The sequence below is a fragment of the Barbatula barbatula genome (assembly GCF_947034865.1).
Source record: "Barbatula barbatula genome assembly, chromosome: 9".
Taxonomy (NCBI): domain Eukaryota; kingdom Metazoa; phylum Chordata; class Actinopteri; order Cypriniformes; family Nemacheilidae; genus Barbatula; species Barbatula barbatula.
In genome coordinates this window covers 21,238,778-21,305,834 of record NC_136772.1, presented here as the reverse complement: position 1 = coordinate 21,305,834, position 67,057 = coordinate 21,238,778, and the positions used below count along the sequence as shown (strand labels likewise).

Genomic DNA, 67,057 nt, shown 5'->3' with positions numbered 1-67,057 from the left:
TATATATAGAATACAAATATTCTTGATGAGCCCTTTTGAGAAGGCAATAGAAGATGCAGCTTGTTTTCTGAACGCAGGGTTCTTGATCGGGTGTATGAGTGGAGGAGCGCGTAAAAGTATAGTCCTGTAGGCAATCATTAGTGACTTGAATCTGATACAGGCGTCAACCGGTAGGCAGTGGAGAGAGATGAAAAGGGGTGTCACATGAGCCCTTTTGGGATATTGGAATATGACATTTACATTTAGTCATTTAGCAGATGCTTTTATCCAAAGCGACCTACAAAGAGTCCGGGGAGCAATAAGCTATGTCATGAAAGAGCAATAGTACAATAGGTGCTAATACAATTTACTAGTTTCAACAAAAGCTAGACCACTACCTGTTGAGAGAAGAGAGGGGGTTAGTGTATTTTTTTGTATTTGTCTGTCAGAACTACTCGTGATTCCCGCACACGATGCAACACGATCTCACCATCCAGCTTGGCAATTCCTCTATCACTCCCTCCGAATCAGCCAGGAACCTCTGAGTCATATTTGATGAACAGCTGTCCTTCAATGAGCACATTGCTAAGACAACGCGATCATGCCGATATGCCTTATTTAACATTCGAAAGGTTAGACCCTACCTCACTGAGCATGCGGCACAACTCCTTGTCCAGGCCCTGGTAATCTCAAGGTTGGACTACTGCAATGCTCTCTTGCTGGTCTTCCTGCAAAGACTATCAAACCACTTCAGCTGGTTCAAAATGCAGCAGCATGTCTCATCTTCCAACAGCCCAAAAGGGCTCATGTGACACCCCTTTTCATCTCTCTCCTCTGGCTACCGGTTGAAGCCTTGATCAGATTCAAATCACTGATGTTTGCCTACAGGACTATCACTGGATCTGCACCTTCATACTTTCACACCCTACTACACTCCTACACCCCATTAAGAACCCTGAGTTCAGCAAACGAGCGGCGCCTTGTAAGAACTTCTCATAAGGGCACTAAATCCCTTTCTCGCTCATTCTCCTTCATAACTCCTTCCTGGTGGAACATTTTTCCTAATACGGTCCAGTCAACCACATCTCTGACAACCTTCAAAAAACTTCTTAAAACACACCTATTAAGCGAATACTTGACAGACAAATGAAAAAAAAACACTAACCCTCTTCTCTCAACAGGTAGTGGTCTAGCTCTTGTTGCAACTAGTAACCTTGTGTTATCTCATGGGAACTCTGATGATAATTTGGTCTGATTCTTGTGAGGTGCAAACCTGCAACACGTAGCCAACACAAAGCTTAACCATTATGGTTACAAAGACTACAGGCTAGATTTCCTATAGGCTTTCCTGTAGCTGTAACAGTTGTCATGTGCACAATTCAAGACAATACAGTCCAGTAAGTTTTTCACTGTAGTCACTTGGTTTTGACAGTATGACAAGACTTGTGACCAGGTATGGTGGTCCATTTTCAAAGTTTTTGCTCTGCATTTAACCAATCCTAGTACACCCACACACAGCAGTGCGTATCACACACACACCATGAACACACACCCGGAGCAGTGGGTAGCCATATTTGCTTAGGCGCTCTGGAGGCAGTTGGGGATGTGGTACCTTGCTCAGGGGTCTCACCTTGGTCGTGGTATTGAAAGTGGAAGCAAGCGTTTTTTTTCCCACTCCCCCACCTACAATCCCTGCTGGTATTGAGGCTGGAATCCGAAACCTTTGGGTTACAAGTCAGATTCTCTAACTATTAAGCCACAACTGCCCCAAATTCACAGCTTGAACATAAATATTTATAAATATACCTGTTTGTAAAGTTGTTATTAACATATATATAATAATCTGTCTTTATCTGTATATTTATTATATATTATAAAAAGTGTGATTTGTATGCACCATGTGTCAGGGTTTGTGGACAGAACCGAAGCGCAGAAAGTGAAAGGTTTACAGAAAATACTTTAATATACAATAAACACAAAGCAAAACCCACGAGGGGGCAAAACCATAAGACAATATACTAATACTAGACAGAGAACAATAACACTGACTTGACTTTACTTTACTTTAGATCCAGAAATGACAAAAATAATATACATACATATATATATATATATATATATATATATATATACAAGAATAATACATCTGTTACATTTACATTAATGCATTTGGCAGACGCTTTTAGACAAAGCGAGTTACATTGCATTACACTAAACATTACACAAGTATATACAATCTCTGAGATTGAACCCATGACTTTGGCATTGCTAATGCCATGCTCTAACCACTGAGCCACAGGAAAGCCAATATACAGTAGTTACTATTTTAATAAGCTGCTGCATTTCAGGTGTTGCATAAGCTACTGCTATGATTAGAGGTTTTTAGTGCGAGTTTCACTTATAGAGACCACAGTGAACTTCACAGCAGTTTTCCATGATGCAATGATGGAACATGTGATCATTTGCATTGTGGGTTGTGAAAACATGAAGCATATATCTCCTGCTTCCTGTTTGGCAGTATAGCATGACAAAAAATAATAAATAAAGTTAAACAAAACTCTCTCTCTGGCTGAGATCACAATTTGGAGTGCTTTCACACCTTTAGTTTTTCTTCTTGGTGCGGTTCGATATTACATCCCAACTTCCAAAAACCAGCAATATTTCGTACACTATCAACCTGTGCAGTTGTTTCTGCATAGTGCTGCGTTTTGTCTGCTGGCTTTTGCCTCTGTCTGAATGTTCCTGTACGTACATTCTGACCAATCGAAAAAGCAAGACACGAAAACCAGTGATGTGGATGTTGTCACGTAACTGCATTTGGTTTCAACTGGTTTGGACCAAAGCAATCAGAGTGGTGTGAAAAGGAACCAACACCCCTGAAAAACCTTTGCCATTGGTCTGGACCAAATGAACCGAACTAAAGGTGAGAAAGCGCCCCAGTCTTGGAGACAATTTAGTATTGACTTAGTCTAGATCTGCAGAATGTATATCATGAGACCCTGATCGATGCATATACTGAAAACTCCGCACTTGTCCTACTACATGATGTGGTCGATGACTGTGTAGGTATGAAGTCCTTTAGAGATGCATAGATAACCTGGCGTGGTTGGTTATCTTTCGTGTTGGACAATGAATCATGAACCGCATCTGACTCATACGCTGTAGACCGTTCACGAGGTAATTTTTGGGTCTCATGATTGTGCTGCAGTGTTTCTTCTGAATTCTGGAAACAGACAAATTCATCATGTCACATTATAATTTAGGCAAAGGGATGTTGCAAAGAATGTTGGTGTATACTGCATACATAATTTGAGATTTGGTAATCTAGTATAAAAGATGAAATGGTATAATAACTTTTCAGAATCAGAACAATTTCCAGGAGCTGAACCCAGAGAACATCAAATTAATAAAATGAATGCTTGATGATATAGTGCTGGGCGATATATTGAATTAAAGATATCATCGAGAACTATGTTGAAGATTTAAAATGACAGATAATTAAGAATACTAAATATTGTTGAATATTAAGTGTATTGTATAGTCACAAAACTAATTTCAACTTCCTCAGGTTGATGCTAAATGTAATCATCATTACCAACACTGGTGTAAAATGTATTCTTTCACTAACACAATTAAAATAACAAACAAACAAAACAAAAAACCATCATTTTGACAAAAAGATTTTTAGAACAGCATTTAAAGGTGTTTATTATAAAAAGTGTAGGCCTACTTTTTATAGTGTTTTTAAACATTTGGCAGACGCTTTTATCCAAAGCAACATTGCATTATCCTATACATTTATACGTATGTGCAATCCCCTAGGATCGACCCACGACCTTGCATTCTTAACGCAATGCTCCACTGAGCTACAGGAAATTTTAAATCTTCTGTTTCAACCATTCTTGTAAATGCGACTTTGGAAAGATATTGTGACATCTAAATTTAGGTCTATCACCCAGCCCTACTTGAATGGACTGTTTATTGCAACGTATAAACGTTTTTGTCACATGCAGAAATGTAAATTATAAACTGTACCTGAACCTGTGCTCTTTGGTTGACCTTTTTCCTAGAACCTAAAAGATGATCATAAGTAAGAATCATGGCAGACATTCATTGAGAGTTAGTTTACCCCAAAATAACTTTTAATAATCACTTACTGGACCTCATGTGATTAAAAACCTGTATGCTTTTGAACAAATAATGCACAATTATGAATGTTCATAACGTTTCGTTACTAATAATTAAAGTGTTTTGTGAGCAGTTGAGCTTAAAAAATGACAAAAGGCACATACAATCTGAAACGTATAGATTTTGTTATACAGAGACGATCTTCTCAGTTGTAGCACTTACATGTACATTCAAATATCGCACACCAAATGTATCACATCAGAGTCATTGTTTCTATGTCTTGTAACTGTGTGCGATCTGCCATGTGTGTATTTTAAGAATAACATTAAAGAAATTTGAAAGCAAACGAAGGCGTAGGATTTTAGTACATCTTAAATCATATTTTGTTTTGTTTTTCATTCAGTTATTATGTGATTTCAATATGATATTAAATATCAAATTATGAAAATTTATATATCGATATATTAAAATGATATATTATTTTCATATATGCCCTTTTTATTAACCATTCTCGTCATACATTTTTTCTTATAATAATTATGAACAACCTGCATAACATCAGTTTATGGGTTAAGGATAAATGCAAAACACACAAGGTTGAAATAACATGGGTGAGTAGAAAGCATTTTCTTGATTAACTAACCCTTAAAACATCTCAAAATTTAAAATAAGTCAGATAATGTATACTCACATTTAAATCCAATGGTAGAAATGATAGTGACGATTGTTATCAGGAAAATCAGCATTCCTACACCCATACAGATTGATAAATAAGGCAGCCACCGTAGACCTGAAACACTGCCTTGATCTTTTGGCACTAAGCAAAATAGAGAAAAATGTAATACAAAGGGGAAATGTATGACTATGTTTATAAACAGAAAACTAACAGTTACTTTTGGTGATTTTTCATCACTATATTAATAGCTCAGAGTGGAACATCTGACAAATTATGCAAAAAATATTCAATCTGCTCTTACTTACAAGCAATTTCAGTTCCAATGCAGTTATCTGTGGGATTTTAAAATATTTTTAGTTTACAGTCAATAATTATACAACTCCAGCTGATTTGATTGTTTGGATACAATGTTTTAATTGCTTACTCAAAAATAAAGAGCAAATAGTTACCTGTGACAGAGACATTTATTTGATGGCTGGCGGATGATATGTGTGGAAGCTTAAATTCACATCTGTAGGAGCCTTCGTGATGCTTTGATATATTTGTAAAAGTTAAATATGAAGTTAAGTTCTGCAAATCAAAATGCTTCTGTGAAGATGAAATTTGATCGCTGTTATTTACTGGAATCCATTTGCCAAAGTCATCAGATTGAGTCCATATAATAGAGATTGTCTGATCATCACAATACTTCAGACTGCAGGAGATCTTCAGAGGTTTGTTCAAACAGACTTTATGCACAGTCCCTCGGACAACTTTAACCACTGGACATTGTCCATACTGGCCTTGACCTAAAACATAACATTATACCATATTTAGATGAAAATAGCAGTAAACAGTTATGTATTTGAAAATAACAATCATTATATGGGGAGTGAAAAACTTATTTATTATTAATACAGTGGTTCCAATCGAAATCAGCACAACAATGCTTGCGATTTGTAAGAATCTACAATTGTTGCTTACAAACATATATTGCCAAAACAATATTTAAAGACTCCACTCTCCCATATACTCAACCAAAAAGTACTGTGCATCAAAGGCACTTCGATTATTCTTAAAAATGTATATTTTGAAATGCTGTAAGTTCATTTGAGTTAAGTTTTGACTTTATAGAATTTGTTCGCTTTTTTAATTATTTGATATGAAGAGAAAAAGAAAAATACACCTTGTGCATCAATGCTGACATGGAGGATGAAAACCATCAAAAGGGTCTGGAAAGCCTCAGTATTCCTCAAGTACAGCCAATCCATTTGAGCTGTTCTATAGCAAAATTCATTCGGTCACATAAACACAATTTCTCATGTGTTGTTTTCTTCAATGAGGTACTATTTTTTACTTGTGGTTTCCATTTCCTTGACATGCTCATCCTGCTTTGTTTGCATGTCTGCACTTTTTTTCGTGAGCATCATAAGCTTTTGGTTTTGTCTTGTTTTTAGTTTTTGCATATTTAATACAGTTTTTGCACAATAAACAGAAAGACAATACTCCTTAAGTACACAAGGCCTTTTTTAATATAAATTTAAATGGGTTACCCAAGTGAAATTATTATTCAGTAAAAGCTCACCCACAAAAAAAATCAATAAAGGACCATTGGCTCCTATAGAGGAAAACACTGGTGCCAAATTATTTTTAAAGGAGTCATATGACACGGTGTGAGAACCTAGATTTTCCTGTGCCCTGGTTTACATCCACTTGAAATATATATACAGTGGGGCAAAAAAGTATTTAGTCAGCCACCAATTGTGCAAGTTCTCCCACTTAAAAAGATGAGAGAGGCCTGTAATTTTCATCATATGTACACTTCAACTATGAGAGACAGAATGAAAAAGAAAGTCCAGAAAAATCACATTGTCTGATTTTTAAAGAATTTTTTGTAAATTATGGTGGAAAAATAAGTATTTGGTCAATAACAAAAGTTCATCTCATTACTTTGTTATATACCCTTTGTTGGCAATCAGGGCCGCTGCTAGCCATTTTGGTGCCCTAAGCATAATTCCATTATGATGCCCCCCCCCCCCCCCCCCTTAAAGGTGCAAACTTTTCTTCAGTAGAATAGTAAAACAAAAAACTATCAATGTTTAACAGTAAAATCTCAAATTGCAAGCTGCACCGAAATTAAAGTTACTCGCCCCGCGGGACACGGGCTTTGAACCGACATCGGTCCAAATGGGAGACGAGCGCTCTAACAAGGAGGCTAAAGCGTCTCTGTTGATTGGTACTGAGGTTTACACACTGTATAGGTCTTCAGTAGCTGGCTTCCGTTACACAAGTTCGACGCGCATTACGATCAGTAGCAGCACATCATGCACATTTCCCGAATTAAATTTGATTAAACATGGACTTACCTGCAAGTGATGCACGGGCATCATCTCGCAGTTTCTTCCTCTTTTTTTCTCTGATCCTGACTCCTGCTGTCTTTTCGGGGCAGTGATGTTTTGGGGCTGTCGCTGGGCGAAGAAAATCTAAAGATTTTTTATGGGGTTGAGATCTGGAGACTGGCTAGGCCACTCCAGGACCTTGAAATGCTTCTTATGAAGCCACTCCTTCGTTGCCCGGGTGGTGTGTTTGGGATCATTGTCATGCTGAAAGACCCAGCCATGTTTCATCTTCAATGCATTTCTTTTCTTTACACGGATTAGTCGTCCTGGTCCCTTTGCAGAAAAACAGCCCCAAAGCATGATGTTTCCACCTCCATGCTTCACAGTAGGTATGCTGTTCTTTGGATGCAACTCATTATTCTTTCTCCTCCAAACACGACAAATTGAGTTTTTACCAAAAAGTTATTTTTTGGTTTCATCTGACCATATGACATTGTCCCAATCCTCTTCTGGATCATCCAAATGCTCTCTAGTAAACTTCAGACGGGCCCGGACATGTACTGGCTTAAGCAGGGGGACACGTCTGGCACTGCAGGATTTGAGTCCCTGGCAGGATGGTGTGTTACTGAGGGTAGCCTTTGTTACTTTGGTCCCAGCTCTCCGCAGGTCATTCACTAGGTCCCCCCGTGTGGTTCTGGGATTTTTGCTTATCATTCTTGTGATCATTTTGACCCCACAGGGTGAGATCTTGCGTGGAACCCCAGATCAAGGGAGATTATCAGTGGTCTTGTATGTCTTCCATTTTCTAATTATTGCTTCCCACGGTTGATTTCTTCACACCAAGCTGCTTGCCTATTGCAGATTCAGTCTTCCCAGCCCGGTGCAGGTCTACAATTTTGTTTCTGGTGTCCTTTGATAGCTCTTTGGTCTTGGCCATAGTGGGGCTTGGAGTCTGACTGTGGACAGGTGTCTTTTATACTGATAACGAGTGGAGGACAAGAGGAGCCTCTTAAAGAAGTTACAGGTCTGTGAGAGACAGAAATTTAGCTTTTTTTGTAGGTAACCAAATACTTATTTTCCACCATAAATTCTTTGAAAATCAAACAATGTGATTTTCTGGATAAATTTTTCTCATTCTGTCTCTCATAGTTGAAGTGTACCTATGATGAAAATGCAGGCCTCTCTCATCTTTTTAAGTGGGAGAACTTGCACAATTGGTGACTAAATACGTTATTGCCCCACTGTATATCTCCCTTTAGTACACATGTCATTGAGAGTTATCATTTTTGTGAGTGGATGACCTGCTACAGTGCCTCTGATTAACAACTTCAAAGGCAATTTTCTCAATATTTCGATTTTTTGCACCCTTGACTTCCAGAGTTTTACACTCTTGTATCTCCACCAGATATGTTTGCCATCTTAACAACCCATATATCAATAAAAAGCTTAACTATTCGGCTTTCAGTTGATGTAAAATCTCAATTTCGAATAATTGACCCATAAGACTGGTTTTGTTGTCCAGGGTCACATTTATGCATATATATATATATATATATTTGACCCATCTCTTATAAACTTTGACTTTGAGTGAACTGTACTTCTGTGTCTGTGTCATTCTTGGTTCCCTGATCCAGACTCTGAGTGTTCCATCGACTAGACTCGTCAACTTTTTACCTAGACAAAGTAATTATCTTACACACAGCTAAAACAAACATTATCTTTTGTTTTAGATGTAATGCAATGTATACACGATTTAAGGTTAAATAACGCTCTATTTTCCTGCATACTGTTAATGTTTGTATCTCCTCTTTGCCCGCCTCTCTAAAACGCAAAGATTTTTTTACAAAGCTCATCGCTCTGAAAAGCGAGGTGTGCCATGATTGGCCAGTTAACCAGTGCGTAATGATTTGTCGAATACTGCAAGCGTGTGACGGAAATGTATCGCCTCTTATAATATTTGCAACATCAGGTTACAAAGCAATTGTACTGACAGGTACGCCCACCTTACTTGCGTAAACATTTAGGGGCTCTTAGTCAAGTCATACCACGAACTGACCTAGATGTAGTGGGGTTGTGGTTACACAAGGCGTTTCAGGCAGATCTGGACGAGCATTTGCTTTTAGATAGAATGCATATTTTGTTCCGACACTTTAATTTTTTCAATTTTGGAACTTATAACACACAAAAGACCCAGAAAAACATGTATTCACCCCATAAGAACCCCTTAAGAGCCATATAACACAAACTTACATTTATAAATGACATTCTTTTAGCTATCCTGTTGTACATCTTCCCTCTCTTCGGTAAAAACGTACATAACATTTTTTTAATCGTAAGCAAGGCCATGCAGACTTTTCATTTTAATTCTGCAACAAAATCAGCAAAAGTCTGTGGAATAGTATCAAATGTGTTTACATTTGTCCACAAATATAATTGTGTGTAAATGTGTTTAAATAGTCTTAAAATGCTGCCTGTCTATACTGTCTGATAGCAGATTTGGTTTCGCTTATTTAAAAAGAGGCAGAAAAGCTTTGTTATTGATTGCTTTCCTGTGGCCCAGTGGTTAGAGTATGGCACTTGCGACGCCTTGCAGGCTATTGCACATATTCAGAAAACAAATGTATAGTACAATGCAATGTAAGTCACTTTACGTGTTCCAAATGCATAAATGTAGAAATGTAATGATTGATGCTTAGACGACAATTTAACTCTGAATACAACAGACCAAATCTGCTATCTTCTCAACGTGTTTCTTGTTTCAGTTTATCAACAATGTAGTTTCTTAACAATGACAAACCTACATACTGTATTGATTTGTTTCCTAATGCATCTAGCATTGTCAGAGTACCGTTGTGCTTTCTTTGCATGCACTTTGATTTGCAACCTATTAGTCATCTACATGTTTAGAGCCATATATCATTCAGGCTAAGTGTGTCGACTTGCTGGAAATAAGAGGTAAGAGGAAGTGGTTTGACTCAAGCTCTGTTAAACCCTCTGGGACTAGTAATGCATGCTTTTATATGATGAAAAACCTACAGGCCTATATTAGCTAAGTAATGGGAAGGTTGCTTGCTACCTCAAACGTATTATTTAAGAACATTATTTGCCCTGACATTCAGTGGCGGTTCTACATTGAATTGCAACCCGGGCGAGAACATCTTTGAGCGACCCCCCCCCCCCCCTCGAAAAAATATTTTTCTTGACCTAAACTACAGTGGTACAAATTGAATTTTTCATTAAAAATGTAATTGTACAACTGTAGTTGAGGTCAAGAAAAGTATACATGACATTGTTATAAAACAATTTGACAGAGTATTAACACTTAATGATATTTTACTGACATTCAATTTGTACCACTGGAAAAAAAGTGGTCAGAAAAAGATTCATGACAGTTATAATGGCCTCATGACAGCTAATGTCAAAACCAATTTGACAGTTAACCCGGCTGTAGTGGCCTTAATTCATTTATCTTCTTAATGGTTATTTGTAATCACGTGTTTTGTTGTGTTCACTTCCATTTCCTTTATATCCGGTGTGTTATATTGTTTGTCGTGGTTGGTAGGGGGTGAGCGATGGGATGGCCAACTTTCTGTTGACCGTACAAGTAAAATGTTTGTTCTGTCAAATAAAACAACTGTGACGTGTACAGAAGTGTCCCCGTTTCTCAGTCTCTAAGACAATATGGTTAGATGCCGAAACACCAGCTAAGTAGTGTCTTACATTCAATTATTAATCTGCTATGTCATGTTTTTATGACAATTATGACAGGTTAAGATGTATTGGTTAATGTAAAGTTGTCAACAAAGACCTCAAACAAACAATATTTGCATTAAAAATGTCATAATTGAGCGAATAACACTTAATGACAGTTGTCATAAACATGCATAAAACCTTCATATTCATGACATGTGTGATGTAGCAAATAAATAGCAAAGGTTATGTTCCTCTTAGAAACTAGCTACAGATTGGAAAATTCTGTTTGCTCATTGCGGGACCTTACGTTAACCCAACTGATGGAAATAAATAATAATAACTGAACTTGTAACAGTTTTGTTGCAAAGCACAATATTATGGTGAAATTAGATCTCGTGTTTGTTGACTTAAAACCAAATTTGCTGTATAAGTGTTGTCGGTTTTAACTGCCCTGCGCGAGTCTCGAACCGGCGTCTGTCCGAATGAGAGTCGGGCGCTCTAACGACTAGGCTAAACACCGCAGCATTTTCACACTGTAAAAAGGCTAATAAACGGTAATTACGATAAACGAATTCAGATGACAACATGGATACAGTAATCATAACACAGAGAAGACATTATAGTTGCATACCTTTATCTTTTCAGCATGCAGGGGCGCCAATTTGCCAATTCCCCACACAATGAATGAGTAGATTTTTTACTGCTCGTGCCGGTGCCGCCCCCCACGTGACATGAAAAAATGCCGCCCCGGGCGACTGCCCGGTTCGCCCGTGCCTAAAACCGCCACTGCTGACATTAGTGTAAACAAATAAAGTAACATATAGGCTAAAGTTAAACCCTGAAACATTTTAAGGCCCAAAGCATGTTTTACTAAAATGTCATTCAACTGTTTAATAATCTTTCTAGATTTGTAGCTAAAATGTTTGTTTAATAATTTACTTTGTTAATATATTGATGATGTCATTGCTGTCAGGAATAACCAGACTGGAGAACATGTATGGCTGCAAATCTAGAAAGATTAGTAAACAGTTTAATCATATTTTTGTAAAACATATTTTGTGCCAACCATGTTACTTTTAAAATGTTTCAGGGTATAACCTAACTTAATGTTACTGTATTTGTTTACACCGATGTCAGGGAAAATAATGGGTCATATTTACTAATAATTGTGTAGATTTTTCGTATTTACTTTCACTGTGTATGAAATACTTTAAAAATTAAATATACATCTACGCATCATTTTATATATACTGTACGCATATACTGTATATACATCCCAGTCAGATTAAATTTCCTTTTGTGCAGATCTGGCCCAAATAAACAGCTGACCTGTGGCCCACTTAAAAAAGTGTTTCCTGGCCCAGATCTGGTTCACATCTTTTTAGTGACAACTCGACCAGATCTGTGCCACAATTCCACCAGCAGCGAGCCATATAATAAACAATGATGTGGCCCATATGTGGACTTTATATGTCATTCTTTTTTGGCTGAGTTCAGAAAAGGACTGACGGCCCTTATGTGGGCCACATGTGGCTGATAGACCAGAAGCCAGAATTTAACCATATTTACACCACAGCATTTTTTATTCAAAATATTCAATCAACAAAATCAAACAATATTAAACACAAACACTGATTCACCCTTTTTTATCACAGATTATGCAAAATACATTTGAACCCTCGAGCAAATCAACAGCTCACCTACACAAATGTATTCAAAATCATTTGCTTTTTTCCATGTTTCGTGTACTCCAATGTCTACAGGTACTCTTTATTTATTTTTAAGCAGTTTTGTAAAACATGTGAAGAGTAAACTAACATTCTAAGAGTAAATTCGTTCATTCATCACTAATAAATTGATTAAAAGTAAACATAATTTTATCCATTAACAATTCTCCTTTTGGGGTTATTCCCCATATGTCTGCGAGCATCATTTGAAGGGAAAATATGCTGGGAAAAGTATATACTGATATAAGATATAACGTTCATACGTAGGTTTCACACACAAATTTTTGCGTACGCATGCTTAGTGAATGAGACCCAATGTTCTTAAATAATACGTTTGAGTGAGCAAGCACACTTCTCATAATTTAGCTAAAATAGGCCTGTACGTATTTCACAATGTCAAAGCATACTTTACTAGTCCCAGGGTGTATAGCAGAGCTTGAGTCAAACCACTTCCTCAGATCTCTTATTTCCACACAGCAAGCTAGACACACTAAGGCTGCGTCCAAAGACCCCCACTTGCGGTCTTGGCCACTTGAGATTGCATGCACGCGACAGGAAGTAAGAGTGCATGATCGCAGTGCCATTAACGCACACTAAACCCACACTATCTTGGGCTAAGTGTATCCCATCATGCATCACATTCTGGGTATATCATGAGACTTCTTGCCCGGGTCTCACAATGTTGCGAAAAGCTTTCCAGTGTAGGTTAAACAACTACTTTTTAAGGTTATTTCTTTATTTATTATATGATTTGGCTAACATGTTTTTTTCTCTTGTTTTTGCTTTTTTGGGTACAGCTGCTTTGATAAAGATAAATACAAATAAAGAGAGCCCACTCTCAAGATGGCCGCCGCCCCAGATTGCCCCTGTCAAAATGGCCGCCACTCCAGATGGTCGCTCTCAAGATGGCCGCTACCCCAGATGGCCGCTCGCATGATGGCCGCCACCCCAGATGGCCGCTCGCAAGATGTCCAACACCCCAGAGTCTGCTCGCAAGATAGTTGCCAGTCCAGAGACCGCTCTTAAGATGGCAGGTTCAAGGTCCGTGTGTCCGGTTTCAATCCTTGCAGACGCCCATCTGATGTCTGTTTGGCGCGCCGTGGTCCCCAATGGTCCAGGAGGTGCCGGAGGTAGATGGTCCTAAAGCCTTTTGAGTCTGCTCTGCTGGTAGTGGATGCTGCATTGGCTTGTGTCTGGGCTGTTCACTGCTCTTTCTTTCCGGAGGCCATTGGCAAGATGGCTGCCTCTCCAGAGTCCATTGACAAGGTGGCTACTGCTCCAAGGGCCACTGCCAAGATGGTCGCAACTGAGCTCCCTGCCTCAGCCAAGATGGGTGCCAATGATCTTCCTGAGTTCCCTGTTTCAGTCAGGATGGCCGCCTATGAGCCTCTTGAGCTCCCTGTTTCAGTCAAGTTGGCTGCCTATAACCTTCCCGAGATCCCTTCCTCAGCCAAGAAGACCGCCTCGTCTTAGCCTCTTAGCTTCAGACCAGCTCAGTCACATTCACTTCCCTCGACTCGGGAGCAGCTAAGGGCTATGTCGATGTACCCCAGGCAGAGAGTGCAGTTACGGTGCACTTGTACGGTGCACCGACCAAGGCTCCCTTCCAATGCATGTATGTTTTCATCACAACTTGGGTTGGAGGCTTACACTGCTGTGGGCAAAGCTGCTTCCGCCCTTTATGCTTTGGCCGTCCTGCAGGTCCAACAGGCCAAGGTGTTGAAGAGGTTGGACGAGGGAAGTCGCAACCCAGGGGTTATGCAGGAACTGTGCAGCGCCAGGTGGCGGCGCGCACGCTGAGCCGAATGATGTTCACTCTGGACACCTATGGCTAAGCTTTGCACAGATGTGTGATGCAGAGAAAGTCCACTTTCTTGACTTGACTTTGAACAACAGTTCTCGGCAGTGAAGAAGCAGACGGAAGAAATTATACATATTTTGCCACACCGCGACCAGGCCAGCCCTAGATCGTCCAGGTCGCAGACGACATCTACTCCCCAACAGCCCTGTTCCTCCGCACCTGTACAGTAGGGTTTTACAGCCCCTACTTCATTGTCCCTAGGAAAGGTGGGGACCTGAGCCCTATCCTAGATCTGCGCTCTCTGAACAAGGCTCTTCACAGGCTTCTGTTCAGTATGATGATGCAGAGGTGGGTTGGTTCGTGGCTATCGACCTGAAGGATGATTACTTTCATGTCTTGATTCTCCCTCGTCACAGACCGTTCCTTTGGCTTGGGTTCGAAGGCCGGGTATATCAGAACAGAGTCCTGGCCTTTGGTCTGGCCCTGTCTCCCCATGTCTCCTCGACCACTGGCTCAGCTTTGCGCACCCGTGAGATCTGTTGTGTACGCACTGGAAACTGATGCTCCGGCACCTCGACCGATTGGGCCTATGGGTCAACTGGGACAAGAGAAAGCTGTCTCCCGCGTAGAGCATCTCGGTAAGGAACTAGACTCTGTCACCATGATGGCTCGCCTCACCAGAGTTGCGCACCCAGTCACTGTATGAGTCACTACTCAGGCAGCGGCCAGCAGTCCGCTGAACGTTTTTCAGAGGTTCCTGGGACATATGGCATCATCGGCGGGAGTGGTGCCGCTTGGGTTGATGCATATGAGACCGCTTCAGCATTGGCTTCAGAGAGGTCTCCAAGTTCCTTGGAGAGCGTTGCACACCGGAACGAAGCATATTTCCATAACGCATCGCTGCCGTTAAATTTAAATATTAAAATCAAAAATAAAGTTATTTGGCGTGTATATTAAGCACACGACAAAAGCTTAGAATCTCAAATGTCTTTAATGAAACAACACAGAGAAATACAAGGAACATCCACAACCAAACATAACACTCAAATAAAACTAGACAATGAGAACACTTCGAGACAATGAGCACACATATCCACCAGACACTAAACTCAAACTCATAGACCTAACAAGAACTGACCGTGACATAAACGCAAAGAGGGGTACAAAGGGTGCATGCCCAGATAACAAGGTGATATTGATGCAATGTTGAGTTTTCATCCAAAGCATCATTTTGGTTGATATTTAAATTTCAGTGTTTAATGCATTTTAAATCAGCATTGCCGTTTCTATGAAAGCTGGCAAACACACATGGGTGACAGTGACATTGAACTAATATAGATTTTGAGCTCATGACTGTGGGTGCTTCTGATTACCATAATTATGTATCCTATGCAGACAGCTTTACTCAAAGCACCTGATGCATACTCTTCTGTCCCCTTTCACATGTGTTACACTATTTTAAGTCAAGTTTAACTTTGTGGTTTAAATAAACCGTACATTTCACATATTTAATAGCTTTTGTTTTTCATGTTTATTAAGATTAGTTTTATTAAACAAGTTTCAACAACATGAAGGCAGGTGCACACAGGTCAACTGCAAAAACTGCAAACCAGGAAATGTGGAAAGGAATCAAAAGAAAGAAAATTAGAAGCAATTGTGGCATCATTATAGGAGACATGTGCATTCAGTTTAGATGTCATGTTTGTTGAACCACCTGACACACTGTCATTTCAAATAGTAGTGCATCTACCCTATTAATTAGCTATATATTAAGTACAGACACAGTACTTCACGATTTTAGCAGCCGGGGCTGATTTAGTTTTACAAGAAGTGCCAGTGAAACCAGTGGTGAGAGCCGTGGGGGAATTAGCTCCGTCCGTTTCAGTAGTGATTCTAATCGTGATGGTTCCCGCCCGGGGTGTGAAAGGATTTGGGGTGCCGTGGGATGTGGAGGAATCTGTCGATCGTTAGCCGCTGGTCTTTGCAAAAAAATAAGGGGAACACGTCATGCAGGACTATCGGAGAACAAGCTCACCGCATATACGCGTAAGAGGAGAGGGTGAGCTTGTTCTCCGATAGTCCTGCATGACTAACGTGTTCCCCTTATTTTTTATCGCAGAGACCAGCGGTGACGGGGAGCGATCGGCAGGTGCGCGGCGGCTTGAATGCGCCGTTTCCCTGGCATTGGCGACACTGATTTGCCATTGGCCCGCAAATACAACATGTAAGAATTGAATTAGAGAACTCTGTAATAGCATTTATTCCAGTAAGAATTGAGAGCTCGAAATGAAATGTTTACTAGTAAGAGGCAACAGGTAGGCAACAGGTAGGTCTAAGGCAACTAACATTAGGTGGAAGTGTAGAGGGAGCTTGATACCAACTTGATACTTGACACCAACAGATGAATTTCTTAATATTAATAATATGGAAAAGGTGGAGGTGTAACGGTTGTTACAACGATACACTTGTGTCACGTTTCGGTACGGAACGTGGGAGTCGCTCTCCCGTACCTTATCTGGATCTGTTCCACATTGGTGGAATGATACCTGCTGCTACAAGATCAGCAGACTCTGTTGCCATCTTCATAAAACGCCTAAAAACACATCTCTTCCGTCAACACGTCACTGATTGACAGTAAAAGTAATGTGATTTGAAAGTGACGTGATGTGTTGTGTTCGATACTCGGAAGTTGCTCTTAACGCATCCGTGCATTCCGACAGCAGTGAGTTACACTTACACACTCAGAGCAGCGGTGGACATATATTGCTGCGGCGTCCGCAGTTGGTAGATCGGTGCCATGCTCAAGGGTCTACCGTCTAACCTAAGCCGTGGTATTGAAGATGGATGACAGCACTGATCATTCACTCCCCCCTTACAGTACCCTGCTGGCGCTCGAACCGGCAAAGTCCGAGTCTCTTACCATTAGGCTGCCGATTGTTTAAGATGTGACGTTTGGTGAGAAGGCGCTCACTTCATAGCTGTTCTTGATATAGCCCAGGACTTAATCATGTTTTACGGTCACATTTTGAGGATAACTTGTATTTCGTATTTCATTAGCAGCAGTGAAGGTAAGCAATTCTCCGAATACAGTTTACTCATTCAAGTTATCTTTTTGATTTCTGTACGATGCACAATTTGGACAACATATGACAAACTGTAATTTGAGTTTAGACAAAAGGCAAATTATTTTATTTACAAATGACATTGTATTTTGTGACGAGTCATGATTTTAAGGTTATTTATTAACTTAGGCACTGCTTGTAAGCCGCTGCGTCAGCATGTCTAAAAACACGTCTTGTGGTCTCAGCCTGACAATGCATTTCACATGGAAGCTAATACTAATACTAATTATATAAAAGCCTATGCCTGATCACAACATTTAGCCTCTTTTCAACCTGTCCGTACTTTTGCTGTTTGCTTGCTGTTTGAAACTTTGCAGGTATCGTTTCTTAAAAACAAGTTTAGAAACAACAACTTCCCATTTACACACGCCTTGCAGAATATGGTAAATATTATTAGTTAAAATAATGATAATATAATAATAATGATAAATGAAATACATTTTAGTGCTGCACTGATTGTGATGTTTAGTCCACCTGGATGATCAATCGTTTTGTGTATTCTTGGGCCATTTTAAAATGATCACTGTTCTTCAGGAAACAACCTCCAGGGCCCGGTTCTTCAAAAGGTTTAATCCGGATAAAATTGATCCGGATTTAGTAATCCTTTTTTTGCGATCCGTGATCACGTAGCCTAATCCATTTTACTTTTGGAGCCAGTTTTTTAAAGCAACATCGGATTGGATCAGTCTGATCCGGATAGGAACTTTTCAGGATCACCAAATCTGGTTAACCAGTGCTGGATAACCAGTGCTCAAACAGGATAGGAAATCACAATGTAGAACTATAGATATGTAAAGAGCAACAAGTGGAATAGCCAGGGTGAGGTCAATATAAGTTTATTTTTATTTGAAATGAAAACACACACATTTAAAAAAAAAAACTAAAAACAAGAAAAACCCCACCCCATCCTCTTCCTGCAGTCCGCTCATCTGAGACCTACAACACAAACACTGCCAGAACGAGCAAACAGGACGTGCAACAAGGGACGCAATAGTTAGACACTATTTCCAGCTTCCAGAAGAGATCAGATGTGCTTCCACAGTAGCCACATTCAAATCCAGACTCAAAACACATCTGTTTAACTTTGCATTTGATTAATGTGCCACTGTGCCTCCGACTGTTTGTACTTTATTTTATTTATTATGTATTCTAAACTATATTTTATTTTATTTTTATTCTTAACTGGTTAATTTTTATTTTTCTTATTTCTTCTAAACTATGTTATTTTATTTTTTATTCTTAACTGGTTACTTTTATTTTTCTTATTGCTTAACTGTTTTATCAAATGGATTATTTATTTTCTTCTATGTAAAGCACTTTGAATTGCCATTGTGTATGAAATGTGCTAAATAAACTTGCCTTGCCTATTTCTGATTTGGTTTTGTATTGGATTTCAAAAATCAGTGATTGCCATTCTTTGCATTTTTTTGGTTATTCTGTAATCCTTGCATGCATCACTAATATATATTCTAAAAACAAAAATATTTTCGATTGTGATGAATATATATATCAATTAGTGACAGAATAAAATGTATTGTTTTTGGTTTGGATAATTATTTTATGAGGCCAAACACTTTCTACTTTGCTTTAGGCCTATACTGAAAGGCTGAATACGTTTAATCACTGTAGCCTGACGGATGAACAAATACAATTAAAACCTTATGAAAAAATAGGATATCTTGTAAGATACTGCATGATCCAAATATAGTATTATTTGATACATCTTTTAAATTTTCATTACATTTTGGGCATGAAATCCACGCTGAATCCACCCTTCTGATGGGATCAGTTTAATCCAGATTTTTTGGATCAAAGTGATCCAAATCCCACAAAAAAGTTCTGAAAAACCCAAACTAAAGGCTTGATTTGGATCAAAACCAAGATTGGATTACGTGATCTAATCCGATAATGTGATCCGTTTTTTCTTTTGAAAAACACATTTTCAAGATTTGATCCAATCCGTTATCCAAAATCCTAGTGGATTACTTTTGAAAAACTGGGCCCAGGGCCCTAGGACAAAAGTTTGGGTTTTTCTGAACTTTTTTGTAGGATTTGGATCACTTTGATCCAAAATATCTGGATTAAACTGATCCCATCAGAAGGGTGGATTCAGCGTGGATTTCATGCCCAAAATGTAATGAAAACTTAAAAAATTTATCAAATAATACTATATTTGGATCATGCAGTATCTTACAAGATATCCTATTAATTCATAAGGTTTTAATTGTATTTGTTCATCCGTCAGGCTACAGTGATTAAACGTATTCAGCCTTTCAGTATCTATACTTGATGCTTGTTATAAATATCCTCAATGTACAGTGTTTGTGTTGTAGGTCTCAGATGAGCGGACTGCAGGAAGAGGATGGGGTGGGGTTTTTCTTGTTTTTAGTTTTTTTTTTAAATGTGTGTGTTTTCATTTCAAATAAAAATAAACTTATATTGACCAGACCTTTGGCTATTCCACTTGTTGCTCTTTGTGATTTCCTATCCTGTTTGAGCACTGGTTATCCAGCACTGGTCATCCAGATTTGGTGATCCTGAAAAGTTCCTATCCGGATCAGATTGATCCAATCCGATGTTGCTTTAAAAAACTGGCTCCAAAATTAAGATGGATTACGTGATCACGGATCGCAAAAAAGGATTACTAAATCCGGATCAATTTTATCCGGATTAAACCTTTTGAAAAACCGGGCCCAGGTCGTGCACATTCTTTGTTTGCACAGAAAACATATAATAAAAATATTCTTTATTTCTGATAACAATAAACATATGTAAGTCATAAATCATATATTAACATTTCTATTTCTGCATTGATTCAGCTGTTATTGTTTTTTGTGGATTGTGTGATGCGAAATTGTATATAATTAAACATTTAAGTTATGTTTGTGTTTATATTCATCATGGTTGTCTGTTTTAATAATGCTGACATGTTTTATCCTTAAAATGTTTTGAAGCAACCACAGTTAACCCTTTGAATGTGAAAGTGACTACTGATGCTGTTCTTGTCGTTGGACGGTCTGATGTCAACCTGGCAACCTGCACAGCTTCCACATCCCAGTCCCCGGCTGAGGTGTCATGGGATTTAGGCACTTTGTCGGATTCTGTTAAAGTAAAGAACACTGTTGAAAATCAGGACGAGGTGTACATGGTCTCAAGCAGTCTGATCGGTGTCCCAACTATAGCGATGAATCAGCAAAATGTCCAATGTGTGGTGAGACATCATTCCCTGAAAGAGGAACTGGCAATTGATCATATGATGGTGGTGCATTGTAAGTCTTGACCTTTTTGGCAAGTCTTTATTACAAATTGTGGTTAATGTGATTCTGAAAATCTCTATATTTAATCCTTTCTATTTATCCACTAGTTTTAATTAATACATTAATAAAAGGAATTAGTTAGTTAATTTATTGTTGATATGTCAGTCATATGTGTTAAAGATTCACCTCAGCTGGTCTATATTACACCTCTACCCAGTGGTGACGGGTTTCAGTGTGAGGCAGATGCTAACCCTAAAGCCACGCTATTCAGCTGGAAAAGGTTTGAACACTTAAAATTGACATTTTAAGTCATTAATATCTACTAATAGTAGGCTACTAATAATAATGTTGTTCACAGTTCACTGTGTTAACTTTTTATTGTGAATGTTGAGAAACCAAAATTTGATTTTGGCCTGTGCTATTACACTAACCAGTTAAATTCTCTAGATTCATGATGCCTCTTTCAATGTTCCTTTCTTCCTACTGTGAAGACACAAATGTAAACTGACGTTTTTAAGCAACTTCTAATTACAAAGTGAGAAGGAGCTAAACTCTCTTGGACACTGGCCCTACAGGAGCAGGATTTGGGGAGAATATACATAGTCACATACAAATAGAAATATTGAGGCCATATGCAGGAAGTGAAAATAACGAGAGATACTGCTTACACTATCTTAAAATAGCATAGTTTCTAAGCAATACATGCAATTTACACTAAGTGAAAAAATATATATATATATATATTGCATTAAGTGTAAATAGTAACCATTTATACTATTTGCATCTCAGTGTTGCTGTACATTGTTATAATGTGTGAAACAGAAGACCCAAGAGCGAGGTAGGTTCAAATGCTGAGGCTTTAATGTACAACGGAAATGCCAGACTCAATAGCTGTGCAAAAACAGAACAGAAACTCTCACGAGGAGGTCAGAATCAAAACAGGAAAAATGCAACACAAAAGTAATCCGAATGTCTGAGGGAACAATTCCCGGTGGATGCAGGAACCTCAGATTAGGAGACGAGTACAGAGTACAGAGTCCAGTGACAGACGGACCTCAATAGATCGCTGGAGACAGGGTAGGCAAGGCAAGGCAAGGCAAGGCAAGGCAAGGCAAGGCAAGGCAAGGCAAGGCAAGGCAAGGCAAGGCAAGGCAAGGCAAGGCAAGGCAAGGCAAGGCAAGGCAAGGCAAGGCAAGGCAAGGCAAGGCAAGGCAAGGCAAGGCAAGGCAAGGCAAGGCAAGGCAAGGCAAGGCAAGGCAAGGCAAGGCAAGGCAAGGCAAGGCAAGGCAAGGCAAGGCAAGGCTGCTCTAAAAACACAAGACAGGGTAAATATAATGCCAGCAGACAAGAGCTTACTCACATAATAATCCGACAAGAAACAGAAGGAACAAACGCTAGAAGTAGACAGACTAATCAAGACAAGACAAGAAACAGGTGTCACCGCAAAACAGCGCGAGCGCTGATTGTGACGAGCGACAGGTGAAAACAGGGTTAACGTGTATCAAAGAGAGATGAAGTATAACTATGAATAAATGTTTGTCTAAAGGGGTGAATGAGAGTGTGTGTGTAAAGAGAGAGACAGGGAGGATACCCAGATCCTGACATACATAGAATATTTTACACTCTGTTATACCTTTGTATAATGTTCTATTTATTAAATGAATGCCAAATATATGGAAAATAAAGCCCTCCCTACATCTCTTCCTTAAGTTACCTGAAACTTTATTATTTTAAGATTTTCTTTATTTTATTGTAAATAAATGCCTCTACATGTAGGCCTGATGTGAAAAAGTACAGTAAAAGAGCGACTTTGGTGAAAGGTGGATTTGACCTTGGTCCGATACTGGGCATGCATATTACTTTCTATGCCACTAAACTGGATGTCTCCACATCGCTGTTCTAACATCTTCTCCATTTCAGTGTTGGTTTAAATAGCCTCTGCTATTATAGCCTGGCTATTTAAGAAGACACTCTGAAATCTGTGAATGGAGAACAGTGTATGCAAGTCTTGGACAATTGCGTAAACATAAATTGAATGATGCATCAGGAAACTGTTGCAACAAGACCATCTACATACCTTTTGCTTCCCTAAAATAGAGTGGAATCAACAGGAAGAGCACTGCATGGGTTGTGGCAGGCTAGATATTTACATTAATTTGCCTGATGAAATGAAATGTTACATTTTCCTATCAGTACATTAAATGTAACATCAGCTGTGGGGTCAGCTGTGGCCTAATGGTTAGAGCGTTGGGCTTGTGATCAGAAGGTCGCAGGTTCTAGTCTCAGTGCCAGCAGGTCATGACTGAAGTGCCCTTGAGCAAGACACCTTACCCCTGATTGCTCTGCAGTAATGTGCCACTGTATAAAACTACTTGTAAGCGTCTGCCAAATGAATAAATGTAAATGTAAACATGAAATGGTTATTGAGACATTACTATTTTGTTTCCTTATTAGTTTGTTTTTCACTTGGTTTTCAGTCTTATGTTATGTGCAGAGATGTGTTCAGTTAGGACAGATTGTGTTGTATTTAATTTAGCTTTTAGTGTATTTGAGATTTTACCACTTAACTGATTTTATAATTTAATAAACATGGACCCACAGCATTTTTATCATGTTCCAATAGGATGAACCAGACCATCCATAACATTGCAATTAAAATAGAGGGCAATAGACTTTACTTCTTGAAACTTACATCTGATCTCAATGGCCTGTACATCTGTGAAGCTTCTAATGAGTATGGCACAGGAACTGGCACACTCTACTGGCAGAAAGGTGAATGCTTTTATTTACTTTAGCAAAGATGAGCTGTGATATTGAAATTGCCGTAATATATATTATAATGTCCAAGAAATCCTTAGTAGGTATGTTTTGATGAAAGAAGGAACAGTTTTCTCTCTTTTTTAGGAGGTTCCCATTCTGAACTTTGAGTTTCTTGTATTAATTGAAGATTCATATGAAGGTAAATCAGTAGCAAAACATGATAGCATGGAGATTTGAATTTGCGACTTTGTAAAGTATTTTTACCTGTACACTAAAATGTACACTCACAGCCCCAATGTGAAAACTTGTGAAATAAAAAACTGAAGTTGAATGTTGAGATTTGCACTCGTGGACAAAACTCACAAATCTTACATGATTATTTCATTAATTATACTATGTTATAACATTGCTTAATGTATTTTAATGACATCACTCTGTATAGGCATACTATCAATATTCTGTTGTGTACTATGGTTTGTTTTAAAATATAATGCCAGACTGACAATGCCACCATAAACAGTATTGGGGTTATGGGTTTAACTGGAAGTTTTTTTCTCATGGAAGGTTTAGATTTTTTTTACAGATGAGCTTTAAAATATTTAATCAATATTTAGTGTACAATTATTTACTCATGTGGTAATGACTAGCCACAGGATAATGCATCCAGTCGGTTGTTATCTCAGAATAAGCCCCTTCAGGGTGATACAAGAACTGATTGTAATCATGCAGACATAGGAGCCTTAGACAATGAAAGGCTGACTGTACGTTTTCTGTTATTTAACTTTATCATTATCATCAGCAAACTTACTTCAGCTAAATTAGATTGTTAATTAGGTTGCTAATTTATACATCACCCTTATCAGATTCAAGATCGTTATTGTCATATACAGGTGCTGGTCATATAATTAGAATATCATCAATTTATTTAACTAATTCCATTCAAAAAGTGAAACTTGTATATTATATTCATTCATTACACAAAGATTGATATATTTTAATTTTGATGATTATAACTGACAACTAAGGAAAATCCCAAATTCAGTATCTCAGAAAAGGAGAATATTGTAAAAAGGTTAACGAGCCCTGGTGCCACACTGAAATCAGCTAATGAACTCAAAACACCTGCTAAGGCCTTTAAATGATCTCTCAGTCTAGTTCTGTAGGCTACAAAATGGAAGACTGCTGACTTGACAGTTGTCCAAAAGATGACCATTGACACCTTACACAAGGAGGGCAGGACACAAAAGGTCATTGCAAAAGAGGCTGGCTGTTCACAGAGCTCTGTGTCTAAGCACATTAATAGAGAGGCGAAGGTAACTGTACACGCAATAGGGATAACCGCACCCTGGAGAGGATTGTGAGACGGGGGTTTCAGCTGTCGCATTCCTTGTCTCAAGCCACTCTTGAACAACAGACAGCGTCAGAAGCGACTTGCCTCCAAAAAGGACTGGACTGCTGCTGAGCTGTCCAAAGTTATGTTCTATGATGAAAGTTATTTTTGCATTTCCTTTGGAAATCAGGGTCCCAGAATCTGGAAGAAGAGAGGAGAGGTTCACAATCCACGTTGCTTGATGTCCACAGTAAAGTTTCCATAGTCAGTGATGGTTTGGGGTGCCATGTCATCTGCTGGTGTTGGTCCACTGTGTGTTCTGAGGTCCAAGGTCAACGCAGCTGTATACCAGGAAGTTTTAGAGCACTTCATGCTTCCTGCCGCTGACCAACTTTATGGAGATGCAGATTTCATTTTCCAACAGGACTTGGCACCTGCACACAGTGCCAAAGCAACCTAGTTTAAGGACTGTGGTATCCCTGTTCTTAATTGGCCAGCAAACTCGCCTGACCTTAACCCCATAGAAAATGTATGGGGTATTGTGATGAGGAAGATCAGATATGCCAGCAATGCAGAAGAGCTGAAGGCCACTATCAGAGCAACCTGGGCTCTCATAACACCTGAGCAGTGCCACAGACTGATCGACTCCATGCCATTTTTGCTGAATTTGCTGCAGTAAAATGCAGTAATTCAGGCAAAAGGAGCCCCAACTAAGTATTGAGTGCTGTACATGCTCATACTTTTCATGTTCATACTTTTCAGTTGGCCAACATTTCTAAAAATTTATTTTTTATTGGTCTTAGGTAATACTCCAATTTTGAATACTGAATTTGCGATTTTCCTTAGTTGTCAGTTATAATCATCAAAATTCAAAGAAATAAACATTTGAAATATAACAGTCTGTGTGTAATGAATGAATATGAAGTTTAACTTTTTGAATGGAATTAGTAAAATAAATCAACTTTTTGATGATATTGTAATTATATAACCAGCACCTGTATAAATTATGGGAAGGTTGCTTGCTCCCTCAAAGGTATTATTTAAAAACATTATTTGCCCTGACATCGGTGTAGCCAAATAAAGTAGCATTATGTAGGCTAAAGTTAAACCCTGAAACATTTAAAAAGTAACATGGTTGGCCCAAAGCATGTTTTACTAAAATATTATTCAACTGTTTAATAATCTTTATAGGTTTGTAGCTAAAATGTTTGTTTAATAATTGACCTTGTCCATATATTGATGATGTCATTGCTGTCAGGAATAACCAGACTGTCAGGACTTTTTCCTCTCTGTCTCAAGCTTTCTTGCTCCTTAGGCAGAGTCACGACATTGCCACGGCTTTCGGGTTTTTGTTGTGTTATGTGTGGAGACATGTGGCTTTTTGTTGGTCCTTGGCACCACGCGTCCTCCTGTTATGTCTCTCTGTGTCCCGTAATCTTACTTTTAGGGTTTCATTTCCATCACCGGTCGCCACTCTCGCCATGTAATTACTCCTTGTTAGTGACGTTTATATATCCCTATTTTCCCTCTGTTCCCTTGTCGGTACATTACTTACAACTTAATACTTGTAATGTCGATTGGAGTTCTTGTTCTCACGGTATTCTCCACTGTATACGCTTCCTCACGTTCTTGAATTGCCCTAGTTCCTGTTTCAGTTTGTAGACATATTTTCTTTTCTAACTTGTTTTGTCCCCCTCGTGGGAAGTGTTTGTTTGTGTAGTTTTTGTTTGTTTTCTTCCTCGTGGGTTTTTCATTTAATAAGTTTGTTTATTAACCATCTGCCTGCATCTGGGTTCTGTCCACTCCATTTCGTGAAACAGACTGAAGAACATGTATGGCTGCAAATCAAGAAAGATTAGTAAACCGTTTCATCCTATTTTGTGCCATCCATGTTATTTTTTAAATGTTTTGGGGTTTAACATTGCTTAATGTTATTTTATTTGTTGGGACTCATATTCAGATTTTTCATATTTACTTTCACTGTGTATTAAATGTACATCTACGCATAATTTTATATATGTGTATACATCCCAGGCAGTAAATTTCCTTTGGTACAGCTCTGGCCTATAACTGCTGACCTGTTATAGGCCAGAGCTGTGACCCATTTAAAAAAAGTTTTTTGTGGGCCACAGCCACATGTGGCTGATAGACCAGAAGCCAGAATTCTCCCAGAATTTTACCACATTTACACCACAGCATATTTTATTCAAAATATTCATTGAACACAATAAAAATATAGGCCTATTAAACACAAACACTGATTCAAAAAATTTTTTTTTTATAACCGATTATGCAAAATACATTTGAACCCTCGAGCAAATCAACCGTTAGCCTACACAAATGTATTCAAAATACCATTAAAAAACCATTATTGCTGAAGAAACCTCACTTTTTTACGCCTTTGATAGCTTTTTCAATGAAACAATTTACAATTCCTTAATCACATGCAATACTGACACAAAATGCTACCTTTTTCAATGACATAACTAAAATGTCAAAACATCTCTCACCTAAACAGGAAAAGATATGAGGAAAGAAGAGAAAGGTGTTGTGTTACTACAGGACGCACTTGATTTTGGCAGGAAATTTAATGCTTTTTTCCAAGTACAATCCAAATGTCAACCACAAGTTGATTTTTCAACTTGTTGATGATCATCCTGTTATACCCCCAGGACTAGGCTGACGCAGGGATGTCGCCCATGCTTGCCTGGGCCGCTGTGAGTATCTTGGTACTTGGGTATGGTACTATTTTACGGGTAGTGCATGACAAGCTCACGATGACGTTGCACATCCACTTTTCTGGTGCATGCTTCAGACGAGCTCAGTCACCTTCACTTCCCTGGACTCGGGAGCAGCTAAGGGCTATGCCGATGTACCCCAGGCAGAGAGTGCAGTCACGGTGCACCGACCAAGGCTCCCTTCCAATAGATGTAAGTTTTCATCACAACTTGTGTTGAAGGCTTACACTGCTGCGGGCCAAGCTGCTTCGGGCCTTTATATTTGGCCATACTGCAGGTCCATCAGGCCAAGGCATTGAAGAGGTTGGACGAGGGAAGTCGCGAACCAGGGGTTATGCAGGAACTGTGCAGTGCCAGGTGACGGCGCCCGCACTGAGCCGAACAATGTCCACACTGGTGGTGCAGGAACGACAGCTATGGCTAAGTCTTGCACAGATCCGTGACGCCAAGAATGTCCGCAGGTGACACTGTTGAAGTCTTTGAAAAACATTTCTCTGCAGTGAAGAAGCAGACGGAGGCAATTAAACACATTTTGCCCCGCTGCGACCAGGCCAGCCCTAGGTCGTCCAGGTCCCAGACGGCATCTGCTCCCCAATAGCCCTGTTCCTCCGTACCTCTGCAGTAGGGTTTTACAGCTACTTCATCGTCCCTAGGAAAGGTGGGGGGCTGAGCCCTATCCTAGATCTGCGCTCTCTGAACAAGGCTCTTCACAGGCTTCCGTTCGGAATGATGATGCAGAGATGGCCAGCAGTCCCCTGAACGTTTTTCAGAGGTTCCTGGGACATTTGGGTCCTCGGCGGGAGTGTGCCGCTTGGGTTGATGCATATGAGACCGCTTCAGCATTGGCTTCAGAGTCAAGTTTCCTTGGAGGGCATGGCACACAGGAAAGAAGTGTACACGCCTCGCTGCCGTCACACCCAAGCCCTGTGGATGTGTCCTTCCTGCGGGCTGCAGTCCTGCTCGGGCCAGTTTCGAGGCGCATCGTAGTGATGACAGACACCTCCCTGCTCAGCTGGGGTGGTGTGTGCAACAGGCATGCAGGGTCATGTCAGTGGACAGGCCCCCACCTTTGGTGGCATATCAACTGCCTGGAGTTGCTGGCTGTTGGCTTGCCCTGAAGAGGTTCGGTCACGGCAGATGTCGCAACTAGCCCGACGCCTCCTCTTTTGGAGTCAGCAGAGAGTAAAATCCCTGCAGGCCACTCATATCCCAGGCGACCTCAACCGGACAGCCGACGGGCTCTCTCAGCATGATATGCTCCGCGGAGAGTGGTGGCCCCACCCCTGCACTGTCCATCTGATTTGGCTGCAGTTTGGGCAGGCGTAGTTCACCCTATTTGCCTCTATGACACCGCCCATTGCCCGCTTTGGTACTCCCTGACCGAGGGCCCCCTCGGCATGGATGCCTTAGCGCACAGCTGGCCCTGTGCAAGGTCAGGGAAGAGGAGCATCAAGTGCTGCTTGTTACACCCAATTGGCCCAACTAGACTTGGTTCGGGGAGCTAATGCTTCTGACGACAACTCCCCCTTGCCAATTCCCCAAATGAAGGACCTGCTGGGCACCGTCTGGCACCTGAGACCAGACCTCTGGAGCCTCCACGCCTGGCTCCTGGAACGGGACGAGGAGATCCTGAGTTTTCTGTCCCCGGGAGTCATGTAGACCAACACTTAGGCCAGGGATCCTGATACTAGGTGCCTGTATGCCTATAAGTGGCGCTTCTTCTCATCCTGGTGCGCTTTCCACTGGGAAGAACCAAAGAGTTGTTTGATCAGTGTGGTACTGTGCTTTCTACTTAGCATCTCTTCTGGTTATGAGCCGTTAGGAGTGGCCCATATACGAAGCTCAGTACAGGCGAGTTTCTGTCACGAAACAGGTAAGGGAAGAACCCAAGCGCAGGCAGCAATACGGGGTAACACAGATTTTAATAATAAAACAGAAAACAAAAACCCACGAGGGGGTAAAATACAGGGGATAATAAAGACAGCAAAAACAGGAACAAAAAACTCACGGAGGGTAACCAGCTGTAACAAAAAAGGATGCTAACGCTGGGACACAGCGTAGGGACAAATCCTCAATAGAGCAGTTACAAAGAGCATACAGTTACCACGATGTACGAGATGTACGAGAATGTACGAGAACAAACGAGCACTGGACAGAGAATACAAGGGCATTAAATAGGGAGACTAACAAAGGAAAATTAACAATAGGCAGGTGTGGGTAATAAAACACTGAAGGGAAGCTAACAAGGAACGAGAGGGCAGGGCCATAGACGAGACACGAGAAAGCGCATGACAGCTCACCTTCTCACACAAAACCCTAGGCTATGCCATGACTCCACTGCAAGAACAAGAATAAACATGACATGATGGTGGAATCATGACAGTTTCACCTCTCGAGGTGAACCCCTGTTACTTGAACTGATGCTCCACAAGTAGTGACTCCCCCATTGGGTCGTCCCGCCTGATGTATTTCCTCACTCTTGGATCCCCGCTGGTGAACTCGATACCTCCCCACGGTGGACTCTACCGTTCTGTGCAACCCTGGTTGGGGCCTTGCACCACTCTCCCATGAGTTCTTTCCATTGGGGAGACTGTGTGTGTATTTCCTCATATCACCTCCCGATGGTAGGATGGGGTGTCCACAGCGCTTGCTCCTCTTTCGAGGATCCAGCGCTTAGCAGTGTCTCTCACGGTTCCAGGCGGCCATCTTTTATCTAGAGTAGGAAGGTCTCTGCCTCTGAGAACCCTCAGCCTTATTCAAGTGCTACCTTACTTTTTCACTGGACGATCATGATTCGCTGCATCACTCACCCCTGACTCGCCCAGGCCGGTCAGGATCACACCGCTTGAGGTTGTGATATGCCAAAGCTTATGTAACCTCAGTTCCCTGATAGAGAGAATGAGACTTTGTGTCCTTTATGCCACAATGCTTCGCCCGCTGCAGTGACCGGGGTATACTTCTCTGGTTCCTCAGCCCAAAAGGTGAATGAATGGGCACGCAATCTTCCTTTAATACCCGTATGTATGGCCGGAGACTGCCGTGTCATACCATTCGCCAATTTCATTGGCCTTTTATAAAGTACAATCAGATTTTATTAGATCTCAAGATCAAACCCCATCTGCCGGTCCGACACAACGTCTTGTTCCCTCCATCAGGGAACTGAGGTTACATAAATAACCAATACGTTTTTGTTTTTTAAAAATCCACTGCAATTGGATCCACTTACTTCCTAGATTACTCTTGCTACATTAAGCATGTTAAGAAATCGGTTGCAAATAGAAGTTAAAAATAATATTGACTTGAGGTTGCAAATAGAAGTACAAGCTATGAAAGCACAACTCCTGTAATACATTTAACATGATTTTATTTATTTTTGTTGTAAAGCTCTGTCTGCCCCTAGGGTTTGGAATGGCATTAACTTGTGTATGTGTTTGATTGAGCAGATTCCTAACAGCTGTGGTCATTAAGTGTGCGAAAGGAAGCTGCTTCTCCACACTCAGGCAGCGAGACTGGCACGATCGTCCGAGCAGAGCTGTGTTCCTTTGTGTCTATTGTTACCTGGGGCCTGTTTCAGAAAGGAGGTTTATTGAAAACTCTGATTATATTAACCCTGAAATGATGAAAACTCAGAGTTTTCCATTTCAGAATGCGAGGTATGTCAAACCTGAGAGAGCAGGGTAACTCAAGTCCGTTTCTAAAGGAGATGTAACTTATACTCAGGGTCAGTAACCATAGTAACTTACTCTGGTCGGGAGCAGGTTTTCTTTGGTAGACCCAGAGATTATTTCGATCTCCTTCCCCTTTTGAAGTGCAAGTGGTGTAACTACATACATTTATTCATGGCACACAGTTTGATCACACAGACTCCTTCTCATTGACTAATATGTCATATGTGCTTTTATAGAGGATTCAGTACACGAAGAGGGTGCATTAATTCATCAATTAGATATATCAAAACATATCCATCCATTCTTACATCAATAACACCAGCCATCGTATGTATATCTCATCAGAGCATAATTCTCTATGGACGATGAGAAATGACTTAATAAATTGTATGAATAAAGTGCATGAATAAAGAAATTAATAAATTCATACATACATGCAGACATGAGAGATTTATCTATTTATTAATTTAAACAAGTAATTTTCAGCACATCAGTAAATCCACTGTAAATCCACAGAGTGGAAAGTTTGCCTCAGTCTCAAGTGCTTTCTACTGCCATGTTGCTTTTTTTTGGTGCCCTTGCCATGGTGAATCATAATATCGGAGCTGATGATGGCTTTTGACGCGCTTAACCTATGGTAAGCCTACCCAGAGTCAATTGAACTAACTCAAATCAGCTGTTCTGAAAGCAAAAACTCAAAGTTTCTCTTTTTTTAAGCAAACCAACTTTGAGCTCAAGGTTTAACCTAGGGTTTAACCTTTCTTTCCACACAATGTTTGTTTATATCTTATGTTTTTTAAATAAAAACCCCTATAGACCGAGCTTTGTGTTATCTCCCTCCTTGTTTTATAGCAGTGGCTATGAAAGCACAACTACTGATACTCTCACAATGCTAGATGCATTAGGAAATAAAACTATCAAAGTATGTTGTTTTGTCATTTTGCGAGGATACTGCTGAACTGAAACAAGAAACGTGCTGAGAAGTTTGCAAGAAGTAAATGAGGTTATGTCACGATCGTGGAAGGAGAACCCAAGTGCAGGCAGCCAAAAACAGGGATGACTGGGTTAACAGAGATTTTAATAAATAATTAAACAGGAAACAAAAACCCACGAGGGGGTATCAAGACAATACACAATAACTACAACGATAAACTGAAAACTAAACACTCAACAAGAACTCTACTGTAAAACACTAAGACTAGAACGGACACTCACAAAGACTAAATATATTTAAACGTATCAGGCAAGACAAGACTATTTAGGACGATGTAACAAGAACGGCATACAAAGTACAAAATACAAGGTACCGAAAACAATGAACGAGCACAGGACAATGAACACGAGGATGTTTAATAGGGGAACAAACACAGGATAATTAACAAGGGGCAGGTGTAGGTAATGAAACACTCAGGGAAGGTTAACGAGGAAACGAGATGGCGGGAAACACTGACGAGACACGAGAAAGAACATGGCAAGTCTACATTTCATAACAAAGCCATGCCTATCTCACACAAAACCTAAGGCTATGCCATGACTCCGCTGCAAGACCAAGAATAAACATGACATAATAGCGGAGTCATGACATAAGCCCCCCCTTAAATGAACACCTCCAGGTGTTCATCAATGGGTAGACTGACAAGACAAGGCAGACTGGGACAACGACAAGACAAGGCAAAACATACTAAACAAAATCAGGGGCAAACAAGCAAACAAAATCACAGGGTTGGGGTGAGATAATAAAAATAATAAACATGGGAGGGGGGGTGGGGGAACAACAAAGTTCATGGGGGGAACACATGAGTCCATGGGGGGGAAGTCCAAAGGGGGTGGGACAAGGGGGAACAGCTCCGATGGCCGGAGGCGGTTGGTGAGGCAGCCATCAAAGATGACCTTTAATTCTGCGTCACCAAACTCTGTCTCCCGCGCCACCGAAGAGAATGCCTTGGCGAACTCCTGGGTCCCATGCCCTCCCTGACGGAACCCAAACATCAGGCGAGCTTGGAGAGACCGTCGGGACACTGCATTGTCCATAATGCTGCCTGTTGGGTTCAGTTCTGGCTCGTTCATTCTGTCACGATCGTGGAAGGAGAACCCAAGTGCAGGCAGCCAAAAACAGGGATGACAGGGTTAACAGAGATTTTAATAAATAATAAAACAGGAAACAAAAACCCACGAGGGGGTATCAAGACAATACACAATAACTACAACGATAAACTGAAAACTAAACTGTAATAAAGTTCGTTAGATGGGAAGGAAGGAGGCGGGAACCGGCGAACATTTGAACAATAAAACTTTAATTAAATAAACAATAAACACTGACGTAACTGACCGACAGCCACCTCACGGTAGACTGCCGACCATAAAACATACACAAACTAAACACAGTTTCGGGCCCGGTCCTCTCTCGTCAACAGTCCTGCCGAACATCCTTTTAAGCTCCCAATCTCCTCCGTGATAAGATGCGGGACCGGTGCGCGCACAGCTGCTTCCACTTATCACTCACGCCACCGGCCCCGCGTCACGGCTCTCGTCCCGCCTTCCTCACCACATACCCCCATCACCCCTTACAGGCCGGGGGGCACCACCGAGACTGTACCTACTCCCCCCCCGGGGAGCCAGTCTCGGAGTCCGCGGCGCCTGGGGGTATGCACCGGCGAGACGAAAGAACGGAGACGGGAGCCCCCGGAGCGACAGGGACGAGAGAGGGGAGAGAGGAAAAGAAAAAATTATTGTCCGGTTCCCTGACAAGCTGTCGCTCGGTCCTCAAGCCAGCCGAGAAACTCTTCCTCGCGGTGCCATGCGATGGTACTGGACGCTCGGTGGACGGCTCGATCCTCCTCCGCCCCCTGGCGGCCGGCGATGGCCCTCCAGCTGAGGGCAGCTGGTCCTCCGTTCCCTGCTCCTCCCCATCATGGCGGCTGGCAGCAGGCTCGGCCCACGGCGAACGGGCCTTGGCTCCCTCCTGGACGGCAGCCACCCCACCTCGACCCAGGAGCACGGCAGCGAGGTCCTCGTCCCATCCGACTTCTTGATCCAGCACCACCGCCTCGGGCAGCCACTCGCGGACTTCCCCCGTCCGCGCTGCCCGAACTCCTCAGCACCGCGATCACCCTCGGCAGCGAGGGCTCTTTGACAGCATGTCCCTCCTTCCTCCCGGGTTTCAGCACCAATGTAATAAAGTTCGTTAGATGGGAAGGAAGGAGGCGGGAACCAGCGAACATTCAAATAAAACTTTAATTAAACATAAACAAACAATAAACACGGAAGTAGCCGACAGCCACCTCACGGTAGACTGCCGGCCATAAAACATACACAAACTAAACAGTTTCGGGCCCGGTCCTCTCTCGTCAACAGTCCTGCCGAACATCCTTTTAAGCTCCCAATCTCCTCCGTGATAAGATGCGGGACCGGTGCGCGCACAGCTGCTTCCACTTATCACTCACGCCACCGGCCCCGCGTCACGGCTCTCGTCCCGCCTTCCTCACCACATAAACACTCAACAAGAACTCTACTGTAAAACACTAAGACTAGAACGGACACTCACAAAGACTAAATATATTTAAACGTATCAGGCAAGACAAGACTATTTAGGACGATGTAACAAGAACGGCGTACAAAGTACAAAATACAAGGTACCGAAAACAATGAACGAGCACAGGACAATGAACACGAGGATGTTTTATAGGGGAACAAACACAGGATAATTAACAAGGGGCAGGTGTAGGTAATGAAACACTCAGGGAAGGTTAACGAGGAAACGAGATGGCGGGAAACACTGACGAGACACGAGAAAGAACATGGCAAGTCTACATTTCATAACAAAGCCATGCCTTTCTCACACAAAACCTAAGGCTATGCCATGAGTCATAGCGGAGTCATGACAGGTTATTATCTTAAACTAGCTGATGAAATTTCAAGTCATGGGTCTTATTGGGAAAATTACATTTAAATATTTAAAAAATAAAGTGATTTGGCGTGTATATTAAGCACACGACAAAAGCGTAGAATCAACAAATGCCTTTAATGAAACAACACAGATAAATACCAAGAACATACAAATAAAACTAGACAATGAGAACACGTCGAGACAATGAGCACAAATGACCACCACACACTAAACTCATAGACCAAACAAGAACTGTCTGTGACATAAACACGAACATGGGTATTGATACAAAGGGTGCATGCCCAGAAAGCAAGGTGATATTGATGCATTTTTATTGATATTTAAATTTCAGTGTTTAATTCATTTTAAATCAGCTTTGGCGTTTCTATGAAAGCCGACAAACACACATGGGTGGAGACAGTGACAGTGACATTGAACTAATATTGATTTTTAGCTCATGACTGTGGGTTGTCTGATTACCCAAATTATGCGATTGGCCGCTCGCCATAATATGTATTAATTAAATTAGAGAGCTCTACAATTCAGTCTTTCCAGTAACAATAACGATTAGAGTGCTCTCTAAATGAATTAGAAAGCTCTCTAAATGACTCTGTAAGACAATAGAGAGCTCTGTAAGCATTTTGTCTAGTAAGAATTTAGAGCCCTGAAATAAGATGTCTAGGTGAAAAGAGCAGTTCCTGTCCCATACATGCCAAAAAGCCTTCTAAGTGTATGCTCTGACTCATTGCCAAATGCCTAGTGTGATTTGAAAGTGACATGATGTATTAAGTGAAGTGTTCCATACACAGAATTTGTGCTCTTAAGCTTCTGCGTCCGTGAGCAGTTGGTGGATCGGTGTCTTGCTCAAGGGTAACCTAATGATTATCTGGAATAATGTTTTACGGTCACATTTTGAGGATAACTTGTATTTCGTATTTCATTAGCAGCAGTGAAGGTAAGCAATCCTCCGAATATAACTTACAGTTTACTCATTTAAGTTAACTTATTGATTTCTGTACGATGCACAATTTGGACAAAATATTAATAATTGTCGCAAGCGTTGTCGTGAATTTTAGACAAAACTCAAATTACTTTATTTACAAATGACCTTGTATTTTGTGAAAGTTCATGACTTTAATGTTATTTATTAACTGTTATTTAGTAAGCTACCAGCCGCTGAGTCAGCATATCTGTCGTGATTCTGCCTTCTCCTGTCTCTTCTACCTCCACGATCACGACACATATCTATAAACATGTCTTGTGGTCTCAGCCTGTGTTAAATTTCAGATTCCTTTCGAACACTAAATTTCATTAACACTTTCTGTGTTCTGGATCCCCATTAAAATCTCAAATCATAAATTGGTTGGATGTTATGTTATTTCAGGGAAGACACGTCTTTATATAGTGCACAATAAGACATGTGTTATAACCAAATAAGGTATAGAAACTATATGTAAGAAACATATTTATATAGTGCACAATAAGACACCTGTTATTCCAAATAAGGTATAGAAAACAGCATGTCAGACAAAGAATGCTTAGTTTAGAATAAATCCCCTTCCTCCACATTTAGCCAGCTGTCCACTGTGAGCAGTAAAACCCCACATAGGCTACACGTATTCATTCATTTTTGTGGACTGATTAATCTATGGGAATGTAAACCTAACAGCCTGACAATGCTATTACTGCATACACGGAAGCTACTACTTATAAAAAAGCGAATGCCTGATCACTACATTTAGCCTCTTTTCAACCTACGCTTACTTTTGCTGTTTGCTTGCTAGGGTATTTTAAACTTCTAATAAAAACAACTTTAGAAACAACAACTTCATATTTACACACACCTTGCAGTATATGGCAAATTATATTTGTTAAAATAATCATAAAATAATCATAATCTAATAATAATAATAATAATAAATTAAATAGATTTCAGTGCTGCGCTGAATGTGATGTTTAGTCCACATCAATAGTTTTGTGTATTCTTGGGCCATTTTAAGCTGATCACTGTTCTCCAGGAAACAACTTCCAGGTCGTGCACATTCTTTGTTTGCACAAAAAACATATAATAAAAATATTCTTTATTTCTGATAACAATAAACATATGTAAGTCATAAATCATATATAAACATTTCTATTTCTGCATTGATTCAGCTGTTATTGTTTTTTGGGGATTGTGTGATGCGAAATTGTATATAATTAAACATTTAAGTTATGCTTGTGTTTATATTCATCATGGTTGTCTGTTTTAATAATGCTGACATGTTTTATCCTTAAAATGTTTTAAAGCAACCACAGTTAACCCTTTGAATGTGAAAGTGACTACTGATGCTGTTCTTGTCGTTGGACGGTCTGATGTCAACCTGGCAACCTGCACAGCTTCCACATCCCAGTCCCCGGCTGAGGTGTCATGGAATTTAGGCACTTTGTCGGATTCTGTAAAAATAAAAAACACTGTTGAAAATCAGGACGAGGTGTACATGGTCTCAAGCAGTCTGATTGGTGTCCCAACTATAGCGATGAATCAGCAAAATGTCCAATGTGTGGTGAGACATCATTCCCTGAAAGAGGAACTGGCAATTGATCATATGATGGTGGTGCATTGTAAGTCTTGAACTTTTTGGCAAGTCTTTATTACAAATTGTGGTTAATGTGATTCTGAAAATCTCTATATTTAATCCTTTCTATTTATCCACTAGTTTTCATTACTACTTTAATAAAAGGAATTAGTTAGTTAATTTATTGTTGATATGTCAGTCATATGTGTTAAAGATTCACCTCAGCTGGTCTATATTACACCTCTACCCAGTGGTGACGGGTTTCAGTGTGAGGCAGATGCTAACCCTAAAGCAACGCTATTCAGCTGGAAAAGGTTTGAACACTTAAAACCTGAAGTGTCAGTCACATCATCCATTTTAAGTCATTAATATCTACTAATAGTACTAATAACAATGTTGTTCACAGTTCACTGTGTTAACTTTTTATTGTGATTGTTGAGAAACAAAAATAAAATGTTGGCCTGCTATTACACTAACCAGTTAAATTCTCTAGATTCATGATGCCTCTTTCAATGTTCCTTTCTTCCTACTGTGAAGACACAAATGTAAACTGACGTTTTTAAGCAACTTCTAATTACAAAGTGAGAAGGAGCTAAACTCTCTTGGACACTGGCCCTACAGGAGCAGGATTGGGGACAATATACATAGTCACATACAAATAGAAATATTGAGGCCATTTGCAGGAAGTGAAAATAACGAGAGATACTGTTTACACTATCTTAAAATAGCATAGTTTCTAAGCAATACATGCAATTTACACTAAGTGAAATATATATTGCAATATGTATATATATATATATATATATATATATATATATATTGCATTAAGTGTAAATAGTAACCATTGATACTATTTGCATCTCAGTGTTGTTGTACATAGAATATTTTACACTCTGTTATACCTTTGTATAATGTTCTATTTATTAAATGAATGCCAAATATATGGAAAATAAAGCCCTCACTACATCTCTTCCTTAAGTTACCTGAAACTTTATTATTTTAAGATTTTCTTTATTTTATTGTAAATAAATGCCTCTACATGTAGGCCTAATGTGAAAAAGTACAGTAAAAGAGCGACTTTGGTGAAAGGTGGATTTGAACTTGGCCCGATACTGGGCATGCATATTACTTTCTATGCCACTAAACTGGATGTCTCCACATCGCTGTTCTAACATCTTCTCCATTTCAGTGTTGGTTTAAATAGCCTCTGCTATTATAGCCTGGCTATTTAAGAAGACACTCTGAAATCTGTGAATGGAGAACAGTGTATGCAAGTCTTGGACAATTGCGTAAACATAAATTGAATGATGCATCAGGAAACTGTTGCAACAAGACCATCTACATACCTTTTGCTTCCCTAAAATAGAGTGGAATCAACAGGAAGAGCACTGCATGGGTTGTGGCAGGCTAGATATTTACATTAATTTGCCTGGGAGATGAAATGTTACATTTTCCTATCAGTACATTAAATGTAACATGAAATGGTTATTGAGACATTACTATTTTGTTTCCTTATTAGTTTGTTTTTCACTTGGTTTTCAGTGTTATGTTATGTGCAGAGATGTGTTCAGTTAGGACAGATTGTGTTGTATTTAATTTCGTTTTTAGTGTATTTGAGATTTTAGCACTTAAATGATTTTATAATTTAATAAACATAGACCCACAGCATTTTTCTCATGTTCCTATAGGATGAACCAGACCATCCATAACATTGCAATTAAAATAGAGGGCAATAGACTTTACTTCTTGAAACTTACATCTGATCTCAATGGCCTGTACATCTGTGAAGCTTCTAATGAGTATGGCACAGGAACTGGCACACTCTACTGGCAGAAAGGTGAATGCTTTTACTTTAGCAAAGATGAGCTGTGATATTGAAATTGCCGTGATATAGATTATAATGTCCAAAAAATCTTGAGTGGGTATTTTTTGATGATAGAAAGTAACAGTTTTCTCTTTTTTTAGGAGGTTCCCATTCTGAACTTTAAATCCCTCAATTAAAGATTATTTGGAAATCCATATGAAGGTGAATTAGTTGCAAAAGATGATATGCTTGAATGTAGCTCAGCGGCAAGAGCATGACACTAGCAATGCTAAAGGTAGTGGGATTGATCCCAGGGGATTGTATACTCAAAATAAAAAAATGTATAGGACAATGCAATGTAAATCGTTTTGGTTAAAGCGTCTGCCAAATGCTTAAAATGTCAATGTTAAATGAATGTATGCCACATTTATGCAGAACCTGTGGTCATTTTCCCTGCAGCATGATTTGAAAAATAAATAAATTTTGCATGCTTTAACAGAGACTATATAATCCATTTGCTTTCACATTACCTATGGATAAAAAATATTATTCTATTGTATTTTAGAATACTTCAAAACTTAAATTCATCATAATTAATGAGTTGAATCTTAATATTAAAGAATGATTCCACAAAACTTCAACTTGTTTTTATTTTTTCACATCTTAAGCACGATGAGAGTTGCTGAAATGTATTATTGTTGTATTATATAAATGTATAAATGTATTAAGTTAATGCAGAACATTAATGTTTTAAGTGCTTACACTGCACCCTTTTATGTTAACTTTGCCCACTGACTACACGTTTCAGTGATTCATTAAAATTGGATAAAATTGGATTCATTAAAGTATACCATGCTTTGATGGGCCATGGCAAAGTAACTCATCTAATGAACATATTACAGCCTGTAGCTTGCTACTTTATTCATTCCACTAATTAAACAATAAAATGGAAATCTGCGTTGCTTATAAAATACAATGATTGCCCTTGTTACTGTCCTTAGTGGTCAACGCACAGAAGTTTTATTGCGCAGTTATTCGCTCCAGTACACTAGGTGGCAGTACTCTGATTCTACCCCTTCAGTGTCTCCGCTGTTGCTTCATCAGCAGAAGAACCTGCCCCACCGTTTTTCTTTATTTCAAAATGGCCGAGTACCTGGCGTCGATCTTTGGTACCGAAAAAGACAAGTGAGTGAACTCTTATTCTTAAAATATATCATGCTTTTGATGATTTGCAATCGTTTTAAGCATCGTTTGAGCATCGTTGCATCTCTGCGTGTTGGTAGAATATAAAGCTGTTATGTTTTAGTATGCCAATGCCTCGCGTGGTTATTAGCTTAACTTACCCTATTTTTGCTAACATGGCGTGCACTCGCCATCATTCTAGTACTGGTATTACGTGTTTTAGACAATGAGGAGTTTTATACGGCGATTAAGTATTATTGAAAAACATTTAGAAAATTGTATTCTTTGTCTCATAGCGTCGCCGTGGGTGCAGCGCGTCTCATTCATTGTCTTGCGATCTGATTTGTAAGCTGCACTACAATTAGCACAGAATAAAGACCTCCATGTCTAAACATGTTTATTTATAGTTTACTTTCCTGTATTGGTGTCTGTGTTTGGTTTGAATTCTTGTGTATATCGTATGACTTAAATTCGGAAAGCATTAGCCAAAACTAACATTAGCCAAAGCTAGCTAGCCTCTGTGTTAGCATTTTCCTGAAGTGTTTGTGTTTGGTATAGGGTTAACTGCTCGTTCTACTTTAAAATTGGAGCATGTCGCCACGGAGACCGGTGTTCCAGACTCCACAACAAGCCCACCTTCAGCCAGGTACATTACTGTTTACCCGTCATTTCAATAATTCATTTATGTGAACGTTGGTTGTCTGTCTTGTATCGGTCAAACAGTTAACTTTAGATATTTAATGCTTGTTTCAGACTATTGCTCTGCTGAACATCTACCGAAACCCACAAAACACAGCACAGTCTGCTGATGGAATAAGTAAGTCTTGTAAGTGGTACTTAATATAATAAGTAAGATTTGTTTAAATGCGTGGTGGACATAAACTCAGGCATTTTGTTAATCTGTTTTATTAGATGCTGTCAGTGATGTTGAGATGCAAGAACATTATGATGAGTTCTTTGAGGTAATTGTCTTGCTCGCCTTAAATTGTGGGAGTGTGGTTAGGAAGATGGTTATCCCTCAATGAATGTAACTGTTTTGTCTCTTTGCTAAAACCAATGCAAATTATTTTTCTCATTTCACTTTTTCATTCTTCAGGAGGTGTTTACTGAAATGGAAGAGAAGTACGGCGAGGTTGAGGAGATGAATGTTTGTGATAATTTAGGAGATCACTTGGTGGGCAATGTCTATGTGAAGGTGAGAATGTTTTCATTACTGTCCATTTTCTGTACTAACTACTGATGATAGTTCTTGTGTGATTATAAATACAATTGCCTAAATGCTAGAAGTTGTAAACCGCTTACAGTTAGGTTAACGTAAATTCTGTCATTACTTATTTATTGCCAAATACACTAGTACTAGTTAGTACACTAGTACTAACTTTAAATTATGAGTACAACTTTATTCCAACAGTGTAGACACAGAGCCACAGCATCATCAACCGACCTATTAGCCTTACAGGAGAATTGGTGTGAAACCAGACAGATTTACAATAATTCATTTGGCAGGCGCTTTATCCAAAACAGATGTTTGAGTGCTTAAGTTTTTAATCTCTAAGATTTTCATTGCCGCTGAAGTTAAGGCCACTGGTCTGTAATCATCCAAGCAATTGATATTCAACTTTTTTGACACTGGAATTATAACAACTGATTTAAATCATACTGGAACTCTGCATACTTGTAACGACCAGTTAATTATATAAGTGAATACTGGGGCAAGGATGAACGCACACCACTTCAATGTAGCAGATGATATGGAGTCAGGGCCTGCTGCCTTTCTGCTGTTCTGCGTTTGCAGCATATACCTGACTTCATATTCCTCTATTTTAAAAGCACTACAGGCCTCCCGTTAATACAGGGACTGGAGTTCCGCTTCGGCTGTCCCCTATTGTATTTCCAAATCGACTGTAAAACGCTGTAGAACAAGTTCATTGGGCAGTTTAACATTATCAGAGATGACTTGATATTTCATTTTATAACCTGTAATCTTTAAACTTTTCAATACACCATAAATGTAATTTATCTTAAATTTATTTTCCAAAGTACACTTAGATTATTTCTGCCTTTTTAACAGCTTTGTTAGTCACATTTAGTGATTCTATAAAGCTACTTGTCCCCACTCTTAAATGCCTTGTGCTTATCCCTCCATAGTATCTTAATTTCCGTATTAAACCATCGCTTATTGTAGTATATAATAGCAGCTTTAGGAGGTACACAAACAACACATCAGTGTACCAGGGTGTCCGCGCGGTAGTAAAAATAATCTACCACAATTATGGCCCTTTAAAGGTAGTAAAAGGTAACAAACGCAATTTGACTTGGTAGTACATTTTTCATCACCACCCCAATAATTAATAAGTTTCCATTTTTTGCCTAATATTTGTCTCCATGTTTTATCTTCATCTAGCCTAGTTTAAAAAATATATACGGTGCTAACAGGACCCTGTGTGAGTCGGAGTTGACGTAGAAGTAAACTGTGTAGAGTTCTGTGGTTGATAGGCTATCAGCGACGCCAACAACATTTTCCGCCTTTTTGCCTCAGTTGATATTAGCCACTTGCTTCTATTTTCTACCAAATTTACAGTGTGAAATGGGGAAATGTTTTTTCGCAAACTTGGGTTGACGACCCATTATTTAAAGACTGGCTTAAGCCCGTCAGGGGGAATGACCTGGAAGCATTTTGCACTGTCTTCAAAAAAACTATAAATGTTACCTGGAACGGCATAACAGCTATGAACCCACAGAGTGTATCGAACATTCAGCAGCAGCGGCTTCACGTGAGGGGGCAGCAGCTCCCTATTTAATTGTTTTGCGATGCTAGCAGCACTACACATGTCGCGGAAAATCATGCCAACTCGATGTCAGCTGTCGTCGCACTGCCTCGGCAGCAAACCAGCACCACCACAACAGCGATAGCCAGACAGCAGACCTTACATCAGGGCTGAGGTTCTCTGGTGCCTGAACCATCATTCATATAATTCGAATCGGGGCATTGGGGAATTGTTCCAAAACATGTTCACTGACTCTGATATAGCCAAAAGTTTCGCGTGTGGCAAGGATAAAACTGCGTACATACTTGGATTCGGCATTGCTCCACATTTTAAGGGAGCATACTTGAACATTTTGAGTTTACTTGCATCATTCGCGCATGAAATTCGCTTCATTACAGATGCGAATTCGCGTCATGGGAGGGGCTTCTGCTGCTCCCTCACGGCCCTACTAGTGCAAGCTTCAGATTGGTTAACGCTGAACTAAAAAGTTCTGATATTTCAAATCATGCGAATGCTCAATTTTCGCCGCCTTATTCGCGTGAATCGCACCGCAAGTAGGTCATCGCGTCTTTGCATTGACTTAACATGTAAATCACTTGCGCTGAACGCTTCATTCACGCTTGTGTGAACCAGTGGTCTCCAACGTGGTGCCCATGGGCATCTGGTAGCCCGCATTAACTCTGTAAGGTGCCCGCTAAACACAGTGCTCACCAATAATGCTCAAGACAGTTGACAAATCTGTGACTATACCGATTAGCCAAGTGCTACATAGTCCTGAAAGTTTATTATTAGCAAGTGTCATAAGCTTTAATATATTCAAGTGCAAAAATATCTGAAAGAAAGCTGAATTTGGTTCTGTGAGCATAAAAATAAGGCATCACATGTTTGAAGTTTGAAAGTATGTTATCAACAAGTAGCGCTTTAGAGCAGGCCTATTCAAATAGCGGGCCCGGGGGCAAATTTGGCCCGAATGAAATTTATTCTGGCCTGCGACAGATTAAAAAAATAAAAAATGTCTAAAAAAACGACGAATCTGCTGCGGTGCACAGACAATTATATTTATATAGAAGCTATTACTTATACACAGCTTTTACCCTTAAAACAGTAAACATGTCTCAGTATTTGCAGTTTTGCACTTTGTTGTAGGCCTATTGTTTGAAATAATAAAGGAAACCAAAACAATAATGTACCTAATTTTATTTCATATATTATGTACCTTACTATAGAGTATATTTAATATACCTTTAGCTGATATCAATTTGTCGGTCCGGCCCTCACAAATTTTGGAATTTCCTATTTTGGCCTCCCTGCAAATGTATTTGAATAGCCCTGCTCTAGAGGATTTTGGAGATTTTGGTAGCCCTCGCTTACAAAAAGGTTGGAGACCCCTGGTGTTAACACACCCTTATAGTAAGTAGTAAGTGGTGCTTTTCATACCCCCTCCCCACCAAAAAAGGGCTGCTGTTGATGTCGTGTTGGTAGTAAAAAATATTTTGGAGGTGGTAAAATAGGTAGTAAAAGGTAGTAAATTCATCTCTATGATTCCTGCATATACCCTGTGTACTTATCCAAATCATAACATGATTTTTTAAACACGGACCAATCAGTGTCCTCTAAACAGACCTTTAACATATCTATTTCCTCCAAAGATGATTGGGTCTGCACTTGATGGTTAATAGCTCCAGATTGGTAGAACATTGCATTGAAATTACCTTTGTATCGGTACACCATTGCTGATTCAAATAAAAACACATGCCTCCTTTCCGTAAAGCTTGCTGTACGATCTGCTCAATGTAAATGGAATCCCGGCTGATGTAATGCTGAATTTGGAACACTCTCATTCAGCAAGGTCTCAGTGGGACAAAACACAGAACAGTTCGCCTTTCCCCTCCTGTTACTTAGCAAAAGAGCCAATTCGTCCATTTTGTTAGCAAGCGAGCGGATGTTAGAGAGTAAAATGCTCTGTAGCGGTGTTCCATGATCCCATTTCCTAATCCAAACCAAGGTGCCAGCTCTTCTGTCTCTTCCTCTCGCGTGGAGCCACACAGCTTTTAGAACTTTTTTTTAGAATAAGATTTAGAACAACTCCAAGGTGAGTAAATGATGACAGAATTTTCGTTTTTGGGTGAAGAATCCCTTTTAATAAGTGTTACTTAGGGTTGACTTGGTTCTGTTCATTACTAATTGTTCATAATCATAATTATTTCATGTGTTTTTAAACATTGGTTTTATCGTATTGCAAGTTACTAAAACTCCACTGTTTTCTTTGTAGTTCCGGCGTGAAGAAGATGCTGAGAAGGCAGTGATTGATTTGAATAACCGCTGGTTTAATGGCCAGCCCATCCATGCTGAGCTCTCTCCTGTCACTGACTTCAGAGAGGCTTGTTGTCGACAGTATGAGATGGGGTAAGTGGGTAACCAGCAGATAGCGTTGTACACATTCTCATGTACAATTTATGTCCATTAATAAATGTCTCCATCAAATTGTTATACCTGTGCCACACTGCTAAATTAAGTGAACGTGTGTACTGTGATAAAGTAATACTCTGTTTTGTGCAATATGTTTACCTTGATTTCCATTGGCTTCATTATTGCTGATTGCAGTACATTTGTTTTCCTGCAGAGAGTGCACTCGGGGTGGCTTCTGCAATTTCATGCATTTGAAGCCAATTTCAAGGGAGCTCAGGAGAGAGCTGTATGGCCGCAGGAGAAAGAGGTCTGTTTTTCTGGAAATATAAAACAAAGAATAATGTTTATTACGGAGTGCGACTTGAACACTTGTAGAATCACATTGCTGGCATAAGGCTGCTCCACTGTTTGCTTTATCATCATCTGAAATGGTATAAAACTATAAATAGAGACAGAAAAAGCCTTAAAGACTTGATCAAAAACAAGTGATGAACTTAAAAGCTCTAGTTAAATGTTCTCTCTCTCTTACACAGGCATCGCTCTCGTTCACGTTCTCGTGAGAGACGCTCTCGTTCTCGAGAACGCAATAGAGGTGGAAGAGAACGGGAGAGGCGGAGGTCAAGAGATAGGGAACGCTCTGGACGATTTTAAACTCCTCCCTTCCTGAGGCTGACACTCATTCCTCAAGACCTGTCCAAATCTGTCGTGATGAAAATGTGATAAATGTTGAATTGAAATTCCCTGATTTCTGTATCCTCTGTTTTCTTTATTCAAGAACTGTTTTCTTTTTCAATAAAACACCCCTTAGACATTTTAGTGAAATTAGTGGTTATTGCTTTATAATAATCATAAACTGGTCAGTGTGTCTTGAAAATGTTTTAAACTTGTTTAGACAAGTTTCCTAATGTGAAGTTGTCAAAAGCTCTAATGGGACCGTAGCCTAATTGTTTCTAATAGGATGTAAGATATTCTCACCATTTACTGGCGATCCATTTACTTTTCTACAGGTTTTAAATCCAATGTCCGTTTAAATCCGTTTTGTAAATCGGCTCTGAGACTACTTAAATTGCTTTGGCGCTTAAACTACACAACAAGGTTCCTTGTCATCCTTCATTAGGGCCCGAGCACGAAAGAGCAAGCCACCGGCTTGCTCTGCAGTGCAGAGCCCTATTGTTTCTGTGTTGTTTATTATTATTCTTCTTCTTCCGAATCCGCTTTGATCGATAATTTGAAGGCCTAAACATGCTCTAAAACTCACAATACTTTGCACGCGCATCAGACGTTGCAAAACTTGGCGTTTGAAATGGGTTTTAAAACTAGGCGGGGCAAAATGGCTCTCTAGCGCCACCTAGAACTGCCCAGACCGATCCGCAAAAGGTACATGCACCAAACTTGGTAGACATGTGTAACACCCCGGATCATGAAGAAAAGCCTCTTGGGGCATATCCCTAAACCGAACAGGAAATCCGTTATTTTAAATTTTCTGTGTTATTGCGCAATATTTTGCAATTTTAAGCTGTCGTACTTTGACGAACTCCTCCCAGAGTTTTTATCCGATCGACATCATATTGGTGTCATTCTCATCTTAAGGTCTTTGCGACGCTAAATTGCGGAGATCTAGAGTTTTCATGGGGAATCGTGACCCTGGCGGCCTGCCAAAGTTTGCCGGTTTTTCATGAACAGGAAGTTGATGTAACTCAGGCATTCAATGTCCCACAGGCCACAGACTTCACACATTTGTTCAAAGTCCTGGCCTGAATACATCTACATGGCATCTACATCTACATTCAGATACAGTTATAGCGCCACCTGCAGGAATCAGGAAATGGCATGTTTTATACAGTTTTTAAATGCTCATAGAGATTCAAACAGGAAGTTGATGTAACACAGGCATTGAAGGTCCTACAGGCCACAGACTTCATACATTTGTTCAAAGTCCTGGCCTGAAGACATCTACATGGTAATATTCCAATAGTTATAGCGCCACCAGCTGGCAACAGGAATTATGACACGTAAAAATAAATAACAAATACTACTGTAATTCGCCAGCATTAATTGTATCACCATTATTTTCTTTTTTTCTCTACATGGCAATATCCAGATACAGTTATAGCGCCACCTGCAGGAAACAGGAAATGGCATGTTTTTAACTGCTCGTACAGAGCTCATATTTGAACAGTATAGCCAGTGTGATCTTCAGACCTTTGTGATGGTACATTGAAATCTTCTGACATTCTTTGAGGGGCGTGTCCGTGGTGGCCTGACAAAGTTTGATGTTTCGCCATGAAAAATGAAGCTACAGTAACTCAGGCACACGATATCCGACCGGCCTCACACTTCACGTGTTCGACGAAAGTCCTGTCCTGAACACATATCCATGTCAGTAGACCTTTAGTAATAGCGCCTCCAGCTGGCAATAGGAAATATTGCAGGAAACATGAAGCTACAGTAACTCAGGCACACGATATCCATCCAGCCTCACACTTCACATGTTTGATAATAGTCCTGGCCTGAACACATATCCATGTCAGTAGACCTTTAGTAATAGCGCCTCCAGCTGGCAATAGGAAATATGGCACAGAAAAATCTATAATGAAACTCCATGTATGCAAGTTGCATACCTTTCATTGTTCCTGATTCCGACGGTTGTGGTTGAACATGGTTGCGGTGCATGCCCGAGGGCCCGCCTATCGCTGCTCGCAGCTTTAATCTTCGTCTTGTAGCGACACGCACGCTACACAATAACGCAGACAAAGTGCGCTCACAACGAGTTTGGGCGAGAAAACATCGTAGTAGTTTGATGGTGGATTAACTAGTGGATCGTGAAAAGTTGAAGTGTTTTCTATATTCCGTTATACAGACTTGTTGCTTTAGGCTAGTTTAAAATAGCGTGACGTCTTGTATACTAGCCATTTAGCACGCTCTGCAATGTTAAATATAACATGCCAGCTGTTTTTAATTCCTCCACGCAATAATTTGATGCAAAGCCTGATTGGCTGGATTTGTTCCAGATTCAAACACAACGGGATCACTTTCCTATAATATCAAACATGTTTGAAAACATCGTAGTGTCTGGCAAAGCTCGAGACGGGTCCGGATCAAGTTGCACACCTGCTAATGCTTAAACACCGATTTGGTCGCGATCCGGTGACCTAAGAAAATCAGGTAGTGAGCACCGTAGAGAGTTATGGTGTCTGATGCGTTAAAAACACCGTAAATGGCAGCATAAAAAAAGCACAACATGACCCACTTAACGCACCGCTGCGCAGATTGCGCGGGGTGTGAAATCAAGTACCGCGAGATGTTCCCATGTTTAGACGGCACGTCTCACGATACTGCCGTGAAGTCACACGCCGATCAGTCTGCGCAGCGCCGCTGCGCATAAATGTTTCCGTAGACAAGGGCACGACTAAATGTTAACACGCGATTGGCCGTGAACAAAAACAGACTCCCCCGCAGCAGCCAGTCAGCGCGCCACCACGGCAAAGTACGCTATCTCTCGATTGGACGCTCGCTTGGCTCTTTAACGCATGTGAGCAGCTTGCAAGCCGAGTTCACATTTACGCGTAACCCAGTCTGTGTTGTCACACCTCAGCGACTTGCTACTTCAAATCTATCAGATACGCAGGTGAGTAAAGATGCCCGTTTGTGTTCTGTAGCCATCATGAACAATCAATTCTTACTTTCTCAAAGGCGCGAGAGAAGCATATCCGGATTCCTTCAATCAACATGACGTGTTTGCTGTAGATAAATAATACGCATTGCGCATTATTAATTGGAAAACTCGTTTTCTTTGTTTATACGTCGGTAACATTTTAAAATGGGAATGCAGTGATCGCGTGCATGATGAAATCGACCCCCTGCGTCACAGAATAATGGTCAACGCAAAATACAATGAACGCAATTCCTCTGAGATTGCGTCATTTGAATTGTTCCTTCGTTAATATAGCATATTGTACCTACATCAGTTGTTGTGGGGGTTCAAGTTAGAAGTACCTTTGCTGATCTTTTCTTACTTCCTACCCGGCGAACTACTTTTACAGCCATTTAAATATGATGCTTTTACTAGATCGAAGACACAGGAACTTATGACGCGTAACATTTCCATTGACTGTTTAAATTAAAATGATTATTTTTGGACGAAATTCATGTAAATGTGTGCGTGTGTGTTTATATATATAATATAATAAAATATATATAATAATATAATAAAACCGAATATAATTTTTTTTGGTAAACTGCAGACTGTAGGCCTATGTATAACAAAAACACAAAATATTGAGCAAAAGTATGTTCGGAATATTTACAAAACAAAGTTCTTTGTTATATTTGCGTTCCATTTATTTCAACTTTAGCCACATTTAAACTATTTATAAAATGTTTCATATATGGTTAGTTGACAAATAAATTGTAAATGGGTCCTATGGTTTGACAAGAAATCTCTCATATGCTGCTAAATGACTAAATGTAAATATGCCATTTTATATTATAATACATTATTAACAGTTTGTTTTCTAAATATTTGTGATGTCGCACCATAGGACACGTGTATTTGCCAACTACCCATTTAGAGTTGGTTGCAGGGCTTCGGGATCAGAATCTAAAAGCTGGAAATCACCTCTTATTCTTGAAATTACTGGAGCCATCTGTGAAAAGCAGAAGTGTGTCTTTATACATTGTTTATCTTTTTCCTTCTTTATGGTTAATTGTGATAAGTTACAGATCATCATCAGTCCTGATTTAAATGAAATGCCACACATGTTTGGACTTCTCCTCCTCACAGTAGCTCAGTCCTAAATTGCCCTTTGGGCTGATCTGTTTGTTTGAGTTTATGTTTCAGTGTATGTTAATTGCACAAGTCTCTTCTTGGCAACTGCATCAGTGCGTAAGGTATGACATGGATGTGGTCAAGCTGGTCACAGCTGTTCAGTTTCCAAGAGAGACTTTGCTATATTTTGCTCCTGCTGGATTTGTTTGTGGAACAAATTATTTTAAAGACAGTTTGTAGTTTTCCACTAAAATAAAAACCAGATCTTAACAACCTTTACAATTGCTGATTCGGGATCTTAAAATTGCTAAGCTTTTTTCAAATTCTGATTAGTATAGGTGTATTACAAGGCCAACTGTCATATTCAAATTTTTTGAACATTGAATATGGCTTAATCTTGTAATCGTAACGATGTCAAGATGATGCATTTACATGAATGTTGCATACTAAGTTTGGATTTGTATTGGCATATTTTTATGTAAATGCAGTCATTGGGGATATATTAGGTAAGATGTGTTTTATCAAAGGGCAATCCAGTCTTGTTGATTAGTAATAGTTTTTTTTATGAGGGACCGATCTCTGCTTATCCTTTCTTTCACCGGGAGCAGAAGTTGGGATATCTGCCCAACTACTTTAAAATATATTGTTATCAGGAACCAAGTATTTTTGTTCACATTCTAAGTTATAGGAGGTTGTTTTCTTCCTTTTACTATCTTGAAGCAAGTGTGCATATAGTGTGCATTAATGTGTGTGTAGCAATATCCAATTTAAGTTAATGTCCCATAGGCTCTACTGTTTCTCTGTGTAAACATTTAAAGGCACACTTGTGTGTTTTGTGTAAATGTTAGAGTAAATCAAATAAAAGTGTTCTTGACATTCATGGCACAAAGGCTCATCTGTGATCTGTCAACATTGCGTAAGAACTCGAATTAAATGAAGACCATATTACAGTTAAAAGTGCATCAATACACCTACGTTCATGGGCAGGGAAGGGCGTTACATAATGTTTCTTAATTATATTTACAAGAAGGCTGGTGCTTACCCGACTTTTTTTTCTCATAGGTAAGCCATGCCGTCTAGTTCAGAGTCCGCTGGAAAAGTGCCCGTCTGCCCACATGCCGCCAAGGTCCTCCTCAATGCAGACACTGAGAAAGGAGAATCTGTGGTCAACAATGAAGCCATCTTGAATGGCAAAGCTGGACAAAAGCTAGGTATGAAAGATTCAACCCATCTGACTGAAACAAACGGGCACCATGCGAAGAGTATGACGAAAGATCACACAGAGAATGGATCGGGAATAACCCTTGAGAGGAATTGGATTCGCCCAGATTTGCCAAGCCGATGCACCTGGAAACTCGGAGATCCGACCACAGATTCGCCCCACAACCACTTCCAAAAGTAAGCTTAGACCCATATAAATCATATTTATGGGAAAAGAGGTTTTGTATTGACACCCATAGGTTTAGTGTTTATATGCTTATGTTGTCAGCTTTTTTCAAATTGCCTTGTTAGTCCAAATCAAAATTAGAGTGAATTACTGAAGAACAACAGATGTTTTCGAAGAATAATGACTCCTGGAAAGATTAGAGAAAACAAGGGTGTGGTAAATCACTTAGTTAAAGCGCAGAGTCATGATGAGTCACTTCTGTTATGTTATGACCTACTGGTTGGTATGTGGTTGACATTTACCATCATTTGTTTGTGGTAGTAAGTGTCACCTCAATTTGATGTAATCCTTTTTTTCCACAGGACAGAGACCCCCAGCATCCTCCCCAACATTCTTGGTAGAATCGGAGAAACCCCAATGGTCCGCATGAACAAGATTCCCAAAGCGTTTGGCCTTAAGTGTGAGCTCTGTGAGTATCTGTATGGTATAGGTGCACACAAATTTAACACTGATGTCATGGAGGATATTTTTCTAAAGTGTCGTATGAGGACTAGTAAACTGCATGTGTCGGCACGTGTGGCTGGGTGGGGGAGCTGTGTTTAGGGGAAGTGAGGGGTTGGTTTGAGGAATGCAGGTGTTGGGTTTCAGTCTGTGTTAGCCAAGTGAGGACATGAAAGAGGAACTTTCCAGGACTATCCTTAGAGTTGCAGTTCATCCATTGAGTGCATTCAGTGTCCAATGTGTAAATTTTTGAGGAATTTAATATACACAGAACTATGTCTTCAGAGGTGTATAAAGACCTAACATAATGAAGTGTTATGTTTTTATTACGTTTCAATGAGCTATTTCTATCAACAAACAACGCTGGTCCCCTTGCATGCAATTCGCAATGTTATGTTTGCCCCTAAATGGACAAACTGCTCTACGGAGCACATTTTTGCAAAACGTCATCTCCTTTGGCAAAGAAGTGAATGCAATTCCCAAAATGACCCTAGTTGACTTTTTTAAATTGAGGCTTTATACAAATAGATTGTTTTAAAGCACCTTTACAGTAAAGTTAATTACTATTGAAGTGCCTTATGTTTTACCTGTATAAATAGTCAGGTGTAAATGTTGGTCATTTATGCACTCAATGATCAGAGCTTTCCAAAAGTGGGTGCATGCTTTATGTGGTCAAATTGTTAAAACACTCAATTAGAGAGATACTCAAGGAAACAAACTGTAAACGCCAGTTTTATTGTCACCAATTCATTGCTTTTTGACTAACGCACACAAGATTGTTTCCGCTTTTGTTTTGGTGAAAGCTTACTGAGTTTAGCTGTCTGGGTCAAAAGTGTTGCATGCTTTCAGATAAGCCCCTCAAAGGCTTAATAAGCGTTGTTTGAAAGAGTTATTTGTGTAAGGCCTTTTAAATCTAAATGCTTCAATTCGTTTTATTCTATAGGCCTACGTCCAGTGGTTTCATGTGAAATGGATTAGTCTTTGGCCAGTTCTGTAAACTAAGTGTTTATTTTATTTGTGTGGTTGGATTCAGGGGCTTATGTGGGAAAATGGCCACCTACAGTATTGGCGTAGCGCTAACAATTTCATGGTTTGCACATACTCATAAAGACCAAACACTGTTTTTTCTGTCAGCTGGCTGTGTCCTCCCACCATTAATCATAAAAAGAAATGGGACACTTGGCAAAGTTTATAATTGCAGTAGTAACACTGTTCATTTCAACAATCTGCTGTGTTATTTCAGTGGCTAAATGTGAGTTTTTCAATGCCGGTGGCAGTGTGAAGGACAGAATCAGTCTGCGCATGATCGAGGACGCTGAGCGAGATGGTGTACTCAAACCTGGAGACACCATCATCGAGCCCACCTCAGGAAACACAGGTGTGTATGTGCACAATGAGATGTGCCATTTAATATTGAACGTTTCTATTTATTGCATTTAATGCTGTGCTATGCTAAAATGCCACGACTTTGGTTTAGAATTTAGATAAAAATACTGAAAGACCAGTTCAGCATTTAGATAAAAATACTGAAAGACCAGTTCAGCAAGTTCTCACCCTTTCAGTCTGGCAGCAACAATAATTTATAGTAACATTTAGTTTCCACATAAATTGTACAAATCCGTTCGTGTAAGGGTTAGGTTTAGGGGTTTAATAATGTAATCAACTTTTTTATGAAAGCAATGAAACACTGAAACAAACCTGTGTGTGTGCTCAGGTATTGGACTTGCCCTGGCAGCGGCAGTCAAAGGCTATCGCTGCATCATTGTCATGCCTGAAAAAATGAGCATGGAAAAGGTGAGTTCATGGAATGAAATCAGTTTGTTCATATTTGATGTCTGTGTGTTCTACACATGCTCAGTTATTTGTACGTGCTTTTTCGAATGCTACCAGGTGGATGTGCTCCGTGCTCTTGGTGCCGAGATCGTTCGAACCCCTACCTCAGCCCGCTTTGATTCTCCCGAGTCTCATGTGGGTGTGGCTTGGCGTTTGAAGAACGAGATTGCAAACGCTCACATTCTGGACCAGTACCGCAATCCCAGCAACCCCCTGGCTCACTATGACACCACTGCAGAGGAGATTTTGGAGCAGTGTGATGGTAACAGCGATATCTGGCTCAGTTGCTTTCTCCTGATCGCTCGAATCACATGGTTATGCAGTGTTTTATGTTTGACTTCTGTAGGTAAAATAGACATGCTGGTGGCCGGAGCTGGCACTGGTGGCACAATCACTGGCATCGCCCGCAAGCTGAAGGAGAAATGCCCTAATATCAAGGTGATTTACTTTGACGAAAGCTACAGGTACATGTATTGTGTTAAGGATAAATAACGTCACACTGAAGTCTATGTGAATATCCTAAAATATTAGCATTTCTAATTAAGGAGTTTCCTGTTTGCCAGTTTATTTTTTGTAATATTTTGGCCTTTTTATACCATTGCAACTCTGTAGCATGCTTAGCAGAAGGACTTGCATGTGCTTTCACCTCCCCTCGAATGAACTAAACTGCATTTCAGAGACAATAGAAGGAATTTGCTCTAAACTGACTAGATTCTTCTGTCCCGCACATGCTTTAGCTTAGATACTTATCATCATAACAGAAATCCACTTGCTTTCGTGCACATGGATTCGGTAACAATTGTTTGTGTTTTGGTCCCTCAGATTGTTGGTGTGGACCCTGAAGGCTCCATCCTTGCTGAACCAGAAGAACTTAATAAGACTGATAAAACTCAGTATGAGGTGGAAGGCATTGGATATGACTTCATTCCCACGGTTTTGGACAGATCTGTAAGTCCGTATATACACAACAGTCCTTGATGCAGTGGGTTTTAATATTTTACAAAAATGTCAAACTGAAACTTTAAACGCTTCAAATATATTTAATCTGACTGCTCGTTCTCAGGTGGTCGATAGTTGGTACAAGTCCGTAGACGAAGAGTCTTTCGCCATGTCTCGTATGCTTATCAGAGATGAAGGTCTTCTGTGCGGTATGTGACTGCTGGTATCTCTCTCACGCTTTATACTGTGTGATATTTTGTGTAGCTAAACAATTTTTCTTTCGTTTTATTTTAGGTGGAAGTTCAGGCACAGCCATGTCTGCAGCAGTGCATCTAGCTAAAGAGCTGAAGGAAGGCCAGCGCTGTGTGGTGATCCTCCCAGACTCCATACGCAACTACATGTGCGTTTCAGTGCTCCCAGCAGTCTAATGTGCTTAGCTTAGCTAGTGTGATCGTGTGCATGTTGTCATTTCTGGTGGATTGAACCATAACAATGCTAATTTGTTGTTATAGACTTAAACAAACACAACCGGAATGTGACGCTACTTCTGAAGCTTCTCTACACTACATTTGGCTTCTCCCTATTTTTAAAGTGGTTAAACTATCTTTTTGAAAAGCACAACAAACTACTGTGTTATCGATATGTGATCGGATAAAAAACATTATAATCAGAACAATGTTTTGTGATACAAAATCAATGAATATCTTTGCATGAATCCCATGATTTATATATTTAAACATTTGTGGCATATTTTAATATATACAGACTAGCGTTCTAAAATACAATAGAAAATAATTTTTTAACTGTTTGGTGACATTCAAGCTGCAGTCTGTGATTGAAAGATTTTTTTTATTGTTAACTAAAAACATTTTTTCATGATTTTTCACTTTTAAAGCCAGTATTCAACTCTAAATTCAACCAAAGTATTTAGTATTGATGATATACAGCTACAGCTGTGTGAGCTGGTGTGGTTTTGCGGGAACTGCAACCTTAACCAGTAAATCAACAAATTCACTATAAAAAGTTATACTTCATATTCCCAGTTATATCTATATAATGTAATGTATGAATTATGGCATGAATGGTAAATTACATGTTCCCTAAATCTTAAAGTGAGGAGTGTACAACAAGAGCCTATAGTGTAGTTTAGTGTGTTAGTCTGTATCAGATGCTTTGTAGAATAAGGTGCAGTAGATATACCACAAGGGTGTGTAACAATCCCCTTTGATTTTCCCTTAAATGCTTTGTTCATCCCTAGGTCTAAATTTGTAAGCGACAAATGGATGTGTGAAAAGGGCTTTCTGAGAGAGGAAGATCTTGTTGTCAACAAGTCTTGGTGAGAACACACAGCAACATATACTTGTTCAAAGAAGCAGGCTTCGTATTTACTAGCAAATGTAGTTTACATATATTGTCAATGATTACTGTAAACTGCTACAGTTAGGCTTCTTAATGTAGAGACATGCATGTCCTCTCTCCTAAATTACTGTGTCTTAAACTTGTTGAAACTTGTATGAATATTATAAAAGGCTCCTAAAGCAAAGCTGATTCCTAGCCAGACAGGTTTGTGTGAAGGTTAGGGTTTAGGAAATATGTTTTATAAAAAAACAGAGAGGTCCTTACTGATATAGCTTTAACGGTGTGTGTGGTTTTACCAGAGTCTTTTACGGTCTTCTCCCTGCCCCCTCTCTCTGTAGGTGGTGGAACCTGACGCTCCAGGAACTTCGGCTCTCTGCCCCTCTGACTGTCCTCCCTTCAGTGTCTATTAAGAAGACCATTCAGATTCTGAAAGTGAAAGGTTTCGACCAAGCGCCTGTGGTGGATGAGGCTGGGTAGGTTATTTGTCCACAAACCCCTGAAGTTGACCAGTTTGTCAAGCCACTCAGTATTTTACACTCGCATCGCTTGAATTCAAGGAATAGTTTTGTGTATTTGTTGCTATAAATGGGCGTTTCAAAAGAATGAGGTGTTTTTCTACCCAATGGTTTTTTGCATTATAATTTATGTATTAAACTTAATATACAGTACGCATGGGATAGAATTATCAAAAGGATATAACAGATGGTAAATGAAGGAAGGTGTGGCTCAGTCTGGTGTCTGGTTTTCACTCTGTAGGCAGATTCTGGGTATGGTCACTTTGGGAAACATGCTCTCATGTGTTCTGGCTGGGAAGGTCAGACCATGTGACCCTATCAGTAGAGTTCTCTACAAACAATTTAAACAGGTGAGCACACACACACACGCACTAAGGAAAACCTTATCAACCCCCCCGGCTCTTAATAATGGTTGGAGCTGCATAGATAAAGGCATTTATCATGTTATTGACTTCACTGAGGCTTGTAAAAGCAGCAAGTACTCATTAATAGTAGATATATAATAGATGTCAGCATAAAGGTCAATACAATGTTAATGAATTATATTTAATCACATGTGGCAACACAATCGAAACTCTGAATAGTCAGCTTCTCTCTCTCTCTCTCTCTCTCTCTCTCTCTCTTCTTAGGTGCGTCTAACTGACAACATGGGCAAACTCTCTCGCATTCTTGAGACGGACCATTTCGCCCTTGTTGTTCACGAACAGATCCAGTGTAAGTTAAATGAACTGAGCCTCTCCTCCACAACAGTTATTGCTCAACGGTGTGCTTGCTTTTAACCAATCTTTTTTGCCTTGTGCATTTCTAACATGTATTTGGAATCTATTTGCATCGTTTCTTCATGCCTTCTTTCGCGGTCCTTGATATTTTATTCCAGGTGTCATTTTGGCCCTGTGAGTTAATAATACCCCAGAGTTTGTGGATTCTGGATGATAAAAAGTTTAAAATAGATGGTGTTATCTGTAATATAGTCGCAGGTGTTTTGAACCGTGTTGTGGACAGCAATTTGAAACGTTTTAAATGCAAATAATGAAGTGCAGAATAGTCTTAACTTTTAAAAAGAAAACATACTTTGCAGGTTAAGTTACTGGATGGAGAGTTCAGTACCAATCATTGAAACAATATAAAACCTTATCTAGTAAGTATTATATTATAAAGCAAGCTCATGAGTTAAGAAATAAAATACAGAGAAGTATTTCTACACAACGTTTCTGGAACAATAGTGTTATTCATTCATAAAAGTACAGCACTAAGCCCTGACACAGGACACTTTGTTTTCTTGGGCTTTAGATCATTATGTCCTTTTTCTGGCAAAAACGTTCTGTACCTGTTCAGGGCCATTATACAGCATGTGACATCCTCTGCCAGGTGCTGTGGCTCCACACTGAACTTTCCCGTTGCTACATAATCTTGACAAACATCACATAATGTGCAAAATTGAGCTTTATATCTGTGTTGTTGCCAGCTTCTGCATATTATAAAGTTATGCTTTCATTTTATTTTATTTCTTTATGATGCTTGTATTTTCTAATTGTTTAACATGGCCAATAACCTGCTAAATATGCTAACACTTTACACTTCAATTTGTTTATTAATTTTACTTGAATTATGAATGTAAAATCATTTTAAAGCATATGATCTTTATTCGGTCGTTATTAATTTAATCATTACAAATGACATGTAATTGGAACACAAACAACATTCATGAATGAACCAATTATTATCATACCGTTATTGTTAGTGATATTTAATGCATTAAATAATGCTAACAAATTGAACTCTTAAGGTAAAGTGTTACCAAAAAAAGTGCAGTAAAATGCAGGGCATGTTGTCATTGCAGTGGGTGGTGTCAGCAGTCTGAATTGCAGTGCCTGTCTTGCAGACATGACCGATGGATCTTCTACAATGAGGCAGATGGTTTTTGGGGTTGTCACAGCCATTGATCTGCTGAATTTTGTGGCTATTCGTGAGAGGAGGGAACGCTCGATGTCCGAATGTTCCCTGTCTGAAGACCAGTGAATGACCAAAACGCACACATCTGATGTATAGGGGTTTCTTTTCACAAGAATGTGAGAACAGAATCATACTGCTTGTTTAAGACACTATATATGCAAGTGGCATGCTCAGTTTTATTAAGAATTATGCTTTTTTAGTGAGAGATGATCAATACGTGTCATCCGGCACTTCTTCTGCCTCTCTCGCTTCGTTTGATTCTTCTCGCTTGGTTTACATATTAGTTTAGCTGGTGTATCTTGAAGAGGAGTTGGCACAATGAAGTAATATAAAGTCAAAGAACGACCATTTTGTTTTGAGTAACCTTTGACTACATCAAGGTGTAAATGTAATCTATATCCTTCTTTAAACAACTCTGGTATAGCCCCGGGTTTAGTAGAACTAAGTTTTATGATTCTATCCCATCTGATCTGGGGCTACAATGCCACCTAGTGACTACAGTCGTTTACAACAGCAATAATTATTTGCTTTTATCCAACCATGTTCTGATGCTTCTTGGCACATTTACTATAGGCCTGTAGTATATTAGGAGTTTTGCAGACATGAGTGTTGGTAATTGACAGAGAATATAACCATAGTTTGACCAACCAAACTTTATGTATTTCTTGTATTGAAACAAGACTTCAAGAAAAAAACACAGGGTGTAAATAGCAAGGTGCAGAGATTAAAACAGACCATTCTGTGTTACAGAAATGTATCTTTTTTATATTATTATTCTTGTAAGTCAAACTTGTGAAGAGAATGTCTTGGGTAAGTGAAAAACGATTGTGTATGAGTGAATTAGTGAATGTGAAGATGCTCATATGTGCATGCTGCTGGATGTCTCTGATTCAGAATGTCCGACTCTTCTGTTATTTCAGTTGATTTTTTTTCCTTAAATGTATTGCTGTAATAAATACTAGATAGAAATAAAGGCTGTATTGCTGAGTGGTTCTATTTTCTTCTTTTGCCACTAGAGTCCAGTAGTGAGCAAAGCGTTAATCTTTGACATGCTGGATTAAATATGGATTTTCTTATATTTAAAAGTTCTAGTGAAGCTTTAATGAAGGGTTCAATTTGAATTTCATTATTTCTTATTGTACGGGTCTTTGCTTTGTGCAATGCTTAAACATTTGTGTTGACTTAAAAGCACTTTCTTATAAAGATGTTTTGGTATGTTAACTAAAATGAAACCATTAATCCTAAATGGTTTGAGTTTTTAGAGATTTTCTTGCATACAGATTTATCTTAAATCCTAAATTGCTAGGAATGAACATTTGTGAACAATCGACCCCAAACAGTTTGGATGTTTTTACTAAACAAAAACTTTACAAAATGTGCTCTGACGCTTTACAGAAAATAATGTATCATTCACCCAAAACAAAAATGCATTATTTACGCACGGCCCTTTCATTCCAAAGTAACTACGATTTATTTTTCCAACCACAATAGAATTTATTTTAAAGACCAACATTGACCTCCTCTGATTCACTGTATGGACACAAAACTATGGAGATATTTCTCATAATATTTTTTCTGGTGTTTCACAGAAGAATCATAAACCGGTTTTGATTGACACAAGGATACATAATTAACTTTGCCAGAATTAATAGTTTTGCTGTAATATCTCTTTGTTTAAAGTCGTGCTTAGTTTGATGGGGCAGCGTTGTATTAGTCTGATATGAAAAAAAAACACAGGCCAGATGTATTGACCAAGTTCTGTAACGTAAAATGTGTTCTGTATCGACTGAAAACATTGTCACAAAAAAGACACTGACGTGAGATGTGCAAGAATGCTTGAGTGCACGTCAAAGCTGTTTTGGAAACTTTTCATCTAGTTGAGTCCCATCTCCACTGACCATCAATAACGTCATTAGTTCTTCCTTTGAAGCTTCCTGGCACGGTGCCTCTCCATTTTAGGGGAAATCTGGCTTGCTTTGTTGTCATACTGGAACCTTCCCCACTCAGCCAGAATTGTAAACATGTAAACATTAGCTATCGCTGAAATTGAAGTAATTCTTTCAAGTCTTTTGAGCAGGTGCCATATAAAACATTGTAAATGGATACATTAAAACTTAATTTCAGATTAGTCATTAACCATACAATATATTCTGAGTTATTGTATTGCCTATTTCTATAGTTTACAGTTCAGTTAAAGTTATTTATCAAAAGACCTGCTAAAAATGTTAAACTCTTAAAAATGCTCATCTTCTTTGCTTCCCACATTTTTTCTATAAAATATATGGATAACTTCCATGACATCTGTCGGTATATAGTTAAATTAAATGTAGATCAATGTCCTGGATATGTCAAACTAAACAAATAAAAATGCTGAAATTTTTTTTATGATGCAAACAGCTCTGTTATATGTATGTTTTTCAAACACTCTTTAATATAATAATTATTGACTTTTGAACATGACAACAATAGAAACCATTACAGGAAGTGTAATGGATTTAATGTTATAATGGGAATTTTATTGGTTTATAATGTAAACTATTAGAGTCTTTGTAGATCTACTTTTCGAATGTTGTCTCCTGGGATGTTACAGATGGAAAAACCCCACTACATAAAATAACATGCTTTAAAAAAACTTTGAAATTGAAAGTGTTGTACATACAGACTTAAACTGGCAGACATTGAGGGCAAAAGTAATGAAAAATAACAGGTAATTTAATTTAGTTTTGACCTTATGGATTAAATGTGTCAGTGTTGTGTCTTTTTTTATCTCAGTGTCATCATCACAATTTTATAAAAAAATTATTCCCTGACCTATTGTCTGTACCAGTTATACAGTACTTTCTCTGCCCACACAACGTGGTTTAATAAGGCAGAAAGTCTCCCTGACATCTCGAGGAGATTCCGTGAAAATGACTCTCATAGACGGTACCAGCGTTCCCCGCCATTAAACTGCATCATTACACTGATTATATGCACTCACACAGACCTGCAGCTCCTCTGATGTGTTGCACACGTAGGCTCCTGCGTCATTCCCCATCTATGAGCAAAATCATCTGAAGAGAAATGACATTGAGATTATTATGAGGGGGCTTATTTTTCAGTTTGCTGAAAGACTTGTGGCTCTCTTTTAACACAAAAAATGTAACGCCACACTTGTATAACAGGGCTCAGACTGCCAAGTGCATGCAATGGTTGTTCAGGAACAGACTGTGGTGGTCAATCTAAACCATTAGGTTTCTTAGACTGGGTGGTTTAGGGAATGTGTGTATGCCTCCAAGAAGATTTCAATTTCCATTCTTTTGCTTTTTGTCTGTTTTTGGCAGTGGCATCATGACAAATGACTGTGTATGAGTGTTATCTTCAGAAAATGTTGGTAGTCAACTAAATTGACTTTTCTTTGAAGTTTGTCACTTTAACAAACATTTTGCCCAGACTGATCTAGCAACATTTGGAACTTAATATGGCAAGTCATGGCAAGATTACTTGAAGATAGAAGCTTTATAAAATATTTGCACCAAATCTGTAATATACTTTCCTTTAAATTAAAAAAACAATATATGATTATCCAAAAACAACCCAGGTGCATATCGTGTCTCTGAAAAGTCCAAAGTTGCTGTTTTGAATAAATGGAAAAACGTTTTAAATGATTAAATAGTGTGTTGTCAAAGTGGACAAGCACTTTTAATACTTTCTTTTGGACGTTTGCAAACCCAGTGACAAAGCGTGACTAAAAATAATGATTTATGACAAAAAAAATCATAATATGGCGAGACAAGGTTTGAAAAGGACAGCAGCGATATGTAATAACATGATGCAGATGGTTACGTACATTTGAAAAGAAATAAATAGTGTACACTATACAGCACTTTATTGTTGCATGATGACTCCATATGACATAACACACAATAATGTAATTTCTCCACAGCATTATTCAGATTTGCTCAAATTATCGACACATCTCTCTATGCTCTTGGTCAGTGTTGCCATGCCAGATTTGTCAAACAGAAACAGAATAATGGTTTGAGTCACAATGTTTACAGTTACGCTGGGATAGAAATATAATATAATAAAATAACAACATATTTATCAACAAATATAACAATATAAGTCTCTTTTAGAGTGTTTAAAAACCATTTCAGTTCTGAACATGTTGAAAAACAATGTAGATGAGAAACCAAGTAGCAAAGAGAACATAAGCTGGTTTGTTAAACTATCCTGTAGAGAGGAACACAAGATAGTTGTTATCTTTCACAAGCAAACACACAAATACACAGACACACACGACTTCGGTGTCAACTTTCTATTGATTCCAATTGTTTTCATTGGCAAATGATATTGTCTATCCACAAACGCACCCCAACTCATTAACCACAAACCATTTAAAAATTATATTTATAAGAAGACACATTTACGGGCAGAGGAACACAGATCCCCCTGCGTCCACATTCTCCTGCTGGGAAGGGTTGTGTTTAATGAAGTCTAAGCTGTTTTATATGCACTCAGCACCCCAGAGAGAGAGAGAGAGAGAGAGAGAAAGAGAGAGAAAGAGAGAGAGAGAGCGAGAGAGAGAGAGCGCGCGCGCAATGCGGCTGGACACCACACAATACAGGGCTTTAAGAGAACCTCGGTTTGATTCTGAAAAGCAGGAGAAGGTGGCGGCTGTGCCTATGCTTGAAAATTGTCATGAGGAAGTTACTGGGATGGTTGACGGTTGACGCACAGTGGAGTAAAGAAAACAGCCTGGTTTCAATTGGCCTCATTCCTCTAAATGCCATAATAAATCATGAAAATGACATCCCATTAGCCCACTTCTGGTTTCTGCCCTTTCTTACCTCCTCTTAGACCTCATCTGAATCCACAACTGACAAGGCATGCAATATTATCTCACGAGGATAGAAAAGAAAGGAATGGGAAACAAAGCAGAAATCAGGAGATATAAATAGAAAAGGTTAACAGAGGAAAGAAGAAAAGAGCTTGTTATAGTCAGTCAGTGACTAGTCATAGCAAGTGCTCACAGTATATCTGCTGGCAGAGAAACGTGCTTGGCTTTTTACTTCACAGAATTTAATCGCAAACTGCAAGTTATAATTTTTTTTTCTGGTGTGTTCGTGCTGTTTAAGTGTCAGGGTTGACGTAGGCTTTGTGTTAACAACTCGTGTATTAAGACTGTTGGCGGGTTTAAGCCCTTGCGGCCTGTGTGAAAGACAGCACTTTCAGCTTGCCTTAGTTGCCAGGTATTTAGCGATATTGAACGTGCTATTGATCTAGCGACTATTTAGTGCTTTGCTGGCCATGCTCATTATATATATATATATGATTCTTGAAGGACGTAATAATCAAGTTTTGTAGGACAACAGAGTGTTTTGGGGGTTATTAAAACGTCTTAAAAAAACTGTGTTTCAGGTTTCATTGTATGTGTTTTAGGGTAATCTGGCCCTCAAAAATATTGTGACTGGCCAAAGCAATCAATGCGCTATCTATGTGTAGGTTTGTATTAAAGTCCTGCGTTTGTGTTTTGGCAGTAGCTTAGGTTTTTATCATTGTTCAAAAAACAACAATCGAGTGGACACCCGCTTAGACCATGTGTTGAAAATGAACCGCTCCTACCACATCCGCTTTAAACTCAACTCAACTTTATTTATATAGCGCTTTTTACAATTTTCATTGTTACAAAACAGCTGTACATGAAACATGTTGACTATAAGCAAAACATTAAAGTTGTACAAGTAAAAACAAACAGAAAATGGTGACCACTAAGAAAACAGGCACACAGGTTCATACACACCCGAATGCAAAACACAGACTCCACACGCACATGACACTAAATACACACGTACTAACACGCAGAAACACACACGCAGTGATTTTGTCTTGTGATGGGTCACCTGCTCAGAGGGTGTCCTGCCTTACCCTAATCTACAGTATAACTGTGAGCTTTATCTCAAAAGTATAAACAGTAACTATGGTGTGAGTTTGGACTCATCAGTTCAACTTGTGTAATGTAGGCCTGCTAGTGTGTAAAAGCCTCTTTTCTCAAAGCAACAATTTCTCATTTAAGGCAAGTAAAGTCACCAAAACAAATATGCAGATGTGGCAGGTGACACGAGGGCAATAAGGGGGTTTCTTAAAGTATTACAATTGATAAGATTGTACCATTCACTGTACATTCACTCGTATCACTCATTGTCAGAGACATGATTCATCGTACAAAAATATATTTTATTGACAATATTTAAAATAACAGTATAAGAAGGATATGAGGGACTTTGCGCAGGTTCAATGGACCACTACAAGTGTTAGAACCAGGTCCAGGCAGGGACGAGGCAGAGAGTCACGGTGCGCCACCCGCAGATGCAGGACCACTGCACGTCACTGTGCACACACGCACACACACACACACTCAGGTGTTAATACCAAGCACTACACACGGTGAGAAAGATACCATCACCCCGATAAGAATCCTCTGCCCCTGGTGCTCAGGCCCTGTTAACACACACATAAGGAGATGCATCAAATACAAAAAAAAAACTTTGATAGATGGGAGGATCATTCAGGCTCAAAGAAAAATCTAAATAACCAATATAATATTATGACTAATAAATTGAAATAAACAGTTGGTTGAAACTAAACCCAAATGTCAATGGCGACAAAATATATAAAGAAATCAATAAAAGAAACAAAGCAAACTCCAGACAAAATTATTAATCAAACAAACCAGTCAAGCAATTTGAAACAAAATAGGGTTAAATAAATAAACTTTTCAAAAAGATATTTAGATTTCAAAACAAGATTGCGAAGAGATCATTTAACTTTCGAAACAAAATTAAATTCCAAACAAGAAAACTCCAAATAAATTGGAATGGGAGAAGAGCAAAGATTGCGGTTTTGATTTGAGCACAATCTTTGTTGCCAATAGCAGTCCAACGAAACTATACGAAACAAAATGCTAGAAGTCAGTTGACAGTTAACCGTTGAAACAGGACCGGAACAGAAACAGGACAGTACTGCAGCCGTAAATGAACACGGAGCAACCCGACTGGAATACAGTTATCGCCCTTTACGGACCGATCGATGAAAATGAAACGTAACTTTCTCTGGAGGGGAACTCAGGTTTTCATAACTGAGAAAGAGTATGGATGAGGTTCTCACAACTGAGAAAGAGTATGGATTAGGTTCTCACGATTGAGAAAGGGTATGGATTAGGACACCTTCAGTATCCACATCCAGTACATGCAAACAATAGCAATCGTAACGAGCTTGTGCAGCGGTAGACAAAAGCACGCTCTCCACAGCAAAGTGGTGTCTCGGCTCGGGTGCTCGCATCCGGTTTACAGGAAGCAGTGACGAAAGCACGTTAACGCCGCCGCGATTCCAAACGTGACGCCTGACAAACGGTAAATGCGTTGCTGTTTTAAAGCCCAGGCGCACAGATGATAGGCTAGAATGGCCATCAATTATAATGATGAAACACAGAAACGCCCTTCCTGCCACACAGATTATTCTTGGCATATTGGCATGCTTATAGGTACTGTAACAACAGCACGAAGTATAGGAAGGTAGAGATCAGCACACTCGAATGGCAGTTAACAAACTACTCTTTATTAATTATAAATAGCATTACTCATCATTTGGAGTAGTCGGATACCTTGGTCAGCAGCTCTCCTAATTCCAAGTCGTACACCTCACTATCTAACACAGGAAGTCCCCCCCACTAACTGTCTGTCTTCACCGCCGGAGATACTGGTTATCCCGAGCGGCCGTTTAACATTTCCCCATGGGTGAGAGCTCGACCCAAGTCCTCTCGAGCAGAACTCAAGCCATGCTTAAATAATGATCCTCTCCTCCCGTATCAGCTGTAACCACTAATTTAATTAACCATGTCCATTCCTTCAAATTAAGGGGCGTGTCCCTCAATCATACCTCCGGTGACCTATTCATCACAGTACAATACACTGTTTTAACCGCCTATTTACGTAATACACACTGTAGGTATACACT

The 67,057-nt window shown here is 39.5% G+C and overlaps 5 protein-coding genes across 9 annotated transcripts; 4 read left to right on the top strand and 1 right to left on the bottom strand.

The window, feature by feature from the left end:
• Positions 1-1,918: 1,918 nt before the first annotated feature.
• LOC306898245 (uncharacterized protein) lies at positions 1,919-6,063 on the bottom strand. The gene is made up of 7 exons (XM_079463564.1): positions 5,949-6,063; positions 5,233-5,571; positions 5,089-5,115; positions 4,799-4,924; positions 4,015-4,052; positions 2,124-3,202; positions 1,919-2,042 (listed from the first exon to the last, which is right to left on the bottom strand). The coding sequence occupies exons 1-6, from the start codon at positions 6,031-6,033 to the stop codon at positions 2,969-2,971; spliced, it is 849 nt and encodes a 282-aa protein (XP_079319690.1). The 5' UTR covers positions 6,034-6,063; the 3' UTR covers positions 1,919-2,042; positions 2,124-2,968.
• Positions 6,064-17,046: 10,983 nt separating this feature from the next.
• LOC306898397 (nectin 1b-like) lies at positions 17,047-23,939 on the top strand. Its single transcript, XM_079463852.1, has 5 exons — positions 17,047-17,390; positions 20,399-20,713; positions 20,882-20,981; positions 23,325-23,473; positions 23,606-23,939. Exons 1-5 carry the CDS (start codon positions 17,330-17,332, stop codon positions 23,626-23,628), a joined length of 648 nt encoding a protein of 215 aa, XP_079319978.1. The 5' UTR covers positions 17,047-17,329; the 3' UTR covers positions 23,629-23,939.
• Positions 23,940-35,827: 11,888 nt separating this feature from the next.
• On the top strand, positions 35,828-40,076 carry LOC306898853 (nectin 1b). The gene is made up of 5 exons (XM_079464702.1): positions 35,828-36,038; positions 37,373-37,687; positions 37,856-37,955; positions 39,330-39,478; positions 39,607-40,076. The coding sequence occupies exons 1-5, from the start codon at positions 35,978-35,980 to the stop codon at positions 39,627-39,629; spliced, it is 648 nt and encodes a 215-aa protein (XP_079320828.1). The 5' UTR covers positions 35,828-35,977; the 3' UTR covers positions 39,630-40,076.
• Positions 40,077-40,465: 389 nt separating this feature from the next.
• On the top strand, positions 40,466-46,615 carry u2af1 (U2 small nuclear RNA auxiliary factor 1). 4 transcript variants are annotated; one of them, XM_079464638.1, is made up of 9 exons: positions 40,575-40,630; positions 40,924-40,972; positions 41,186-41,273; positions 41,381-41,444; positions 41,540-41,589; positions 41,724-41,822; positions 45,668-45,801; positions 46,019-46,111; positions 46,338-46,615. In XM_079464638.1, the coding sequence occupies exons 5-9, from the start codon at positions 41,560-41,562 to the stop codon at positions 46,453-46,455; spliced, it is 474 nt and encodes a 157-aa protein (XP_079320764.1). In that variant the 5' UTR covers positions 40,575-40,630; positions 40,924-40,972; positions 41,186-41,273; positions 41,381-41,444; positions 41,540-41,559; the 3' UTR covers positions 46,456-46,615. The 4 variants fall into 4 exon arrangements, with proteins under 4 accessions (XP_079320762.1, XP_079320764.1, XP_079320763.1 ...); XM_079464639.1 differs by having other exon boundaries at positions 40,600-40,630; positions 41,381-41,453; XM_079464636.1 differs by lacking the exon at positions 40,924-40,972 and having other exon boundaries at positions 40,466-40,630; positions 41,381-41,453.
• Positions 46,616-48,872: 2,257 nt separating this feature from the next.
• cbsb (cystathionine beta-synthase b) lies at positions 48,873-60,046 on the top strand. Of its 2 annotated transcripts, none has more exons than XM_079464635.1 (15): positions 48,873-49,432; positions 51,635-51,970; positions 52,322-52,428; positions 53,704-53,838; positions 54,175-54,254; positions 54,351-54,555; positions 54,640-54,731; positions 55,116-55,241; positions 55,357-55,441; positions 55,527-55,632; positions 56,491-56,568; positions 56,930-57,064; positions 57,348-57,456; positions 57,736-57,820; positions 58,989-60,046. In XM_079464635.1, exons 2-15 carry the CDS (start codon positions 51,642-51,644, stop codon positions 59,123-59,125), a joined length of 1,809 nt encoding a protein of 602 aa, XP_079320761.1. In that variant the 5' UTR covers positions 48,873-49,432; positions 51,635-51,641; the 3' UTR covers positions 59,126-60,046. The 2 variants fall into 2 exon arrangements, with proteins under 2 accessions (XP_079320761.1, XP_079320760.1); XM_079464634.1 differs by having other exon boundaries at positions 49,157-49,432; positions 58,947-60,046.
• The last annotated feature ends 7,011 nt before the right edge of the window (positions 60,047-67,057 follow it).

Bases quoted from the DNA above. Each gene is read 5' to 3' on its own strand.
- LOC306898245 (XM_079463564.1), bottom strand. From the start codon at position 6,033: ATGGATTGGCTGTACTTGAGGAATACTGAGGCTTTCCAGACCCTTTTG. The intron at 5,116-5,232 runs GTAACTATTTGC...AAAATCCCACAG, and splicing joins AATAAATGTCTCTGTCACAG to ATAACTGCATTGGAACTGAA. The intron at 4,925-5,088 runs GTAAGTAAGAGC...TATTTTGCTTAG, and splicing joins CATTGGAACTGAAATTGCTT to TGCCAAAAGATCAAGGCAGT.
- u2af1 (XM_079464636.1), top strand. From the start codon at position 40,587: ATGGCCGAGTACCTGGCGTCGATCTTTGGTACCGAAAAAGACAA. The intron at 41,274-41,380 runs GTACATTACTGT...TGCTTGTTTCAG, and splicing joins ACAAGCCCACCTTCAGCCAG to ACTATTGCTCTGCTGAACAT. The intron at 41,454-41,539 runs GTAAGTGGTACT...CTGTTTTATTAG, and splicing joins TGATGGAATAAGTAAGTCTT to ATGCTGTCAGTGATGTTGAG.
- LOC306898853 (XM_079464702.1), top strand. From the start codon at position 35,978: ATGTTTTACGGTCACATTTTGAGGATAACTTGTATTTCGTATTTCATT. The intron at 37,688-37,855 runs GTAAGTCTTGAA...TATGTGTTAAAG, and splicing joins TCATATGATGGTGGTGCATT to ATTCACCTCAGCTGGTCTAT. The intron at 37,956-39,329 runs GTTTGAACACTT...ATGTTCCTATAG, and splicing joins ACGCTATTCAGCTGGAAAAG to GATGAACCAGACCATCCATA.
- LOC306898397 (XM_079463852.1), top strand. From the start codon at position 17,330: ATGTTTTACGGTCACATTTTGAGGATAACTTGTATTTCGTATTTCATT. The intron at 20,982-23,324 runs GTTTGAACACTT...ATGTTCCAATAG, and splicing joins ACGCTATTCAGCTGGAAAAG to GATGAACCAGACCATCCATA. The intron at 23,474-23,605 runs GTGAATGCTTTT...TCTCTTTTTTAG, and splicing joins CACACTCTACTGGCAGAAAG to GAGGTTCCCATTCTGAACTT.
- cbsb (XM_079464634.1), top strand. From the start codon at position 51,642: ATGCCGTCTAGTTCAGAGTCCGCTGGAAAAGTGCCCGTCTGCCCACAT. The intron at 55,442-55,526 runs GTATGTGACTGC...GTTTTATTTTAG, and splicing joins AGATGAAGGTCTTCTGTGCG to GTGGAAGTTCAGGCACAGCC. The intron at 57,457-57,735 runs GTGAGCACACAC...CTCTCTTCTTAG, and splicing joins TCTACAAACAATTTAAACAG to GTGCGTCTAACTGACAACAT.